General features: G+C 43.6%; 1 protein-coding gene, 1 long non-coding RNA gene and 1 pseudogene across 3 annotated transcripts; 2 read left to right on the top strand and 1 right to left on the bottom strand.

The window, feature by feature from the left end:
* Positions 1 to 39,805: 39,805 nt before the first annotated feature.
* LOC127340193 (protein FAR1-RELATED SEQUENCE 5-like) lies at positions 39,806 to 55,382 on the top strand (annotated as a pseudogene).
* Positions 55,383 to 62,412: 7,030 nt separating this feature from the next.
* LOC127345124 (protein AUXIN-REGULATED GENE INVOLVED IN ORGAN SIZE) lies at positions 62,413 to 63,079 on the bottom strand. The gene has a single exon (XM_051371558.2). The coding sequence runs from the start codon at positions 62,864 to 62,866 to the stop codon at positions 62,528 to 62,530; it is 339 nt and encodes a 112-aa protein (XP_051227518.1). The 5' UTR covers positions 62,867 to 63,079; the 3' UTR covers positions 62,413 to 62,527.
* A 2,254-nt stretch (positions 63,080 to 65,333) lies between these two features.
* LOC127345127 (uncharacterized) lies at positions 65,334 to 67,629 on the top strand. Of its 2 annotated transcripts, none has more exons than XR_007878439.2 (4): positions 65,334 to 66,399; positions 66,473 to 66,521; positions 66,762 to 66,835; positions 67,394 to 67,629. It is a non-coding gene; the product is annotated as an uncharacterized lncRNA (long non-coding RNA). The 2 variants fall into 2 exon arrangements; XR_007878438.2 differs by having other exon boundaries at positions 65,338 to 66,399; positions 66,765 to 66,835.
* The last annotated feature ends 4,460 nt before the right edge of the window (positions 67,630 to 72,089 follow it).

Genomic DNA, 72,089 nt, shown 5'->3' with positions numbered 1-72,089 from the left:
GCCAAACCCAATGGTGTCCTATCGTGGTAAGGGAACGTGTTGCCAATTGGTGACAATCCTACATTGGTCAATGCACATCTCGGTACTGTGACTTTATGTATGTTTTCTTCCTAGAACATCCAAAAGGCACAAATAAAAGAATGAATCATCACAGAATACTTTGGCATCAATTAGAAGACAAGTAGACGACAAGAAGTATCATTTGGTGAACTGGTTATTAGTATGTGTACCTTAAGATTAGGGTGGTTTGGGCATTTTGGATATGGCTACTATGATTCAAAGTCTCTCATGTAAACAGTTATGGAAACTGGAGAACACAAATGGCACCTCTCAAATATAGCTAAGTAGTGTGGAACTTTGAAGAACTTATTTTGCGAAACACAATACAAAGACGAGCACACACTCACCCCTATGAACGCACGCACACCCTACCCCTATGAGCACCTCCGAGAGACTGCATCGAAGATCTGATCTGACAAGTTTTGAGATTGACGAAGTCACCACATGCGCCTCGCTGTCGACGGGAACATCGCCTCCCACTGAAGAATATTCCGCCTTTATGAGACACCAAAGTGTCAAATCCGGGATTTGAACTCTGGTGGGCTGGGGGTGCCACTACCCTCCTAACCATCCAACCACAGGTTGGTTGTAACATCCCAAGTTTTCAATAAAAGGAACAAGAGAGATATTTCAAGAATCCAAAAATCAGAGCCAACAAAAACTTTTTCTCATCATATAGGACTATGCATATAACTCACCTTATTAATTATTTGAGTGTGCTTTTGCCATGATGCTTGCTTATGTGTTCTCTCTTACTCTAAAACCCTAGCAATGATCAATTGATCATCCAAAGTCAAAGAAAAAGAAAATGGAAAAGAAATTATAAAAATCATGTCCACACACACATATGGCCTATGCCATTTTTGCAAAACATCAACCTAGACCATTTTGGTTTGCACCATTAGTTGTAAATGGATACTAAACACTTATTAACACCTTTGGAAACAATCAAACTCAATTCAAATCAAATTTGAATCAAATTTGAACTCACATGTGATTATGGTCATGTGTGACATTTTCAGCATGATACCCACTTTGAGCCCTTGGTTTTCAATTTTTCCTTTCTACACTTGGCCAACTCTTTGCACCTCTTCCAAGACAACATCAAGGACAACAACTTTGCTCAAAACACTCACCCCAAACTCTGCCTAAATTTCAAACTAGAAGCAAGCCAATTGGAGACATTGAAACAAACTTAAGATCATATGCAAAATGAGTTTTTGCATTTCAATTCCATTTTGATCACCACCACCAATATACTCCTTTTAATATATGATTACAACCCACCAAAAAGAATTGCGGGCATTACATCAAACACCTTTAGGGCAGGGTATATAATTGTTGCCCATACTGAAATTTGGAGAAGACCAAGTCCAACCTGAGCCACCACTGCATCCCTGGAGTCCCCTCTCGCTTCACAACATCAGTGCTACCACTTGCATTCACCACTGCTCCACGATTTTTACCAAAGCTTGCCATGCCGTGGCATGGCATGCCACCCTCATGCCACCATCGCCTCTGGTCACCCCAGGCCTGCCTCACCTTGTCAATCACCCTCCTCTCACTCACCTGAGCCTGACCAGTTGATACGTCTCCGACGTATCGATAATTTCTTATGTTCCATGCCACATTATTGATGTTATCTACATGTTATATGCACACTTTATGTCATATTCGTGCATTTTCTGGAACTAACCTATTAACAAGATGCCGAAGTGCCAGTTCCTGTTTTCTGCTGTTTTTGGTTCCAGAAAGGCTGTTCGGGCAATATTCTCGGAATTGGACGAAATCAACGCCAAACCTCCTATTTTTCCCAGAAGGCTCCAGAACACCGAAGGAGAGTCGGAGGAGAGCCAGGGGGGCCCCACACCATAGGGCCGCGCGGGCCAGGGTCTGGCCGCGCCGGCCTAGGGTGAGGCCACCCTGTCAGCCCTCCTGCGCCGCCTCTTCGCCTATATAATCCCTTTCGACCTAAAAACGCAGCACCAATTGACGAAACTCCAGAAAAGTTACTGTGGCGCCGCCGCCATCGCGAAACTCCAATTCGGGGGACAGAACTCTCTGTTCCGGCACCCTGCCGGACGGGGAAGTGCCCCCGGAAGGCTTCTCCATCGACACCGCTGCCATCTTCACCGCCATCTTCATCACCGCTGCTGCTCCCATGAGGAGCGAGTAGTTCTCCATCGAGGCTCGGGGCTGTACCGGTAGCTATGTGGTTCATCTCTCTTCCATGTACCTCAATACAATAATCTCATGAGCTGCTTTACATGATTGAGATTCATATGAGTTTTGTATCACTACTATCTATGTGCTACTCTAGCAAAGTTATTAAAGTAGTCCTATTCCTCTTGCACGTGTGACATAGGCATCCCCAAATGGGCCTGCCGAATATAGTACCCGGGGTTTATTGAAGGCCCAGAACTCGAAGAATAAGAAGACTCGGAAGCCCATTTAATGATTAGGAAAGATAGTTTGTATTAGGAAAGATAGATATTTGTAATCTTACGGGTTGGATATGAAACCCTCCCGAACTCTGTAACTTGTGTATCACGAAACCCTCGGCTCCGCCTCCTATATAAGGGGGAGTCGAGGGACAAAGAGAGGATCGAATCATTATCTGCAAACCCTAGTTTTCATAATCGTCGAGTACTTTTCGGCTGAAACCTTCGAGATCTACTTGCCCTCTACTTCTAACTAAACCCTAGCCTACAATCCATAGGCATTGACAAGTCAATACCTTGTCAATTGGCGCCGACCGTGGGGATTAGAGGCGTAAGGATCTGATCTCGATGGCACGCTCAAGATCTTCGACATCGTCAACCGCAAGCAACACAATGAACCGAGGTAAACAGATCGCTGCTAGTCTTGTCGATTTTGTTCCTCACCCACCCTCCCGTTTGGATGCATATGCGTATCTGGCGGAGCCCATGGAGATGACGTTTGGGAAGTTTCGCTTCCACGTCGAAAAAGAAGGATCGTACCGTGTCGAGGTTCCGATTTCGTCGGGATCGTTGGACGACGATTCCAATCTTTCAAGCTATACATCATCAACTGAGTCAGGAGAAGAAGAAACTTCGGCGACACGCTACATTAGCACCAGAACAAGAGAGAAACTCGCCAAGATCTTCAACGACATGTCGTCTGAGTCATCTGCGGACTCATATATAAGCGATGGCTCAAGCGATGTCGACAGTTACGACTTCATCGACAAATCTCTCACAGTGGGCAAGGTCTTCATCAATCTCAACGATGATGTCACCAAACCCATCTTAGATCTGAGTACAAAGTATCATCAGATTTACGCCATTGAAGATCAAGAGGAGACATCTGAGGCTTTCGACAGTCTGGGAAATCCATACGTCGATCCCTCCAATTTGCGACAAGGCCTGGGCAACAAATACGTCGGGCCAGAGCCGCGAGATAGAGTTCAACTTTCACAAGCAGCGTGGGATAGAGCTGCGAGAGCTATGAACGGCACAGAACCAATGGCCACCACGGCCACACCAGAAGAGCTGCAAGCATATCAATATAGGCTCGCACGAGCTGCCAGGGAATTGGAAAAACAGACAGCTGAGTTGAACAGGAGAAAGGAGGCAGCTTCTGCATCCAGCAGGAGAAGGGCAGATCTAAGCCGACAATCTAGAACTACAGGTGATAGCCATCGGGAGGCGCGGAATAGAGCAAGATCAAGGCTGCAACACATACCCGAAGCAGAAAGAGAACACTTGGTCCAAAATCTCGACATGTCCTTTATGTCGATAGATACAAGAGGAAACATCATCCCTAAGACACCAGAGGCTGGGTATATGGCGACACATGCTTTTATCCTTGCATCTAAACCACCTCCAGGTGATCCAAGGGAAACACTGTACAATATGGCGGTAGCAGGAGTTGGAGCTATGGGGACAGCGTTTGTATCAACACCTCCCGAAGGAGCGGCAAGGCAAAATAGTCCACGACCCGCAGCAGCAACAGCGGCAGCACCTGAAGGGCCAAGTGGAGCAAGAGACACAGCAGCACAAGCAAGAGTCGATAGAGCGCGACAGAGCAGAAGGGATCATCGGCAGTCCCCAGAACTTAACGACGAAGATATGTGCGGCTTACCATGCTTCACAAGGAGAGTCCGAAAAACTCGAGTCCCCTCAGGATTCAAGTTACCCGATAACTTCAAGAAGTTCGACGGCCTTCAAGATCCAGAGGATTGGCTAGTCGACTATCTGGAGACGGTGAAGCTGACAGGAGGAACTAGGGCAACAGCCATGCAAAGCATCCAGGTGCACTTGAGTGGAGCCGCACGATCGTGGATAAAGAAACTCGCTCCAGGATCCATCGACAGCTGGGAAAGCTTCGAGGACGTGTTCATCAAGAACTTCAGATCCACGTGCAAAAAACCCGCGTCGTTAGAGGAGTTGAGAGCGTGTCGACAAAAACCAGATGAGTCAATGAGAAAATATATCCAGAGGTGGAATATCATCAAAAACTCGGCAGAAAATATATCTGACGAGAGAGCAATAGATGCGTTCGTCGCAGGAGTCAGGCGTGGAGATTTTGTCGAAGACTTGGGAAGGACCAATCCAAAGACAGTATCCGCGTTAATGGAGATAGCAAATAAATGGGCAGATGGCGAAGACGCTGTTCACAACAAACGACACAGGTCGCCAGAAGAGGACCGCAGTCGAAATTATCAACCGAGGCGACGATTCCCTCGACAGTACCAGAATTATGACGCTCCAGGACAAATTTCAGCAGGTTTTCGAACAAACACAGGAGGAAACAACAGAGATGATTATCAAAGAAGCAGTGAGCAGCGAGGTGACAATAGGGATGATTCTCGCAGCAACAGACAAAATAGCGGGCCTAGGTTCCCAAGGCCTTTCGTGTCCCCTGAAGAGATGATGAACGGGCCGTGTCAGATGCACTTTTTCATCGACAACAATGGTAAAAGACAGTCAGGGCACTTGCAGAAAGACTGTCGAAATTTCCAAGCAATGCTAAGGCATGCAGAAAACGTTAATGCTCGAGCAGCACAGAGAAATCCTCGAGAACCCAGAAGCGAGGTTCACCTACCACCACCTCCCGCGATTACAGACGACAATCGACACCAGCTCAGAATAGCGGCAGCACCACCACCACCACCTTACGTTGACCCCAACTCTCATGGGGCGGTGTCGATGATTCAGAAGGCAAGGCCGTCAAATAGAGCCCAGAAAGTAATTTCACGACAAGTGTTCATGGCAGAGAAAATGCCTCCACCAACTGTCGAATACCTTAATTGGTCAGGGCAAGATATTGGGTTCACCATAGCAGATCATCCGCAACAAGTTCCTCGACCAGGGCAGTCAGCACTTATACTGCCAGCAGTTATTGCAGGGTTTGATGTCTCTCGAGTGTTCATAGATGGCGGCAGCAGTTTAAACCTCATGTATGCAGACACACTGAGGAAGATGAACATATCCTTGGCAAATTTAAAACCAACAGACACAAGGTTCCACGGCATCACACCGGAGAAGCCAAATTATCCATTGGGAAAAATCAACCTCGACGTTCAGTTCGGAACCCGAGAGAATTACAGAATCGAGAGGCTGGAATTTGAAGTCGTAGATTTTCCGTCGCAGTACCACGCTTTGTTGGGACGACCAGCATATGCTAGATTCATGGCAGTGCCACATTACACATACCTACTGTGGAGGTTGCCTGGACCAAAGGGACCAATCACAGTCAAAGGAAGCTTCGCCCTAGCCGATAAGTGCGACAAGGATTTCCACCGACTGTCAGAAACTTTCGGGATGCAAGCTGAGTATTTAGCGTCAAAAAGTATGACTGACTACGACGTGCTACCAGACGTTGGAAGGCCAAATAAAGAGTCAACTTTCAATACCGAGAAAAATTCTAAGGAGGTGCAGATTCACCCGACAGACCCGAAAAAGACGACATCCATTGCAACAAATATGGATATCGCATAGGAAAGCGCGCTCATCACGTTCCTCCATGAGAACTGGAAAATCTTCGCATGGTGTCCAGCTGACATGCCAGGAGTACCCAGGGAACTTGCCGAGCACCACCTAAACTTGGATCCAGTAGCGAAACCAATCAAACAACCTTTGCGGCGTTTCTCGGAAGCAAACCGCAAAGCCATGCTATCAGAAATAAATCGATTAGAGGAGGCTGGTTTTATCAGAGAAATATCTACAGAAGCCACATGGGTAGCTAACCCCGTGATGGTGCCGAAGAAACACACGATAGTCCTTCGCATGTGCGTCGACTTTACGTGCCTCAATAAACATTGTCCTAAGGATCACTTTCCCCTCCCAAGGATCGATCAAATCATCGACTCCACGGCAGGCTGTGAACGTCTTTCCTTTTTGGATGCATACTCTGGTTACAACCAGATCAGATTAAAAGAAGACGATGAAGCCAAAACAGCGTTTATAACACCTTACGGCGTGTTCTGCTACAAGACAATGCCTTTTGGTCTAAAAAAACGCGGGAGCAACATATCAGAGGATGATGCAGAAGTGTTTAGCAACACAGATTGGGAAAAACGTGCAAGTATACATCGATGATGTCGTCATAACGTCAAAAAAGGGAGCAACATTGATCGAGGATCTCAAAGAAACTTTTGACAACCTCGACAAATTCTGCCTGAAGCTGAACCCGACGAAGTGTTCTTTTGGCGTCCCAGCAGGGGAACTTCTGGGGTTCCTAGTTTCAGCAAGAGGGATTGAAGCGAATCCCGACAAAATACAAGCTATAGTAACAATGAGGAAGCCAACAAAGTTGAAAGAGATACAGCAGCTAACTGGGCGAGTCGCAGCATTGAGCAGATTCGTCGCCAGGCTAGGAGAAAAAGCGTTACCATTTTATGCTTTGATAAAGCAAGGAGATAAATTCCAATGGAACGAAGAGGCCGACAGAGCTTTCGAGGATTTGAAACGCAGAATTTCGACACCACCAATTTTGGTGGCGCCAAAGGAAAAGGAACCTCTCCTGCTGTACATTGCAGCCACACCTCAAGTGGTTAGCACAGTCCTAGTAGTCGAAAGAGAAGAAGAAGGCAAAATCCATGGAGTGTAGAGGCCAGTATACTTCGTGAGCGAAGTTCTGTCACCCTCAAAACAAAGGTACCCTCAGTACCAAAAGCTAGCATATGGAGTGTTCACAACAGCACGAAAACTACGCCACTATTTTTCGGCACATCCGATCATAGTGGTCAATGAAGCTCCCTTGTCAAATATACTAAACAATCCAGAAGCTACGGGTCGTGTCTCCCTTTGGGGAATAGAACTTTCCCCTCGGGACATCACGTATGAAAAAAGAAAAGCAATCAAGTCGCAAGTTTTGCCAGATTTCATCGCAGAGTGGATGGAGTTGCAAAACACAGGACCTCCAGATTTGTCGAGAACCTGGACCATGAACTTTGATGGGTCCAAAAGACTAGAAGGGGCTGGCGCAGGAGTCGTACTCATATCACCTGAAGGCGACAAGTTGAAGTACATCCTTCGGATGACGTTCCCTAACGCATCTAACAATGAAGCAGAATATGAGGCTCTCATACACGGGATGAAGATGGCGAAAGCCTGCGGCGCAACTAGATTAAAAATCTTTGGCGACTCACAATTGGTGGCACAGCAAGTTATGAACCAATGTGACGCAGTCAATGATAGCATGATGGCATACAAGGAGGTGTACAACGAGCTCGAGAAATTGTTCGATGGATGCGAAGTAAATCACATTAGTAGATTGAGCAACGACGAAGCCGACGTTCTTGCAAACATCGGGTCGCAATGCCTGGCAGTCCCGCCAGGTGTGTTCTGGGAAGAGATAACAGAGAGATCCACTAAGTCGACGAAATCAAAAAAGAAGGAGAAGAAACCCTCGGGGGCTACCAAGGAAGATCAAGAAGAAGAAGAAGAAGAAGAAGAACAGGACCTGGTCATGATGATACAAATACCATGGATGCAGACGTTCATATCTTACATCCTCAGGAAAGAAATACCCGATGATCCAGTTGAGGCAAGGCGAGTAATTCGACGTTCCAAAGCTTTTACGGTGGTCAAGGGAGAACTGTATAAACGGAGTATTTCAGGCGTCCTGCAAAGGTGTGTCACACCCGAAGAAGGAAGAGTAATTCTGAAAGATGTACACGAAGGAATCTGTGGCCACCACGCAAGTAGTCGAGCTATCGCGGCCAAGGTTTTTCGGGCAGGATTCTACTGGTTAACAGCAATCGAGGACGCCAAGGACATAGTGAGAACTTGCGACGCGTGTCAAAGGTTTGCCGCAAAACCTCACTCTCTAGCAGCAGAGCTAGTACCAATACCATTGTCATGGCCCTTTGCTCAATGGGGACTTGATATGGTGGGCAAGTTACACAAATCCTGGCCAGGAGGAAAGGAGTACATGCTAGTAGCTGTCGACAAATTTACAAAGTGGATAGAAGCGAAGCCGATAAATTCACCAGACGGAGCATCTGCAGTACAATTCGTAAAAGGCCTCGTCTTCAGATTTGGAGTGCCCCACAACATCGTCACAGACAACGGCAGTAACTTCACATCCCAGGAATTCAAAGACTATTGCGAAGAAGTGGGCATCAAGCTGAACTTCGCGTCAGTTGCACATCCTCAAACCAATGGGCAAGTCGAGAAGGCCAATGGCATCATCTGCAATGGCATCAAGAAGCGCTTGTTAGGACCACTGGAAAAAGCACGACATACCTGGCCAGAAGAATTACCAAGCGTGTTGTGGAGCATCCGAACAACACCAAACACAGCAACACAGGAAACTCCGTTTTTCCTGGTTCATGGAGCAGAGGCAGTACTACCAATCGAGATAGAGCACAACTCTCCACGTGTCGTCGAATATGATGAAGAAACGTCGAGAAGAGCGCTAGAAGATGACGTCGACGCACTTGATGAAGCTCGAGATGAAGTATTATCTCGGGTAACCAAATATCAACAGGACTTGAAGAATTACCACAGTCGACGTTTGCGACCGAGGTCTTTTCAGGTGGGAGACCTAGTTCTCCGGCTCACGCAAAAAAGCCATGAAAAACTCGAGTCACCATGGCTTGGTCCTTACATCGTCACAGAAGTAATCGGAGGAGGAGCATACAGAATAAAGGACAAAAAGACAGGGGTGGAGGAGCAAAACCCCTGGAACGTGGCGCAACTTAGGCGGTTCTACGCCTAGAGTCGAAATATAGTCCTTGTAAAACTTCAATGTACTGAAACGCCCGCGAGTTTTCAGACGCACTCTTTTCCTATCTCGGGGCACCGAGTGGGGCCGGGAAAGGTTTTTAATGAGGCGGGCTCGCGGTGCTGCAATATAGTAAAGATAGTGCTCATATACTTTTTCTTTACCGACATACTCGCAGTTTCCAACCCGACGAATTTCAATATAGTTCACTGAAAAAGAAAATCCTCGCCTTGGTATTAAAATACCTCGTGAGCAAATCAAAATACAATATAGTATTCAACAAAGAGGCTCGGGGGCTGATACCCGCCATAAATACATATGAAATAAATGCCTTGGTTCAAAAACCTCGCGGTATACAAATACAGTACATAGCCACCGAAACACTCGGGGGCTAGTTAAATATAGAAATTTGACGATCGCTTTACAATATATAATCAAAGTCATGGGTTGCAAAACAGAGTTATTTACAAAAGGAAAATAACTACTCTTGATTCAATATATCATCAAGAGAAATTCTGTTTTCTTCGGGAGCAGCGCCAAGAAAGTCAGCATAATGACCGTCAGTGAAAAAGTCGGCATCCATCCGAAGAAGGTCTTCAATCATTTCTTCGGCTACAGGAGAAACCTTCGTATTAATTCGGTCGACACCAACTCTTCGGCGCTTTACCTTCTCATGAACCTTTGCAACAACCTCGGTAAGGTCAAGCTTCCAGTGGCAAATCTGAAGCATGATAAGGGCAAACCTGGCACCAGCTACAAGTTGAGCTTTGACAAACCATGGATCCTGTGGGCATCCTTGAAATTTTCCATTAACTCGGGAAGAGTTTTTGGTTGAACGTTCCGAGGAAACATGGAGTTGTAAACCATAAATAGGGTCTTGGTATAAAAGTCAAGAAAGTCGCGAGTTTGAGAGACGCGATCCTGAAACCTGACAATCTGGCGAGTCCGCTCTGGGGTAGCCCAAAACAGAGAACCATGGTCAAGGGACAGGTTAACAAGGAAGTTCGTCCTAGTGTTTACCCTCTCTTCTTCGGCAATAGCATCAGCAACGGAACCTATTCAAACAAAGAAACAGAGAACTTCAAGAAACATAGTACGAAGACAGAAGGCAATGGAGGATGAAACAAGCATACCTGACATATCTGCACTAGCTTCATTCATCAAGTCAAGCATGAAATTTTCTCGCGTAGTCGCCTTTTCAGCCTCGGAAGCAGCAATTTCCTTCGCAGCCACGGCCTCGCGAGCCTGTTGAAGTGCAATTTTTTCGGCTTCAGATGACTTACGAGATTGCTCCATCATCACAAGTGTTTGCTTCTTCGCATATTGAAGTTGCTGTCGAAGTTCATCTAGTTCCTGCGACAAGGTATCGTCGACAGGAGCAGTATCAGCAAAAGCTCTCCTCGCGCGAGAAGAACAAGGCGACACATTGGAAGGAGCGGAAGGTGGAGTATAGTTATCAACTATCAACTGAAATTCAAACAGGACAACATCAAATGACAAGCACAGATAGAGTTTTTCATTAATCTCTTGGAATAATTACAAGGGAACTACAATGGAGCTAAGGAAATACGTGTCGCCAAACGACTACTTTGGCGACAAGAGCAAAAGAAACAAAGAAAAAACAGAGGCATGCAATTAGACCTCCGGCCTTGACGAGCTAGGAGTCGACGCTGGCTTAATCCCGAGATAGGCCAAGATCTTCTTCGTGTTGGGCTTGGCTGCCTTGATCAGCGACCTCCATCTCGACTGCTCTATCTGACTGGTGTCGCCAACCTTCATCCAATCAAGCGTCTGTTGGCTGTCAGCAACCAGGGCAACAAGATTTCGACAAAGAACCTTCATATTCTCCTGTCGCATCTTCAATCCCAGGTCTTCCGACGAATTGAAAAGCTTGGCAAGGGCAAGGAAAGTCGAAGGTTCCTCTTTCTTCGGGAAGAAGTAGGGGAACAGCGCCGACAAACTTGCACTGGCATTGGCCACGCCTTCACGAATTTCGCGCCCATGGAACTCCAGAAGAGAAAGTGCATCAAGGAGAGGGTCATTGACGGGATTCTCCAAATCAAAATCTTGGTTTGTTTGGGCTGCCACACGAGACAAACCATTAGTCAAAAACCAAGAAACAAGAAGTACAATAGAAGGGGTTGATGATATTACTCAGCGTACGTCGACTTTGCGACTTCAAACGCTTGATGATTTCTTGTTCACGCACAGTTTGTGCAGTTTTCTGCTCATCTAAGGCAGATTCGGCATCTTTGAGCCTTCTCTGCAGCTCCTCGACACTAGCAGCTTTTACCTTGGCTTCATCAACCTCGGCCTTGGCTTTGCTAGCAGCAAGTTCAGCTTTCTTACGAGCCGCCTCACTTTGCTCGAGTTTTTGAGCAAGTGCGTCGACACGTTCGTTGGCCTCTGAAAGTTTTTCTGTCGAGATATGAAAAAGAAAGAAAAGAAAGATCAAAAAATAGCGACAAGCAACAGGAATAGAAAGTCAAAGAAAAATAGCAAGTATAAAAGTCGTTACCTTCGGCTCTGGCGGCATATTCACGGTACCCAACAAATTGGGACCCGATCCGAAGAAGCTCTTTGATCATTGGCTGTTCAAAGGTAAGTACATCAAAAGAAACATCGGCATGAAAAAGAGAAAAGGTGTGAAAAAACAAAATAAGGAAAATATAGATGCCGACAAACTTACATCATCTAAGAGCAGAATCGACGAACTGCCCAACTGAGGGGCAGGATCAACAATCTTTTCAACCCGTGCCCTTTTTGGTGAAGGGGCACGGGGGCTTGATGGCGAAGTAGTGGTGACGACGTTTTGTTGAGGAGGCGACGTTTCTTCACCTTCAACTAGCGTGTCTGAAGCAAGTACAGTACGTGACGTGCTTGTCCGAGGAGCCACGTCAGTAACTGGTACTTCTTCCTCTTCGTCACTGTTGATCAAAAAAATCGGCAGTATAAAAAGCAAGACAAGATAAATATTTCGAGTACAAGAATAGCGAGAGATAAAAACGACTTACGAGCTGACGAGGGATTCAACATAAGGATCGTAAGCTGCCTTCGGTTGGGAAGGAACAACTTCCTCAGCCTTAGAGGTGCCAGAATCCTCGGCATCAGTTCTTTTCCTCTTGTTCTTTGGAGAAACAGCAGGAGGAAGGGACTGCGTCGACTCACTGGTTTCCGACTCAACTTCTTTTTCATGAGAAGCCGCAGATTTGTGAGAACCTGCGACTTCACTTTCAGGAACAGAAGAGCCTTGCGTATCTTCAGTAACGATGGCCATTTCTTCGACCTCTCCATTCTCAGGAAGAGGAGGAAGGGAAGCCATAGTAGGATGATTCTACAAGGAAATAGTGACAAAAGAGAATAAGTGAGATACCACTGCAATAAGATACAAGGAACAGTTCAGAACAAGATAGAAATTCGAGAAGACAAAATACCTCGGGAGGAGGATTGGAAGCACTGTATGGTTCCACTCGACAGGAGGAGGGAATAGGATCCTTCTTGCCTAATCGAGAAATTCTTCGAACCAATTTTTCCAGGTCCTTTACAGAAAGATCACTGGAGATTCTGTTGGCGTCATTTTCACCAGAATACGTCCAAAGGGGATTTTTGCGAGCCTGAAGAGGCTGCACTCTAATCCTAAGGAAGTAGGCAGTGATTTGAACACCAGATAGCTCTTTGCCTCGAGTGTTTTGAAGATGACGGATACGAGCCATGAGCGCCTCTGTCGCCTTTTTCTCTTCTTCAGAAGCTTCGGCATCCCAGGAACGGCGGCGCTGAATCCTGGCACTTCCGTCAAAAGGAACTATGTTGTGCTCCACAGAATTGGCGCTTTCTTCATGAATGTAGAGCCACTTTTTGCGCCATCCTTGGACAGAGTCAGGAAATTTGACGTCGAAATAGTCGACATCAGTATGAACACAGATCACAACGCCACCTATGTTATAAGTGACGTTGTGGGAGCCATTACGGCGGAGGCAGAAAATTCGTTTCCAAAGAATCCAATTAGGAGTGATTCCAAGGAAGCACTCGCAAAGCGTGATGAAAATAGAAATGTGAAGGATGGAATTGGGAGTCAACTGGTGTAGTTGAATCCCATAAACGAAAAGAAGGCCGCGGAGGAAATCATGGATTGGGGTCGAAAGGCCGCGGATTAGATGATCAACAAAACTAACCCGGTACTCCATTGGAGGCTTGGGGTAGCTTTCTTCGCTGGGGAAGCGGATGGCGTCCTCCTTCTTCATGAGGCCAAGCCTCTTCAGCATGTTGGTGTCTTGGTTGGAGATTTTGGATCTCTCCCACTCAAGATCCTCGGCAGCCATCTTGGATTCCGGAGTGCTGTGGCGAGTGAGTCGCGTGCGCGGTGGCATCAACGGCAATGGGCAGAGTAAGGTCTGTGAGTGCGGAAGCTTGGAAAGATTCGGGCGCAGGAGAAGTTTTGCGAAGGGGAATAGATGAGCGGCGCAAGCGAGGGGATGAACGGAGGTTGAAGAAAGGTTTATATAAGGATTGGGTGAAGCAATGAACCGTTGGATGAAGAAATCGTGTGGTGACAGCAAATCTTCTAGATAAAAGGGTAAAAGGGTATTTTTACTGAGATAAGCGTTACCGTACGTGCGCCAGGAAAAGCGGAGGACGTGTGTCCCCCACTTGCACGACGTGTCAACGTGGAAGAAGCAATGGACCCACAAGACAGAAAAATCACGACTATTAAACAGAGATGAAGAGAAGCATGCCGACAAAAATTCGAGAAGATTGGCGACAGGTGGAGTCATTTGAATACTTCGGGAGCCTTTGATCAAATACAAGTTTTTGCCCAAATGCTCGGGGGCTACTTCGACAAAAAAGTAAAGTTTCGAGTATGGCAATATAGAAAATGTTGAGCCTACAACCAAGCACAAGTCCTTGGTTGTAGCCTCGGGGGCTACTCCCATCGGGAGCGCTGTTCGCGCACCCGAGAGATAAAGAGAAGATCATATTGGGACATAATAACAATATAGTAAAAAGGTGGACTAAAATGTTGAGCCTACAACCAAGCACAAGTTCTTGGCTGTAGCCTCGGGGGCTACTCCCATCGGGAACGCTGTTCGCGTACCCGATGAAGTTCAAAAATAAAAGACAGAAAAGCAAGAGAGTATATTTCGAGTTATAATTAACTCTACATATACTCCCATCGGGAGAACAATATAAAATTGACTCGATAAAATGTGCCATTCCAACAGCCGGAAAAGCACTCGACAATATATTCTCAGAACGCCGAAGTTGCGATCAATTTCTGAATGCCGCAATTTTGCGAAGGTAAGACCCCAGATCCGTTCTGCTGGGCGTGGCATCGCCAAAGATCGCGCTACGTTACCTTTATCCGTATCAACAGATACGAAGAAAAATCCTAACGGACGCGTTAGGTACCCGATAAATTTAACTGGGACTCGACAGAATGGTAAGACCTTAAGCGGCACCTGTCGAAGTTTACACCAGTATCCCGAGATCATGTCCAGGGACGTGATTTTGAAGTAGGTTTTTGCGGATTGCCACTAGAGCAGTTAACTAGTACCTGATCCGTCAGATGAACTAGCCCCAACTACCAGTATCCCTGTACAATATAGAATTTTATGTGAAGAAATATAAAAAAATTAAGGTTGTCGAGTAAAATAAACAGTGGAGATTTTCCCTGACTCTACGATTCAAGCAAAATCTCGGGGGCTACTGACATAGGCATCCCCAAATGGGCCTGCCGAATATAGTACCCGGGGTTTATTGAAGGCCCAGAACTCGAAGAATAAGAAGACTCGGAAGCCCATTTAATGATTAGGAAAGATAGTTTGTATTAGGAAAGATAGATATTTGTAATCTTACGGGTTGGATATGAAACCCTCCCGAACTCTGTAACTTGTGTATCACGAAACCCTCGGCTCCGCCTCCTATATAAGGGGGAGTCGAGGGACAAAGAGAGGATTGAATCATTATCTGCAAACCCTAGTTTTCATAATCGTCGAGTACTTTTCGGCTGAAACCTTCGAGATCTACTTGCCCTCTACTTCTAACTAAACCCTAGCCTACAATCCATAGGCATTGACAAGTCAATACCTTGTCAACGTGTGTAAAGGTGACAGTGTGTGCACCGTGTTAGTACTTGGTTTATGCTATGATCATGATCTCTTGTAGATTGCGAAGTTAACTATTGCTATGATAATATTGATGTGATCTATGCCTCCTACATATGCATGAAGGTGACAGTGTGCATGCTATGCTAGTACTTGGTTTAGTCTTTTGATATATCTTACACTAAAGGTTACTAAAATATGAGCATTATTGTGGAGCTTGTTAACTCCGGCATTGAGGGTTCGTGTAATCCTACGCAATGTGTTCATCATCCAACAAAAGTGTAGAGTATGCATTTATCTATTCTGTTATGTGATCAATGTTGAGAGTGTCCACTAGTGAAAGTGTAATCCCTATGCCTTGTTCCTAAATACTGCTGCGTTACTACTGCTTGTTTACTGTTTCACTGTGTTACTACTGCTGCAATACTACCACCATCAACTACACGCCAGCAAGCTATTTTCTGGCACCGTTGCTACTGCTCATATATATTCATACCACCGTATTTCACTATCTCTTCGCTCGAACTAGTGCACCTATTAGGTGTGTTGGGGACACAAGAGACTTCTTGCTTTGTGGTTGCAGGGTTGCATGAGAGGGATATCTTTGACCTCTTCCTCCCTGAGTTCGATAAACCTTGGGTGATCCACTTAAGGGAAAACTTGCTGCTGTTCTACAAACCTCTGCTCTTGGAGGCCCAACACTGTCTACAGGAAAGGAGGGGGAACGTAGACATCAAGCTATTTTCTGGCGCCGTTGCCGGGGAGGAAAGGTAAAAGGTACTCACACTCCGGACCTCGGCTACTAAGCTATTTTCCGCCGTTGTAAGTACTCGAAGTTATTTCCTTTAGATCCTGCAATTGCAACTTTTTGTTTCTTGTTTTACACTAGTTATGCATAATGGAAAACAACAAAAAAATTGGTGAGCTTTTTAATCTTTTTCCTGATTTAGAATTGTTTGATGCAAAAATTAAAAAACCTATGGAACCTTATTTACATGCTAGTAGCGATGTTATTAGTATGAATGCAATTACTGCTAATGCTATGAAGAAGTCTAAGCTTGGGGAAGCTAGTTTCTGTGATATTTTTAGCTTCCCATCTTTAGGGGAGAAAATTTGCTCTGATAATACTTTATCTCCCGTATGCGATAACTCTAATGATGCTTGCGATATTTTAAATGCACCTACTGAAAGTATTCCATATAAAATACCTATGAAAATTATTGAACGTGTTATGGATAACCACTATAAAGGGGATGGAACTGTCCACCCTAGAGATCATTTACTGTTTTTGCATGAATTATGTGGGTTATTCAAGTGTGCAGGTATCTCTATGGATGAAGTGAGGAAGAAGCTATTCTCTGTTTCGCTGTCTGGTAAAGCGGCGCATTGGTATAAATTGTTGGAGAATAGTCATTCTCTTGGTTGGGAGGAAATTACATCTCTCTTTTATTCTAAATTTTATCCTCCTCATGAAGTGCATATTGATAGGAATTATATTTATAACTTTTATCCTCGTGATGGAGAGAGTATTTCTCAAGCGTGGGGGAGATTGAAATCACTAATGCTCAAATGTCCCATTCATGAGCTCCCCCGTAATGTTATTGTTAATAATTTGTATGCGAGACTTTCAGGACAACACAAGGACTATCTGGACGCGTGTTCGGAGGGATCTTTCACAAGCAAGGAGGTTGAAGCTAGGTGGGATCTTCTTGATCGGATTGAGGACAATGCTGAAAGATGGGAGAACGACAAAGGTAAAGAGTCAGGTATAAATTATGATTATGAATGCATTGAAGCTTTTATGGATACCGATAAATTTCGAAATATGAGTGCTACTTATGGTCTTGACTCTCAAGTTGCTGCAAATCTTTATAAATCCTTTGCTTCTCATTTTGAATTGCCTAAGAAGAATTTTGATAAGTATCATGAACCTTTTAAAGAGGCTTGCATGAAGAATGAAATTGTTGTTAATTATTGCAATAAGCATGCTCAAACTCCTAAGAATGCTATTTCTTATAAGCATGTTAATTTTTGTGGAATGCATAGACCTTGTGGAATTAATCAAGTCAAAGATGAATATTGCATCCATCATATTAATGAAAAAACTAGAAAGTGGTTTAGGGGTCTAGATGATCTTGGTAAAAAAGTATGTGCCCTCTATCCTTTTATTTGTGAAGTTTGCCATGAAGTGGGTCATTTTAATTTTCAATGCTCCTCCAATGATAATTTGAACCCAATGAGTGCTGCAAATTTGTATTGTGATGATGAAATTACTCCTAATCAGCATGATGAACTTACTTTATTTTTGGGGTGTGAAGAACTGTCGAGAAAAATCTCTTTGTTACGTATGAGTGATCTTGATATTGATGATGTCCTGCATGGGTGTTTTTCTTATTGCGTTGGTAATATCCATACAAACACTTACATACAAAATATTTTAGAAGATGACACCTTGCCAAAATATGATAGGACCGCTGTGTGTTTTCAACTAATTAATGAAAAGGAGGGATCCTCCCAAGTTTCTTCTATTGTTTCTGAAAGTAAATCAGGTTATGCGGACAAGCCACCCTTCAAGCCTCTTCCTCCTAGAGAAGGGAACGAGGAGAAGGAAGAGAAGAAGAAGAAAAAGGGGACGAAGAAGAAGAAGAAGGAGAATAAAAAGAAAGAGGTAACGGCGTATCCCCGCGTATATGAGATAACGATAGGTAACCGTAAGTATGTTGCTCCTGATGATTATTGTGATAATGAATCTGAATACGATGATCTTCCTATGCCCTTTACATACATTAGCAATCATGATTTGAATGATCACACTACTTTTGATATTGCAAATCTCTGGGAAATTAATTCTGAAAATGATGATGATAATAATTGCCATAGTGTCAGTGCTATCCATGCTTCCTCCCATAATGATATAGAAAGCTCTAAGCTTGGGGAAGAGGTGTTTGAAAATCCTTTTGCTACTGATCATTATGTGTTTGATACATCTCCTTCTAATAACAACGATGGTATGGTCATAGATAAACCGACTGTGAAAGATAACTATTCTATTTCTTATGATGACACTGTGCCTCCGATCTTTGATGATTATTATAAAGAATGCTATGATATAGGTTATAACTACCCTTATGAAACTTGTCATAGTCATGATTGGGTTACCAAAAACGATTCCCTTAATATGCAACTTGTTTACCATGTTCAAATTCTTGATAATAATCCTGCTCCAATTACTATTAATGAGAAGAACTCTTCTTATGCCAAATTTAATGATACTTCTATGCATATGAACCATGATAAGAATGTTTCAAGTGATGGGTACATTGTGGATTTCATCCATGATGCTACTGAAAGTTATTATGAGAGAGGGAAATGTGGTTATATGCATCTTAATAATATTAAGTTTCCCCTCTTTATGTTGAGAATCTTGAAGTTACTTGTGTTTTATCCTCTTATGCTTGTCACTTTGTTCTTCATGAATTCATTTGTGTACAAGATTCCTCTGCATAGGAAGCATGTTAGACTTAAATGTGTTTTGAATTTGCCTCTTGATGCTCTCTTTTGCTTCAAATACTATTTCTTGCGAGTGCATCATTAAAACTGCTGAGCCCATCTTAATGGCTATAAAGAAAAGAACTTCTTGGGAGATAACCCATGTGTTATTTTGCTACAGTACTTTGTTTTATATTTGTGTCTTGGAAGTTGTTTACTACTGTAGCAACCTCTCCTTATCTTAGTTTTGTGTTTTGTTGTGCCAAGTAAAGTCTTTGATAGTAAAGTCAATACTAGATTTGGATTACTGCGCAGAAACTGTTTTCTTGCTGTCACGAATCTGGGCAAAATTCTCTGTAGGTAACTCAGAAAATTATGCCAATTTACGTGAGTGATCCACAGATATGTACGCAACTTTCATTCAATTTGAGCATTTTCATCTGAGCAAGTCTGGTGCCATTTTAAAATTCGTCTTTACGGACTGTTCTGTTTTGACAGATTCTGCCTTTTATTTCGCATTGCTTCTTTTGCTATGTGGGATGGATTTCTTTGTTCCATTGACTTCCAGTAGCTTTGGACAATGTCCAGAAGTGTTAAGAATGATTGTGTCACCTCTGAACATGTGGATTTTTGATTATGCACTAACCCTCTAATGAGTTTGTTTCGAGTTTGATGTGGAGGAAGTTTTCAAGGGTCAAGAGAGGAGGATGATATACTATGATCAAGAAGAGTGAAAAAGTCTAAGCTTGGGGATGCCCCGCTGGTTCACCCCTGCATATATCAAGAAGACTCAAGCGTCTAAGCTTGGGGATGCCCAAGGCATCCCCTTCTTCATCGACAACATTATCAGGTTCCTCCCCTGAAACTATATTTTTATTCCGTCACATCTTATGTACTTTACTTGGAGCGTCTGTTTGTTTTTGTTTTTGTTTGTGTTTGAATAAATTGGATTACATCATGCTTGTGTGGGAGAGAGACACGCTCCGCTGGTTCGTATGAACACATGTGTTCTTAGCTCATAATATTCATGGCGAAGTTTCTTCTTCGTTAAATTGTTATATGGTTGGAATTGGAAAATAATACATGTAGTAATTGCTATAAATGTCTTGGGTAATGTGATACTTGGCAATTGTTGTGCTCATGATTAAGCTCTTGCATCATATGCTTTGCACCCATTAATGAAGAAATACATAGAGCATGCTAAAATTTGGTTTGCATATTTGGTTTCTCTAAGGTCTAGATAATTTCTAGTATTGAGTTTGAACAACAAGGAAGACGATGTAGATTCTTATAATGTTTACAATATGTCTTTTATGTGAGTTTTGCTGCACCGGTCCATCCTTGTGTTTGTTTCAAATAAACCTTGCTAGCCTAAACCTTGTATCGAGAGGGAATACTTCTCATGCATCCAAAATGCTTGAGCCAACCACTATGCCATTTGTGTCCACCATACCTACCTACTACATGGTATTTTCTGCCATTCCAAGTAAATACTTCGTGTGCTACCTTTAAACAATTCAAAATGCTTCTTAATTTGTGTCAATGTTTTATAGCTCATGAGGAAGTATGTGGTGTTTTATCTTTCGATCTTGTCATTTACTTTTGACAGACTTTCACAATGGACTAGTGGCTACATCCGCTTATCCAATAATTTTGCAAAAAGAGCTGGCAATGAGGTTCCCAGCCCCAATTAATTACAACTTGCATTAATAATTCTCTTCACATGTTTTGCTCTGATTCATCAGCAAGCAACTTAATTTTGCAAATAGACACTCCTCCATGGTATGAGATTGATGGTAGGCACCCGAGGATTCGGTTAGCCATGGCTTGTGTAAGCAAAGGTTGGGAGGAGTGTCACCCATAAATAAATAAAAACTAAAGTACATGTGTAAACAAAAGAGAAGAGGGATGATCTACCTTGCTGGTAGAGATAACGTCCTTCATGGGAGCCGCTCTTGAAAGTCTGGTTGGCGAGGTAGTTAGAGTACCCATTACCATTCGTTGACAACAACAAACACCTCTCAAAATTTTACTTTTATGCTCTGTATGATTTTAAAACTTGAAAAGCTCTAGCACATGATTTATCCCTGCTTCCCTCTGCGAAGGGCCATTCTTTTACTTTCAATGTTGAGTCAGTTCACCTATTTCTCTCCACCTCAAGAAGCAAACACTTGTGTGAACTGTACATTGATTCCTACATACTTGCTTATTGCACTTATTATATTACTCTATGTTGACAATATCCATGAGATATATACATGTTATAAGTTGAAAGCAACCGCTGAAACTTAATCTTCCCTTGTGTTGCTTCAATGCCTTTACTTTGAATTATTGCTTTATGAGTTAACTCTTATGCAAGACTTATTGATGCTTGTCTTGAAGTACTATTCATGAAAAGTCTTTGCTTTATGATTCAGTTGTTTACTCATGTCATATACATTGTTTTGATCGCTGCATTCACTACATATGCTTTACAAATAGTATGATCAAGTTTATGATGGCATGTCACTCCAGAAATTATCTTTGTTATCGTTTTACCTGCTCGGGACGAGCAGAACTAAGCTTGGGGATGCTGATACGTCTCCGACGTATCGATAATTTCTTATGTTCCATGCCACATTATTGATGTTATCTACATGTTATATGCACACTTTATGTCATATTCGTGCATTTTCTGGAACTAACCTATTAACAAGATGCCGAAGTGCCAGTTCCTGTTTTCTGCTGTTTTTGGTTCCAGAAAGGCTGTTCGGGCAATATTCTCGGAATTGGACGAAATCAACGCCAAACCTCCTATTTTTCCCGGAAGGCTCCAGAACACCGAAGGAGAGTCGGAGGAGAGCCAGGGGGGCCCACACCATAGGGCCGCGCGGGCTAGGGTCTGGCCGCGCCGGCCTAGGGTGAGGCCACCCTGTCAGCCCTCCTGCGCCGCCTCTTCGCCTATATAATCCCTTTCGACCTAAAAACGCAGCACCAATTGACGAAACTCCAGAAAAGTTACTGTGGCGCCGCCGCCATCGCGAAACTCCAATTCGGGGGACAGAACTCTCTGTTCCGGCACCCTGCCGGACGGGGAAGTGCCCCCGGAAGGCTTCTCCATCGACACCGCTGCCATCTTCACCGCCATCTTCATCACCGCTGCTGCTCCCATGAGGAGGGAGTAGTTCTCCATCGAGGCTCGGGGCTGTACCGGTAGCTATGTGGTTCATCTCTCTTCCATGTACCTCAATACAATAATCTCATGAGCTGCTTTACATGATTGAGATTCATATGAGTTTTGTATCACTACTATCTATGTGCTACTCTAGCAAAGTTATTAAAATAGTCCTATTCCTCCTGCACGTGTGTAAAGGTGACAGTGTGTGCACCGTGTTAGTACTTGGTTTATGCTATGATCATGATCTCTTGTAGATTGCGAAGTTAACTATTGCTATGATAATATTGATGTGATCTATGCCTCCTACATATGCATGAAGGTGACAGTGTGCATGCTATGCTAGTACTTGGTTTAGTCTTTTGATATATCTTACACTAAAGGTTACTAAAATATGAGCATTATTGTGGAGCTTGTTAACTCCGGCATTGAGGGTTCGTGTAATCCTACGCAATGTGTTCATCATCCAACAAAAGTGTAGAGTATGCATTTATCTATTCTGTTATGTGATCAATGTTGAGAGTGTCCACTAGTGAAAGTGTAATCCCTAGGCCTTGTTCCTAAATACTGCTGCGTTACTACTGCTTGTTTACTGTTTCACTGTGTTACTACTGCTGCAATACTACCACCATCAACTACACGCCAGCAAGCTATTTTCTGGCACCGTTGCTACTGCTCATATATATTCATACCACCTGTATTTTACTATCTCTTCGCCGAACTAGTGCACCTATTAGGTGTGTTGGGGACACAAGAGACTTCTTGCTTTGTGGTTGCAGGGTTGCATGAGAGGGATATCTTTGACCTCTTCCTCCCTGAGTTCGATAAACCTTGGGTGATCCACTTAAGGGAAAACTTGCTGCTGTTCTACAAACCTCTGCTCTTGGAGGCCCAACACTGTCTACAGGAAAGGAGGGGGAACGTAGACATCACCAGTCCAAGCCACGACCGAGTCTCGCACCGCAACGGGCAGAAACCGCCGTGCCCAGTGGCGCCCAGACACGCCCAGGCGCGCGCCAGAACGCGCATGGCATTCACCCTGGACGCGCCAGAACGTCAGCCGCCCGGAGCCCCTGCGTCACCTCCGCTCTCCATCTCTCGCCAGTAGACGCGCCAGGACACCCGCACGCTCGTGGACACGCTCGTTTGACCGCAGCATCGCCATGGCCCTCGTCATCGTCGACGCAACGCAACCCTGGCTTGCAAGCTTCCCGTCAAGCTCCCCATCTCCACAGAGCCCCTGCCGCGCCACGATCAAGCGCGTCGTCATCGCCAGTGCAGCAGCAACCAGAAGCGCCAATGACTTGCCCCTTCGCAACCTTGGAACGGCGACGACGACGACGACCCCAGCTCCGCCCCATGGCCACCTCCCGCTCCTATAAAAGGAGGGCTCCTCCCACCGAATTGAGCACGCCAATCTCTTCCCCTCCTCACCACAACTCTCCTCGCCACCTCAATTCAGTCGATTAGCCACCCCACTGCTCGAATTGCAAGATCACCGCCACCGCCAGTACACGGAGTTCGCCGGAGGAGGAGGCTGCCCCAGGCGACGCAACTGCTACCGTTGGCTTCCTCATCGACGACAACTGTAACATCCCAAATTTTTAAAACAAAGAGAAATGAATTTCCTTTTTCCAAAAATGAGAACCAACAAAAACTTTTCTTACATTGGGTGCTATGCATAGTGCTCATACCTAGTATTTGTGTTTTGCCATGATGAGTGTTATGATGCTTATGTGCTAAACCCTAAAACCCTAAAAGTGATCAAGTGAAGATCACCAACCAAATAAAATAAAAGAGAAAGAAATCAAATAAGAAAAACCCTAAACCCTATCCTTCTCAAAAATCATTTGGATCTATTTTGAGAAACCAAAATAAAAGAAAAGATATATGTGGGCATATAGCCCTAATAGGTAAATCTTGAACCCTACCTTTATTATTATTGCTAAATGATGGTGAAACTTTGTGAACCCCACTAAACCCTAAACCTCATCTCTCTTGTCACAAATCTTTGAAAAACCAAAATAAAAAGAGGTGATCTTAAATAAGAAAAAGGCATTTGCAAGCCTATGGCTACTTTTTGCAAAAGCTCCAACCTTGAGTGTTAACCTTGGTAGATGTTTTGGAAATACATCAACACACTCAACAAAGTACTTACCAACCAATTTAAGTGTGAAACAAAATCACACATATGCATAGAGGCATATGTGGCACATAGCCATAATACTCAATTCTTGCCCTATGACTTTAAACCTTACCCAAATGATGTGAAACCATCTCTCAACCTAATATAACACTAAATTGACCCTAACCCATGCCCAAGTAAAGCAATGGGAACAATTTACAAGTTTAATGAAATTTGACACATCACCTCTTATGTGTTATGGCCATTTTTGCAAATCTTGACCTGGACACCCCCATTGCCTCAAAATGGTTTGAACCTTTGTCCCCACCCAATCTAACATCAAATAAACCTCCCCTTGTCAAAGTGAGGCCAAGAAAAATAAAAGAATAAATAGTTAGAAATTCACAAAACCCTCACATATGGTTTATGCCATTTTTCCAAATATTTGACCTAGACCATTTTGGCCTTCACCAAGAGTTGAATAATGATACTAAACACTTATTACAACTTTTGGAATCAAAGAAACACAATTCAAATGAATTTCAAATTCAAATTTGGCTCACATATGATATTGGTCAAATCTGCCAATTATAGTCTGATCACCACTTTGAGCCCTTGCATTTCGAAATTTGCAAACTAAACTTTCTCAACTCTTTGAATGTGATCTAAGAGGACATCAAGATGAACAACTTTTGTAAAGACAACCATGCCAAATTCTTTTTAGATCAAATGCTATGCTCATCCAAAGTTGGAACCTTTTATCATATTCAACAATCTCACACTTGTCAATTTTGGAAATTCTTTGAATTTGAAAATTTCACCACCACACTCCCTCACCTCTGGTCATTTCTAACTAAATGAATTACTCACAATTTCACACCTGCAAGCTTTTGAATTGAATCAAATTTAAATAAAATTCACAAATAGCATCTATGGCACTATTTGACACTATTTGAAATAGTGCCCTATACCCAACCCTACACCCTCATTTCACTCCACCTTGTCCCCTTGTCCCCTTGTCCCCTTGTCCCCTTGTCCCCTTGTCCCCTCCAACATCTTGTCCCCTCCAACACCTTGTCCCCTCCAACACATTGTCCCCTCCAACATCATGTCCACCCCATGCCACCATATCCCCTCTCCTCTCCATCCTTGAACCTATAAATAGAGCACTTCCCCCTTCTCTTGGACACACCACCCCACCTAGCAGCATACTCCTCTCCCTCCTTGAGCCTCTCCTCCTCCCTCCTTGCCTCTCCACGGCCCCAAACATCGCCGGAGTGCACCCGGCGGCCACCCTCTAAACTGCCCAGATTTTTGTCACCATAGCCTCCAACTCCTACCCCATCTTGTAGCCCTTGAAGAGAGCTTTCCAACGCAACCAACCACGCCTCAATCCGAGCTCCGAGGTGAGAGAAATCGCCCCCGCAAGCTAGCAGAGTCGGGAGGAAGACGACGGCCCAGCGCCGTCGGATCCCGATCCGACGCGCCACGTGCGTCGCCCGCGCCGGACATGCATGCGCCATGCATGCGTGGCCCAGGCCGCAGCTGGGCCGGCCCACTTCGTTTCCCGCCCCCAGTTTAAATTCAAATTTCGTTTATTTCTTTTTAGATAATTTGCTATCAGATGCTTTGCTATAAATTGAATAACTCCAAATCTACTTGGCCAAATTTTACAAACTTTATATATTTGGAAAGCTTAGAGTTTTCTCTACACAATGCCACTGGAATAAAACCAATATCTGTTGTAGAATTAAAGTAGCAAAATAAACAAGACATGGACTTTTCTGCCTTAGAATAATTATTAAAAATCAACCACAAATGATTTTAAGTTAATTCCAACTCCTATAAGTCACATTACACTTGTACTAATTGTTTATGCAAAAATATACCATGCTTACTTTGCATGATCATGCCATAGTTTAAATAAAGGACTATATGGCCATTTCTAGTCAAAGATATTGTCCAAAACTATTAATAAATCATAGGGAGTTTTTCTCTCACTTAAATCTTGTCATGAACAATTCAAAATGAGGTAGAGAATCTGGTCATTTAAGTCTCATATGAATTGTTGATGATATTAAATCTTTACCATATTAGGATTAAATTGTATGAGGTGCTTTACCTCCTTTAAATCAATTTTTCTTAAATGATGAGTATGAAGAGGTTGACTTAGTCAACCTAGGTCATATATTATTCATGAGAGAAATTAAATCTTAATAAGATAATGAAAGGAAATTATTTCTCTAAGTAATTAAAAGTAACACCTTAATTAGCAGGAGAGGAACTTAGTTTCCTTAAATAAGAAAAACACATCTACCCACTCCATAGTAATGTGTGAGGCTAGTTTAAGTTGTGTAAATTGTATGAAGTGTTTCACTTCATTTAAATCTTGTCCCAAATACTTTCATATGAAGTATTGACCCCTGGTCAAATACTCTTACATGAAATACTTGGTGAAGTTAAATCATAATCAGCATTGTTAAATAGTATGAGGTACTATACCTCACTTAAATCATTTTCTCAAATGATGATGATGAATGGTTGACTTAGGTCAACATGAATTCATGTGTGATTGTTTGAGAAATTAAATCTTAAGAAGATTTCAATGAGAGGAAATTATTTCTCAAGAACCATATGGAAACTATCATTTACATATATAATGAGAGGAAATTATTTGTCCTCAAGCAACACCACCAATGCACCCTAATTATATTAATTGTGTGCTTAGAGTAGCTTGTGTGAATATGTGTGATAGCCATTGAATTGTTTGGTGATTGTATCCTCGTATTCGTATTTTAGACGCTAGTACCGAGGAGTATCAAGAGGAGGAGGAAGTCTACTTTCAAGGAGAAGAAGACCACTTTGATCACCTCAACCACCAAGGCAAGCTATATTCTTGCAAGCTAACACCATTGCAAGTTCTATTGTTGCAAGATAATACTCTTGCAAAGTGCAAAGCTCACCATGAGCAAGGCATTACCCATTTACTTTATGTTTATGATCCTATTTCCAGTTTTACTTTACCAGCTTTACTTACTTTTGTTTTATCAAAGTATTTTTGATTCATGATTTACTTGGTCTAGATATAGAGTAGAACAAGAGCACCAAACTTAGCCTAGAAAGTTATAAGCTAGATAGCACCCCTCATGACTAGTTGCTAGTGCTAACAAATAAAATTGACTACTCTAGATGGGAACTTGTGAAATGAAATGACTTTGAAAACCTTGGAATGATGAGTCATTCTATTGAAAGATTTTGAAGGTGAATATGACTGGTGAATGACATGGTGAACTTTACCAAAAACTGATGGTTGGGTTCGGATGCGATACCATTCCAATTTTACAAGTACCCCCACAATACCTGAATCTGGGTAAGGCTTAGCTGGAAACTTATGTATTTTAGTATGGGTTCCCTCTGAACAAGCGTCATAGGGGTTATGCCGAGGCTGCCTCCATTGAAAGTGAAATGACGTGAAATGAGGTGAATGTCCGGCCCAAGCCCTGTGCAGTTCCCGGGTTGACGGTTTGTTTCCACCGGGAGGCCAAGCTCATGGGGAGAGGTGCCTATACTAGGGTATGTAAATGAAAGGTTAGGATTGGTAGTTCGCGTACTGCGTACGATAAATCAGGGCCGCTTACCCCCGATTTAACTATTGCAATTGTTGTGGCACAAGTGTACAACCTCTGCAGAGTTAAACCTATTCGAATAGCCGTGTCCTCGGTTATGGACGGTTGGAAAGGCCATACTGTTCCGTCATCAGACCATTTTCAAAAATGTGACATGTGAAGGGTGACTTGTGATTTGAACTTAAAATGGTGATTTTGAATTGAAATACAACTGAGTTGTGGGAATGACACTAATGTTCCCACTTGAGTTAGTTGGCACATGAAGAGTTTTTATTTCAAATACTTGTGAACTAAAATTGGCTTTATGCAAAAGAAACTAGAGCTTAGCACCCCCTTACCAGAAATGTTAGTACTTACATTAGTATTAGTTTGCGAGTACTTTAAAGTACTCACGGCTGTGTCCCTGGCTATTCGAATGGCCAGACTATGAAGAGGAGCAGCAGTATGAAGAGGATGGACAGCGGGACGTCTACGACAACTAGGACTACTCCTGACGTCAAGCGTTGGCCTGTGGACTAGAGAGTCCCTTCTATTTACGCTTCCGCTATGAAACTATGAACTTTGTGTATGTTGATCAATAGATCAACTATTTGTGTAATATGGATCATGTGATCTCTATTTATAAGACGACTATGGTATGTAATGAATGATGACTTATGATATTCAACTGTTATGTCTCGCAACAACAATATTCCTGGGATTGCGATGTATGGCATAACAGGCATCTGGACTTAAAAACCCGGGTGTTGACAAGTTGGTATCAGAACCATTGTTTGACCTTAGGAGACCCTAGTTAGAATGGACGTCGGCAAAACTTAGTTTCAAAACCAATGAAATGAATAATTGTGTAAAACTGATTCTCACTCTTATCCTTGAGGTCTTTTTCAAAAATGAGAAATTTATGCTCTACTTTTCTTTGCAAGCCTACATAAAATTTTGCACACTTGACTACTTCTTTAACTTACTTATCCTCATTACCCACAGATGGAGTACCAATGGGAGTTCTATCAGCTTGGTCACGAAGGCGACCTAAAGTTCGAAAAGGATTTGAAGCAACTAGTGGAATATCTAGGACACCCGTATCCCGAGTTCTTCGGAATACCCCTCAAAAACCACTCCGGAGAACCACCTCGGTGGGAAGTTTCCACTGATCTACGAAGAAAGCTTGAAGCCCCGGTATGGGAAACCATCTGGTTTTCTGTAACGGGAAACACTTGGAAGGAAGGACTAGTCCGAGCTATGGCGGAAGCAATTTCCCGTCTGTGTGGACAAAATGAGAACAAGATCAAGAACACTCGCTTCATCTACTACCCAAGACATGATCCCATGGGAAGACTGATGACCATACCCCCGCACACGGAGATGAACCCCTATGTAGCACACCAGGACTTCAGGCAGTACAAAACCCGCCGGGATTTGGACCACGCCCTCGCCTCTCGCCAAGCACATCACCTGTGAAGACGAAGAATCCACCTAGAAGAGTAGTATCACTCCAGCACTTAAGTAGGCGTGAGTTGTATCAGGATCCCCTTGTATCGTAGAGCGAATGAATGGTTCCTCAAACCCACGGTGTGTTAGATTTGTAATGTGTGATGTTTGGTATGAATGAAAAAGTGCTGTTGGTTTTACCCCTTCAACACTACTCAAGTTTTCAAGTTTTGAACCTTTGAAACTTTTTGAACTTTAACTCAAACAAACCATAGAAAATTCCCTCTTATCTTATCATCTACCTCAATCTTCAGATGGCCCCACCAACCCGCAGCGCCAACCAAGACGCCATGATGCAGATGCTAGAGATGATGATGGCCGACCGCAAAGCCGAGAGAGCTGAATGCCAAGCCAACATTGCTGCACTGCAGCAGATTGCTCAGAACAACAACAGCTACAACAACAATGGAAACAACAATAACACCAATACTGCCCCCAGAACTGGAAGCAATTCCACCCCCGTCACCCCGAGGGACAAGTCAACTGTGAACTGCTATGAATGTGGAGTTGTGGGTCACTACTCCAATGAGTGCCCCAAGAAGCTTGCCAAGATTGCCGCCAATACCGCTGCACCTGCTCAGAACCAGCGCCGCTTTGCTGTAAGAAGGAACCAGAACAACAACAATGGTCGCCTTTACAACATGACTGCAGCAGAAGCCCAAGAAGCAACTCAGGCCCTGCCAAGTATGTTTTTCTGTTCAATCATATCGCCCAATCTCTCTTAGGAACCTAACTTTCCTTAAAATCTCGGGACGAGATTTGTTTAAGGGGGAAGGGTTTGTAACATCCCAAATTTTTAAAACAAAGAGAAATGAATTTCCTTTTTCCAAAAATGAGAACCAACAAAAACTTTTCTTACATTGGGTGCTATGCATAGTGCTCATACCTAGTATTTGTGTTTTGCCATGATGAGTGTTATGATGCTTATGTGCTAAACCCTAAAACCCTAAAAGTGATCAAGTGAAGATCACCAACCAAATAAAATAAAAGAGAAAGAAATCAAATAAGAAAAACCCTAAACCCTATCCTTCTCAAAAATCATTTGGATCTATTTTGAGAAACCAAAATAAAAGAAAAGATATATGTGGGCATATAGCCCTAATAGGTAAATCTTGAACCCTACCTTTATTATTATTGCTAAATGATGGTGAAACTTTGTGAACCCCACTAAACCCTAAACCTCATCTCTCTTGTCACAAATCTTTGAAAAACCAAAATAAAAAGAGGTGATCTTAAATAAGAAAAAGGCATTTGCAAGCCTATGGCTACTTTTTGCAAAAGCTCCAACCTTGAGTGTTAACCTTGGTAGATGTTTTGGAAATACATCAACACACTCAACAAAGTACTTACCAACCAATTTAAGTGTGAAACAAAATCACACATATGCATAGAGGCATATGTGGCACATAGCCATAATACTCAATTCTTGCCCTATGACTTTAAACCTTACCCAAATGATGTGAAACCATCTCTCAACCTAATATAACACTAAATTGACCCTAACCCATGCCCAAGTAAAGCAATGGGAACAATTTACAAGTTTAATGAAATTTGACACATCACCTCTTATGTGTTATGGCCATTTTTGCAAATCTTGACCTAGACACCCCCATTGCCTCAAAATGGTTTGAACCTTTGTCCCCACCCAATCTAACATCAAATAAACCTCCCCTTGTCAAAGTGAGGCCAAGAAAAATAAAAGAATAAATAGTTAGAAATTCACAAAACCCTCACATATGGTTTATGCCATTTTTCCAAATATTTGACCTAGACCATTTTGGCCTTCACCAAGAGTTGAATAATGATACTAAACACTTATTATAACTTTTGGAATCAAAGAAACACAATTCAAATGAATTTCAAATTCAAATTTGGCTCACATATGATATTGGTCAAATCTGCCAATTATAGTCTGATCACCACTTTGAGCCCTTGCATTTCGAAATTTGCAAACTAAACTTTCTCAACTCTTTGAATGTGATCTAAGAGGACATCAAGATGAACAACTTTTGTAAAGACAACCATGCCAAATTCTTTTTAGATCAAATGCTATGCTCATCCAAAGTTGGAACCTTTTATCATATTCAACAATCTCACACTTGTCAATTTTGGAAATTCTTTGAATTTGAAAATTTCACCACCACACTCCCTCACCTCTGGTCATTTCTAACTAAATGAATTACTCACAATTTCACACCTGCAAGCTTTTGAATTGAATCAAATTTAAATAAAATTCACAAATAGCATCTATGGCACTATTTGACACTATTTGAAATAGTGCCCTATACCCAACCCTACACCCTCATTTCACTCCACCTTGTCCCCTTGTCCCCTTGTCCCCTTGTCCCCTCCAACATCTTGTCCCCTCCAACACCTTGTCCCCTCCAACACATTGTCCCCTCCAACATCATGTCCACCCCATGCCACCATATCCCCTCTCCTCTCCATCCTTGAACCTATAAATAGAGCACTTCCCCCTTCTCTTGGACACACCACCCCACCTAGCAGCATACTCCTCTCCCTCCTTGAGCCTCTCCTCCTCCCTCCTTGCCTCTCCACGGCCCCAAACATCGCCGGAGTGCACCCGGCGGCCACCCTCTAAACTGCCCAGATTTTTGTTACCATAGCCTCCAACTCCTACCCCATCTTGTAGCCCTTGAAGAGAGCTTTCCAACGCAACCAACCACGCCTCAATCCGAGCTCCGAGGTGAGAGAAATCGCCCCCGCAAGCTAGCAGAGTCGGGAGGAAGACGACGGCCCAGCGCCGTCGGATCCCGATCCGACGCGCCACGTGCGTCGCCCGCGCCGGACATGCATGCGCCATGCATGCGTGGCCCAGGCCGCAGCTGGGCCGGCCCACTTCGTTTCCCGCCCCCAGTTTAAATTCAAATTTCGTTTATTTCTTTTTAGATAATTTGCTATCAGATGCTTTGCTATAAATTGAATAACTCCAAATCTACTTGGCCAAATTTTACAAACTTTATATATTTGGAAAGCTTAGAGTTTTCTCTACACAATGCCACTGGAATAAAACCAATATCTGTTGTAGAATTAAAGTAGCAAAATAAACAAGACATGGACTTTTCTGCCTTAGAATAATTATTAAAAATCAACCACAAATGATTTTAAGTTAATTCCAACTCCTATAAGTCACATTACACTTGTACTAATTGTTTATGCAAAAATATACCATGCTTACTTTGCATGATCATGCCATAGTTTAAATAAAGGACTATATGGCCATTTCTAGTCAAAGATATTGTCCAAAACTATTAATAAATCATAGGGGAGTTTTTCTCTCACTTAAATCTTGTCATGAACAATTCAAAATGAGGTAGAGAATCTGGTCATTTAAGTCTCATATGAATTGTTGATGATATTAAATCTTTACCATATTAGGATTAAATTGTATGAGGTGCTTTACCTCCTTTAAATCAATTTTTCTTAAATGATGAGTATGAAGAGGTTGACTTAGTCAACCTAGGTCATATATTATTCATGAGAGAAATTAAATCTTAATAAGATAATGAAAGGAAATTATTTCTCTAAGTAATTAAAAGTAACACCTTAATTAGCAGGAGAGGAACTTAGTTTCCTTAAATAAGAAAAACACATCTACCCACTCCATAGTAATGTGTGAGGCTAGTTTAAGTTGTGTAAATTGTATGAAGTGTTTCACTTCATTTAAATCTTGTCCCAAATACTTTCATATGAAGTATTGACCCCTGGTCAAATACTCTTACATGAAATACTTGGTGAAGTTAAATCATAATCAGCATTGTTAAATAGTATGAGGTACTATACCTCACTTAAATCATTTTCTCAAATGATGATGATGAATGGTTGACTTAGGTCAACATGAATTCATGTGTGATTGTTTGAGAAATTAAATCTTAAGAAGATTTCAATGAGAGGAAATTATTTCTCAAGAACCATATGGAAACTATCATTTACATATATAATGAGAGGAAATTATTTGTCCTCAAGCAACACCACCAATGCACCCTAATTATATTAATTGTGTGCTTAGAGTAGCTTGTGTGAATATGTGTGATAGCCATTGAATTGTTTGGTGATTGTATCCTCGTATTCGTATTTTAGACGCTAGTACCGAGGAGTATCAAGAGGAGGAGGAAGTCTACTTTCAAGGAGAAGAAGACCACTTTGATCACCTCAACCACCAAGGCAAGCTATATTCTTGCAAGCTAACACCATTGCAAGTTCTATTGTTGCAAGATAATACTCTTGCAAAGTGCAAAGCTCACCATGAGCAAGGCATTACCCATTTACTTTATGTTTATGATCATATTTCCAGTTTTACTTTACCAGCTTTACTTACTTTTGTTTTATCAAAGTATTTTTGATTCATGATTTACTTGGTCTAGATATAGAGTAGAACAAGAGCACCAAACTTAGCCTAGAAATTTATAAGCTAGATAGCACCCCTCATGACTAGTTGCTAGTGCTAACAAATAAAATTGACTACTCTAGATGGGAACTTGTGAAATGAAATGACTTTGAAAACCTTGGAATGATGAGTCATTCTATTGAAAGATTTTGAAGGTGAATATGACTGGTGAATGACATGGTGAACTTTACCAAAAACTGATGGTTGGGTTCGGATGCGATACCATTCCAATTTTACAAGTACCCCCACAATACCCGATAGGGTAAGGCTTAGCTGGAAACTTATGTATTTTAGTATGGGTTCCCTCTGAACAAGCGTCATAGGGGTTATGCCGAGGCTGCCTCCATTGAAAGTGAAATGACGTGAAATGAGGTGAATGTCCGGCCCAAGCCCTGTGCAGTTCCCGGGTTGACGGTTTGTTTCCACCGGGAGGCCAAGCTCATGGGGAGAGGTGCCTATACTAGGGTATGTAAATGAAAGGTTAGGATTGGTAGTTCGCGTACTGCGTACGATAAATCAGGGCCAGTTACCCCTGACGAACTATTGCAATTGTTGTGGCACAAGTGTACAACCTCTGCAGAGTTAAACCTATTCGAATAGCCGTGTCCTCGGTTATGGACGGTTGGAAAGGCCATACTGTTCCGTCATCAGACCATTTTCAAAAATGTGACATGTGAAGGGTGACTTGTGATTTGAACTTAAAATGGTGATTTTGAATTGAAATACAACTGAGTTGTGGGAATGACACTAATGTTCCCACTTGAGTTAGTTGGCACATGAAGAGTTTTTATTTCAAATACTTGTGAACTAAAATTGGCTTTATGCAAAAGAAACTAGAGCTTAGCACCCCCTTACCAGAAATGTTAGTACTTACATTAGTATTAGTTTGCGAGTACTTTAAAGTACTCACGGCTGTGTCCCTGGCTATTCGAATGGCCAGACTATGAAGAGGAGCAGCAGTATGAAGAGGATGGACAGCGGGACGTCTACGACAACTAGGACTACTCCTGACGTCAAGCGTTGGCCTGTGGACTAGAGAGTCCCTTCTATTTACGCTTCCGCTATGAAACTATGAACTTTGTGTATGTTGATCAATAGATCAACTATTTGTGTAATATGGATCATGTGATCTCTATTTGTAAGACGACTATGGTATGTAATGAATGATGACTTATGATATTCAACTGTTATGTCTCGCAACAACAATATTCCTGGGATTGCGATGTATGGCATAACAGGCATCTGGACTTAAAAACCCGGGTGTTGACAACAACGTACCTGCGCACATCTCCGACGACCGCCGGAGCTCCGACGATCTCGCCGACCCCCTACCGCCGCCTCCCGTAAGCCTCCCTCTCGCCGGAGAAGATGACCTCTCTGGGCCGTCGATCTCACTTCTAATCGCACGACCAGCAGCGCTCGTACCGTTTCGCTGGAAAATTCTCAATGACAGGTGGCCCCCACCATGTCAGCTGGCCCGCTGCGAAGCTGGGCCGGCCCATTTCCTTCCCGCACTGCCCAGCCCGTTAGTTTTCCCGCCAGCCCACGATTCAAATCCAAAATGAAAAATAGGAAAATATTGCAATCTGATGTCAACTTTGAAATTTAATAGGGACAAATTTACTGGGCCAAATTTTACAAATTTTATATATTTGGAAACCTTAGGAAATTATCTACACCATGCCACTAGATTGAACCCTAGATCTGTTATAGAATTAAAGTGAGAAAATAAACAAGGCAGGGACTTTTCTATCTTAGAATAATTATTAAAAATCAACCATAAATGCTTTTAAGTTAATTCCAACTCCTATAATTCACATTTTACTTTTACTAATTGTTTCTGCAAAAATATGGCATGCTTACTTTGAATGATCATGGCCTAGTTGAATTAAAGGACTTTATGGCTATTTCTAGTCAAAGATATTGTCCAAAACTATTAAGAAATCATATGGGAGTGTTTCTCTCATTTAAATCTTGTCACTATCAATTTACAATGAGGTAGAGACTCTGGTCAGTTAGGTCTCATATGAATTGTGGTGATATTAAATCTTTACCATGCTAGGATTAAATGGTATGAGGTGCTCACCTCATTTAAATCATTTTCTTAAATGATAAGTGTGAAGAGGTTGACGTTGGTCAACCTAGGTCACATATTATTCATGAGAGAAATTAAATCTTAATAAGATAATGAGAGAAAATTATTTCTCTAAGTAATTAAAAGTAACATCTAAATTAGTATGAGAGGAAATTATTTTGCTTAAGTAATAAGAAAAACACATCCACCCACTTAATAGAAATGTGTGATGCTAGTTTAAAGTGTGTAAATCATGAGTGTGCCTAGTTTAGTAAATTAGTTTGGTATGATGATTGTGTACCCCGTATTCGTATTTTAGACGCTAGTACCGAGTAGTATCAAGAGGAGGAGGAGGTCTACTTCCAAGGAGAAGATAACCACTTTGACCAATTCCCCAACCAAGGCAAGATAATACTCTTGCAAAGTGCAAAGCTCACCATGAGCAAGGCATTACCCATTTAATTTATGTTCATGATCCTACTTCCCAGTTTTACTTTACAAGTTTTATTTACTTTTGTTTTATCAAAGTACTTTTGATTCATGATTCACTTGGTTAGTATTGGATTAGTACATGAGTATCAAAGTTAGCCTAGAAGTAAAGCAAAGTACTTAGCACCCCTCATACCTAGATGCTATTGCTAAATTAAAAATGACTACTCTAGATGGGAACATGTGTTTATGAAATAATGATGTTGAAAACCTTGGAATGATGAGTCATTTCCATTGAAAGATTTTGAAGGTGAATATGACATGAATTAGACTTGGTGAAATGAATAAAACTGATGATTGAGTTGGATGCGATACCATTCCAATTTTTGAGTACCCCCACAATACCTAATTATGGGTAAGGCTTAACTGGAAATTTATGTGTCTTAGTATGGGTTCCCTCTGAACACACATCATAGGGGTTATGCTTGAGGCTGCCTCCGTTGTTGCGAAAGGATGTGAATTGAGGTGAATTGTACGGCCAAGCCCTGTGCAGTTCCCGGGTTAACAGTTGGTTTTCACCGGGAGGCCAAGCTCATGGGAGAGGTGCCTATACTAGGGTGTGTAAGTGAAAGGTTAACGGTTGATGATCCGCGTACTGAGTTACGATTATTCGGGGTTTATCCCTGACGGATGTAATCAAATGTTGTGGCACAAGTGTGCAACCTCTGCAGAGTGTAAACCTATTCGAATAGCCGCATCCGCGGATATGGACAATTGGAAAGGCAATACTGTTTCCGTCATCAGAATTTATATCTTTGTGACTGGTGAATTTGAACTTGAACTTGAACGGTGACTTTGAATTTGAATTACAACAGAGTTGTGGGAATGACACTAATGTTCCCACTTGAGTTAGTTAGCATATGAGGAGTTGTTTACTAAAATGTTTCTCAACTAAAATTGGCTTTATGCAAATAACCTTAGAGCTTAGAACACTCTCAATAGCAATGTTAGTACTTACATTAGTATTAGATTGCGAGTACTTAAAGTACTCACAGCTTTGTCCCTGGCTATTCAAATGGCCAGACTATGAAGCCGAGCAGCAGTACGAGGATGACGATCAGCAGGACGTCTACCACAACTAGGAGCTTCTAACGTCAAGCGTTGGCCTGTGGACTAGAGAGTCCTTTTATCTTTACGCTTTCGCTATGAACTTGTGTTTGTTCGTTGATCAATAGATCAACTATTCGTGTAATATGGATCATGTGATTTCAATGTGTAAGACATTATGGTTTGTAATGAATGATGACTGTGATACTTAACTATTATGCCTCGCAACAACAATTTCCTGGGATTGCGATGTATGACATAATAGGCATCCGGACTTAAAAATCCGGGTGTTGACATTGGTTCTCAACTTTGAAGAACTTATTGAGTTAGATTGATCTAACATATTGATAAATCCAAAATGCATCTCTTTTTTCTAGTACTTTGCTTGTAGTTTTGCCCCAAATCGAACCTTAACTTGGAATACAACTTCATTACTAATGATGTTTTTAGCAAAATCCCCATAATGTATTTTTTCGCGGAAAACAAACGAAGGAAGATAAGGCAAAGATACGAGAGAAGTTTTTATGCGAAAGATGGAAGATGAGGCACAGAAGTGCACCAGAAAGCCACCATGACATCAAATAGGGTCCCTGGTGCGGGCCCACCCTATGGCTGCGCCATGGGGGCCATCTTGGCCCATGTGGTGCCCCTCATCCTCTCCTTCGATGAGACTTCTACATATACCTAAAAACTATGTATTCCAGCAACACGAAACTTTTCGCGATCCAGAGCGTCATAACGAGCGAAACATGTGTGGTTGAGAGTGATATCTCGATTGATAGCTAATTGGTATTCTTGTGCTCCTATCGTGTCGAACTATAAATTTGATCTAATACTCTCCAACGAAGATTTCAGCGATCCTCCTTGTGGACGTCACTGGTTAACCTGATAGAATGATTGGGAAGAATGATAAATCCAAAGTTAGAGATATGTGCTTGCAGCTAAGATCTGTGGGTTTAATTGATCCGTACTTGCAGCCATCTTGTTTCCAAAACCAACAAAAACATGAATCCATAAATTATGGTAGCTATTGTTAGTGATGAGGGTTAGAGGTGCGAGTTTTCATACCACTTCTATGTTCGGGGTTGAGGTTCTTAGTTATGTAGACTGCATATTAGATCAAGGAATAATATTGTGCATTATGACTTAGGTTATTTCAATAAAGTAGAGAGTAGTCTTGTGTTGCTAACTGATTATTGAACCCGAAGAAATATCAAAGAATTTTTTTTATCACGGAATAATCACAAAACTACCTATGACAACGATTCAAGGACAAAACAAATGTACAGACCTAATACAATCTAGAATTTTTAATCATAAAAATCAGAAGACCTCTACCAAGATATTTTCTATTCCATGCATTTAGAACTCTCGGCGCGATATTCGATATTACAAGTACACGAGGAGAAATACATATACCCTATAATATATCTAAGTGTCAAATTCAATCCATAAGGGCATGTGATTTTATTCTTCTCGGATTTAGAGAGCTTTAATTCAATCAAGGTTTTAAATTGAAAAAAAACATGGAATCAATTAATGTAATTTAACACAGCAAACCTTGGTTCAACGTAACTACAATTTTAAATAAGTCATTAAAGTTGTATAACAAAGAACAATGTATTCTTGACATCACTGTTGTATTGTTATTGTTTTAAAATTTCATCTAAATGTATACCAGATTAAAGTGCATATGTACGAAAAAAGTTATAAACAAGTAAAGAAATTGAGTATAAATATATGATGGCGTCGTATCTTATGCATCCTGTTGGTTCGTGCATCCGTACATCCCGGTCAATTATGACCGGCTGATCAAATCGTAGCGCCTAGAGTTGCTTCGATGTAATATTCTAAAAACACACCCGCGCTGCCTCCATAATTAGGCTTGTAAATTTGCATCGGCACCCCTGCACCACCGTCGACCGCACAATACGCCCGCACCCTGGTTGTACCCCACGATCGATCAAGTGTAGTTGCAGGTTGCGATCTCCATGGCGACGACCCGCAGCTAGATGGAGAAGTTGTCGGGCGGCCGGAACTCTAACGGGCACAGGATCCTGGAAGTTGTTGGCTTCAGCCCGATCGTCCAGCACGGCTCTCGCCTAGAATTTTCGGAAAGGTTTGTACGTCAAGCCGATTCAATCTTTGTTGATACAAAGTGGACGAGGTATCTCCTTCCAAGACCTAGCTTATCTAGCGACTAGCAAAAGCTAGCTAACTAGTTACGGAACCTTATTCATCTGGATTTCTGTACTCACAACATGCAAAAACACACTTAGGCAGCATGGTTCTGGATTGCTAAAGGCTAGATTAGAATTCCCTATATATTGTACCAGGACTATCTTAATTGAAACAGCAGCCACAGGCGTACGCTAAGCGGCATAAGTAGATTGAATTGCTTCAGCAATATTTTATCAACTGAAATAAAACTTCATGATATCTTATAAACAAAAACTTTATGATATCTTATCAACAAAAACTTTATGAATATTGTACAGTATTTACCAACATAAATTAAACTTAATGAATATATACGTATTTGTGCAGCAATGGATTCTAGCAATATCATGCAAATGCAGATGAATGGGGAAGGATTTGGCACACCCATTAAGAAAGCAAGTGTTCCTCTCTCTGTAAGTCAATTGGTTTCATTGACCATGAGTATATTCAGCTCAATTATTTACACATGAAGGTTCTTACCGATTCATTGTTTTATGTTGAAGTGTTCGTCTTTTACACCTGAATGTGAAGATAATTTGAAGCCTAAATTGGGGATGACATTTGAAGGACTAGAGGCCGTGGAGAAGTTCTACAAGAACTATGCACATGAATCTGGTTTTGGAGTTCATGTTGGACAGCAGAAGAAGCTAGACAAAGAGGTAGTTCGCACTAAACGATACATGTGTAATAGGGAAGGATTGAAGTCTGAGAAAGGTAAAGAGGTTGCTGGGCCATCAAAGAAAATGCGTAAGAACACGGCGACAAGATGTGGTTGTGATGCTTATATCTTTGTGAAGTTGTGTGGTAATGATACCTACAAGATAGAGTCATGGGTTGAGCAGCACAATCATGGTCTTGTGTCACCTGATAAGCGTCATTTGATTAGATCAAATTGTCAAGTTAGTGAGAGGGCAAAGAATGCATTGTACACATGTCACAAAGCAAGCATAGGCACCTGTCAGGCTTACAGGCTCCTCCAAGTCAGTGAAGGCGGGATTGATGGTGTTGGATGCACAAAGAGAGACTTCCAAAACTACTATCGCGACCTCAGATATAAAATCAGGAACGCAGATGCGCAAATGTTTGTTGCCCAACTAGCTAGAAAGAAAGAAGTTAATTCAGCATTCTTCTATGATTTTGAAGTGAGTGATGAAGGAAACTTGATGTACGTGTTTTGGGCAGATGCCACAAGTAGGAAGAACTACAAACACTTTGGTCGCGTGGTCTCGTTCGACTCTACCTACACTACAAACCAATATGACATGATATTTGCACCATTTACAAGGGTTAACCATCATTTACAAAGTGTGTTTTTTGGTGCTGCATTTTTACTAAATGAGCAGGAGGAGTCATATGTTTGGTTGTTTAAGACCTTCCTGAAGGCAATGGGAGGTGAAGCGCCAGGACTCATCATAACCGATGAAGCTCGTAGCATTAAAAATGCAATTGATATAGTTATTCCAGGCATAATACACAGATTGTGCATGTGGCATATAATGGATAAACTTCCAGAGAAAGTTGGGCCAATGATCAGAGAAGAACCTCAATTCTGGAAGAGGATGAACGCATGTGTATGGGTGACAAGGTATTAACTTGTCAATGCCTACGAATAGTAGACTAGGGTTTCTTGTAATGTAGAGGGCAAGTAGATCTCGAAGGTTATCAGCCGAATAATACTCGACGAAATAAAACTAGGGTTTGCTCAACAATGATTCGATGATCTCTCTCGTCCCTCGACTCCCCCTTATATATGAGGCGGAGCCGAGGGATTCGTATTGTACAAATTACAGAGTCCGGGGAGGTTTCTAACTCATCCCGCAAGATTACATACAACACTTCCTATTAGAACTCTAGCTTTCCTTAATAACATCTTTGGGCTTCCGAGTCTTCTTATTCTTCGGGTAGTTGGCCTTCAGTAAACCCCGGGTACTATCTCCGGCAGGCCCATTGGGGATGCCTATGTCAGTAGCCCCCGAGATTTTGCTTGAGTCGTAGAGTCAGGTAAAATCTCCCCCATTTATTTTTACTCGACAACTTTAACTTGTCTATATTTCTTCACATGAATTTCTATATTGTACAGGGATAATGGTAGTTGGGGCTAGTTCATCTGACGGATCAGGTACTAGTTAACTGCTCTAGTGGCAATCCGCAAAAACCTACTTCAAGATCACGTCCCTGGACATGATCTCGGTGATACTGGTGTAAACTTCGACAGGTGCCGCTTAAGGTCTTACCATTCTGTCGAGTCCCAGTCAATTTTATCGAGTCCACAGCGCGTCCGCTGGGATATTTCTTCACATCTGTTGATGTGGAAAAAAGTAGCAGAGCGCAGTCTTTGGCGATGCCACGCCGCACAGAACGGATCTGGGGTCTTACCTTCGCAGTGTTTTGCGGCATTCAGAATTTAGTCGCAACTTTTGGCGTTCTGAGAATATATTGTCGAGTGCTTATTCGGCTGTTGGAATAGCACATTTCATCGAGTGAATTTCTGACTTATATTGCTCTCCCGATGGGAGTACATGTAGAGTTATCTTTATAACTCGAAATATGCTCCTTCTTCCTTCTTTTTCTTTCTTTCTTTCTCTTTTTTCTTTTTGATAATTTTCATCGGGCACGCGAACAACGTTTCCGATGGGAGTAGCCCCCGAGGCTACAGCCAAGGACTTGTGCTTGGTTGTAGGCTCAACATTCTAGTGCACATTGTCGCTATTTTGTCATTCTTTCTCGATATTCTCTTCTTTTTATCTCTCGGGTGCGCGAACAGCGCTCCCGATGGGAGTAGCCCCCGAGCTTATGAATAAAAGCTTGCGTTTGATCATAGGCTCCCGCAATTTCTATACTATCATATTCGAAATTTATTTTTTTCGAAGTAGCCCCCGAGCATTTGGGCAAAAACTTGTATTTGATCAAAGGCTCCCGAAGTATTCAACAACTTCTATCGTCAATCCTCTTTTATTTTTCTTGTCGAAATTTTCTCCCTTGGTCAAAGTTACTTCATTGCTATTAAAAGTCGCAATTTTTCTGCCTTGTGGGTCCATTGTTTCCGCCACGTTGACACGTCGTGCAAGTGGGGGACACACGTCCTCCGCTTTTCCTGGCGCACGTACTGTAGCGCCTGTTTAGTTCCATCCTAGTAGAATTACTTTTTTACCCTTCATCTGCAGGACCTTTTTTCACCGCACGATTTCCTCATCCAACGGTGTATTGCTCTGCCAAATTCTTATATAAACCTTTCTTCCACCTCCGTTCGCACCTTCGCTTGCGCCGCACCTCTGTTCCCCTTTTGCAAAAACTTTCTATTGCGCCCAAGTTTCCCCTGAGCTTCACCTGCGCACGAGCTTCGCTCCTCCGGTGCTGTTGATGCCACCACGCGGACGACTCACTCGCCACAGTACTCCAGAGTCCAAGATGGCCGTTGAAGGCGTCGAGTGGGAGAGATCCAAAATCTCCAACCAAGACATCAATATGCTGAAAAGGCTGGGCCTGACGAAGGAGGAAGGCGCCATCCGCTTTCCCAGTGAAGAGAGCTATCCTTCTCCACCGATGGAGTACCGGGTTAGTTTCGTCGACCATCTCATCCGCGGTCTTTCCACCCCAATCCACGATTTCCTTCGTGGCCTCCTCTTTGTCTACGGGATTCAGCTACACCAGCTGACTCCCAATTCTATTCTCCATGTCGCCATTTTCATCACTCTCTGCGAGTGCTTCCTCGGAGTCCCTCCTAACTGGGCTCTGTGGAAGCGCATCTTCTGTCTTCGCCGCAACGGCTCCCACAACGCTACTTACAACATAGGTGGCGTTGTTATCTGCGTCCGTACTGATGTCGAATATTTCGACGTCAAATTCCCTGACTCTGTCAAAGGGTGGCGCAAAAGGTGGCTCTACATACACGAAGAAAGTGCCAATTCTGTTGAGCACAACATAGTCCCTTTTGATGGAAGTGCCAAAATTCTGCGCCGCCGCTCTTGGGATGCTGAAGCTTCTGAAGAAGAGAAAACGGCGACAGAAGCTCTTATGTCCCGTATTCATCAACTTCAAAATACTCGAGGCAAGGAGCTGTCTGGTGTCCAAATCACCGCCTACTTCCTTAGGATTAGAGTGCAGCCTCTTCAGGCGCGCAAAAATCCCCTTTGGACATATGCTGGTGCAAATGACGCCAATAGGCTCTCCAAGGATCTTTCTGTAAAGGACTTGGAGAAGCTTATTCGAAGAATTTCCTCGCTCAGCAAGAAGGATCCGATTCCCTCCTCTTGCCGCGTGGAACCATACAGTGCCGCCAATCCTCTCCCTCAGGTATTTTATCTTCTCGAATTTTTGTCTTGCTCTGAGTTTTTCCTGCGTCACATTTTATTGATATCTCTATAATTTTTCTTGTCGAAATTTTTCTGCAGAACCATCCTACTTTGGCTTCCCTTCCTCCTCTTCCTGAGGATGGAGAAGTCGATGAAAGGGCTATCATCACCGACGACAACCAAGATGCCCCCTCATTTATAAATGAGCCCGTAGATTCTCGGAAATCTGCGGGTTCATCCGAAAAGGAAGCTGCCTCCGAAGGCACTATGTCGGCACAATCTCCTCCTTCTGCTGTGTCTCCAAGGCACAAAAGGAAAAGGGATAGTGTCGAAGATTCCGGCACCTCCAAAGCCGAAGAAGTTGATCCTTCACGTCAGAAGGCGGCTTATGATCCATACCTTGAATCCCTTATCAGCTCGTAAGTTGTCTTTACTTCTTCTTATCCTTGTACTCGAAGTTTTTTGTCTGTCTTACTTTTTATGTTGTCCTTTTTTGTTCGCAGTGATGATGAGGAACAACCACCAACTCTTGACGTGGCTGCTCGAACGAGCTCGTCACGTACTTTAGTTGTTTCGGAGACGCCAGCTGAAGGAGAGAAATCCTCGCCTCCTCAACTGAATGTTGGCGCTCCCACTCCATCTTCTAGCCCTATTGTTCCTTCGCCAAAAAGGACAAGGGTAGAATCAGTTGTGGAGCCTGCCCTCGAATTGGGTAGCTCCTCCAATTCTTTCTTGAACGACGTAAGTTCTTAATCTGCTTAGCACTGTCTATATTTCCTCTTGTTTCCTTTTGCATGCCTTCGTATTTTTCCCATATCGACATATTTGCTTTCTTTTTCTTTCTTTGACAGCCTATGGTCAAAGAACTTCTTCGCATTGGTGCCCAATTTGTTGGGTACCGTGAATATGCTAGTAAGACTGAAGGTACTACTTTTTCTATGACTCCTGCCTTACGATTTCCTGCTCCTGCTTTGTTTGTATTTTTGACAGCTTCTTGATTATTATGGCAGAGAAACTTGCAGAGGCCAACAAGCTTGTCGACACTCTTGCTCAGAAACTGGAGCAGAGTGAACTGGCTCGCAAGAAGGCTGAACTTGACGCCAGCCAAGCTAAAGCAAAGGCTAAGGAAGCCATAGCCAAGGCTGCTGGTGTCGAAGAGCTGCAAAAGAGGCTGGCTGATGCCGAAACTGCTTTAACTGACCACAAAGCTTCCCAAGCTTCTCGTGAAAAGGCGATCACCAAGCGTTTGATCGCACAGAACCGGCGCTTTGTCGGTAATTTTTCGTACCCTTCTATCTTTTCTTTTGCTAGGATTAATTTTTCCTTCTTGCTGTCGACCAATATACATTTTCCTCGGCAGCCAAAACAAACCAAGATTTTGAGCTTGAAGATCCCGACGATGATCCTCTTCTGGACGCCCTCTCTTTCCTGGAATTTCATGGAACTGAAGTTCGCGAAGGCATGGATCATGCTGACGCGGGTTTCTCCAAGTTGTTCCCCTACTTCTTCCCCATGAAAGAGGAGCCTAAAACTTTCCTTGCCCTTGCCAAGGAATTTGACTCGTCAGAAGATCTTGGACTGAAGATGCGCCAGGAAAACATGAAGGTTGCCGTTGAGAGCACTATCACCTTGGTTGCGGACAGCCAACAAACTGTTGACTGGACGAAAGTTGGCGCCACCGAACAAATCGAACAAACTAAATGGCGTTCGTTGATCAAGGCGGCCAAGCCCAACGCAAAGAAAATCCTGGCCTATCTCGGGATCAAGCCAGCTTCGACTCCTAGCTCATCAAGGCCGGAGGTCTAGTCGAAAGCTTCTTCTTTTATTTTTCTTTTGCTTTTGATGCTGTCGCCGAAGTAGCTATTTGGCGACACCTATCCCACTAGCTCAATCTTGTAATGCCTTGTAAATATGCTGAACGATCAATGAAAATTCTATCTTGCTTGTTGATTGATGTCGACCTTTTTGTTAAATTTCAGTTGGTGTTTGATAACTATACTCCGTCTCCTGCTCCTCCCGATGTTTTGCCTTCTCCTTCTTGCTCGACGAAAAATCTTGCTGATACTGAACCTGTCGAAGAGTCCTTGTCGCAAGAATTGGATGAACTTCGGCAGCAGCTTCAGTATGCGAAGAGACAAACGCTTGTGATGATGGAACAGTCTCGTAAGGCATCTGAAGCCGAAAAGATTGCGCTTCAACAAGCTCAAGAGGCCATGGCTGCTAAGGAAATCGCTCATTCTGAGGCTGAAAAGGCCACTACTCGAGAAAATTTTATGCTCGAGTTAATGAATGAAGCCAGTACGGATATGTCTGGTATGCTTGTCGCATCTTTTGTGTGAAACTTTGACACTTTCCATCCTTTTACTGCGTCTCTTAAAGATTTCTGCATCGTTGCTTAACAGGTTCCTTTATTGATGCTGCGGCCGAAGAAGAGAGGGTAAATACTAGGACAAACTTCCTTGTTAACCTTACCCTTGACCATGGTTCTCTATTCTGGGCCACCCCAGATAAGACCCGACAGATTGTCAGATTTCAGGATCGCACCTCTCAAACTTGCGACTTCCTCGACTTCTGTACCGGGACCTTGTCGATGGTTTATAACTCCATGTTTCCTCGAAACGTTCAGCCACAAACTCTTCCTGAGCTAATGGAGAGATTTAAGGATCCCCACAAGATCCATGGTTTTGTCAAAGATCAACTAGTTGCTGGCGCCAGGTTTGCCCTTATCATGCTTCAGATATGCCACTCAAAGCTTGACCTGACCCAAGTTGTTGCAAAAGTTCATGAGAAGGTAAGGCATCGAAGAGTTGGTGTCGACAGAATTAATACGAAGGTTTCGCCTGTAGCCAAAGAGATGATTGAGGATCTCCTTCGGATGGACGCCGACTTTTTTGCAGACGGTCATTATGCTGACTTTCTTGGCGCTGCTCCCGAAGAAGGCAGGATTACTATTGATAACATATTGAATCGTGACTAATTTTTCTCCTTTAGTAGACAACTTTTCTTTGTAAACCACGATTGTGATTGTATTGTAAAGCGATCATCCTGTTTCTATATTTGTCCAGCCCCCGAGCGTGTCGGTGCCTATTTTCTATACTTGTGTATTGCGAGGTTTTTTAACCAAGCCATTTATTCAATGTATAGTTTTGGCGAGTATCAGCCCCCGAGCTTTTTTGTCGATAATTTTTCTTGACTCGCGAGGTGTTTAATACCAAGGCGACTAGACCATGTTGACTGTACTGTATTTGCGGGTGCGAGCCCCCGTGTCTCGCATGATTGCTATTTTGTATTTTTGTTTGTTTCGCGAGGTATTTTATACCAAGGCGAGATATTGTCGGGAATATGTTTTGCAAGTCTGAGGCCTAAGCCCCCGAGCCTGCCGAAGAAATGTATATCTCAACTATCTTTACTATATTGCAGCACCGCGAGCCCGCCTCATTAAAAACCTTTCCCGGCCCCACTCGGTGCCCCGAAAAAGGAAAAGAGTGCGTCTGAAAACTCGCGGGCGTTTCAGTACATTGAAGTTTTACAAGGACTATATTTCGACTCTGGGCGTAGAACCGCCTGAGCTGCGCCACGTTCCAAGGGTTTTGCTCCTCCACCCCTGTCTTCTTATCCTTTATCCTGTACGCTCCTCCTCCGATTACTTCTGTGACGATGTAGGGTCCAAGCCATGGTGACTCGAGCTTTTCATGGCTTTTCTGCGTGAGCCGAAGGACTAGGTCTCCCACCTGAAAGGATCTTGGCCGCAAACGTCGACTATGATAATTCTTCAGGTCCTGCTGATATTTGGTTACTCGAGAGAGTACTTCATCTCTAGCCTCGTCGAGTGCGTCGACGTCATCTTCTAGCGCTTTTCTCGACACCTCTTCATCATATTCCACGACTTGTGGAGAATCGTGCTCTACCTCAATTGGTAACACTGCTTCCGCTCCATGGACCAGGAAGAACGGGGTTTCTTGTGTCGCTGTGTTTGGTGTTGTTCGTATGCTCCATAGTACACTGGGCAGCTCCTCTGGCCAGGTATATCGAGCTTTCTCTAGTGGCCCTAGTAAGCGTTTCTTGATGCCATTGCAGATTATTCCATTGGCTTTTTCGACTTGGCCGTTGGTTTGCAGATGTGCAACCGACGCAAAGTTTAGCTTGATACCCACTTCTTCGCAATAATCTTTGAACTCATTGGATGTGAAGTTACTGCCGTTATCCATGACGATGCTGTGAGGCACTCCAAACCTGAAGACGAGACTTTTCACGAATTTAACTGCAGATGCCCCGTCTGGTGAGTTTATCGGCTTCGCTTCTATCCACTTTGTAAATTTGTCGACAGCTACCAACATATACTCCTTCCCTCCTGGCCAAGACTTGTGTAGCTTGCCCACCATATCGAGGCCCCATTGAGCAAAAGGCCAAGACAAAGGTATTGGCATCAGCTCTGCTGCTGGGGAGTGAGGTTTTGCGGCAAACCTCTGGCACGCGTCGCAGGTCCGTACTATCTCCTTTGCGTCCTCTATTGCTGTCAACCAGTAAAATCCCGCTCGGAAGACTTTGGCAGCAATAGCTCGGCTACTCGCGTGGTGACCGCAAATTCCTTCGTGTACGTCCTTCATGATCATCCTTCCTTCCTCGGGTGTGACACACCTCTGTAGTACTCCCGAAATACTTCGTTTGTATAGCTCCCCTTTGACCACAGTAAAAGCCTTTGATCGTCTAATAACTCGCCTTGCTTCAACTGGATCGTCGGGTATTTTCTTCTTCAGGATGTATGAGATGTACGTCTGCATCCATGGTATCTGTATCATCATGACCAGGTCCTGATCTTCTTCTTCTTCCTCTTGCTCTTCGTTGGTAGCACCCGAGGGTTTTTTCTCCTTCTTTTTTGGTTTTGTCGACTTCGTAGATCTCTCTGCTATCTCTTCCCAAAATACTCCTGGCGGCAGTGCAAGGCATTGCGACCCGATGTTTGCGAGAACGTCGGCTTCGTCATTGCTCAATCTGCTGATATGATTTACTTCGCATCCATCGAACAACTTCTCGAGCTCGTTGTAGACTTCCTTGTATGTTATCATACTATCATTGACTGCGTCACATTGGTTCATGACTTGCTGAGCCACCAACTGCGAGTCGCCGAAGATTTTTAGTCGAGTAGCGCCGCAAGCTTTCGTCATCTTCATCCCGTGTATGAGGGCTTCATATTCTGCCTCATTGTTAGACGCGTTTGGGAACGTCATCCTCAGAACGTATTTCAACTTGTCGCCTTCTGGTGATATTAATATCACCCCTGCGCCAGCTCCTTCTAATCTCTTGGATCCATCGAAGTTCATGGTCCACGTTCTCGACAAATCTGGTGGTCCTGTGTTTTGCAGCTCCATCCATTCTGCGATGAAGTCTGGCAAAACCTGCGACTTGATTGCTTTTCTTTTTTCATACGTGATGTCCCGAGGGGAAAGTTCTATTCCCCAAAGGGAGACACGACCCGTAGCTTCTGGATTGTTTAGTATATTTGACAAGGGAGCTTCATTGACCACTACGATCGGGTGTGCCGAAAAGTAGTGGCGCAATTTTCGTGCTGTTGTGAATACTCCATATGCTAGCTTTTGGTACTGAGGGTACCTTTGTTTTGAAGGCGATAAAACTTCGCTGACGAAGTATACTGGCCTCTGCACTCCGTGGAGTTTTCCTTCTTCCTCCCTTTCGATGACAAGTACCGTGCTCACCACCTGGGGTGTGGCCGCAATATATAGCAACAGAGGCTCCTTCTCTTTTGGCGCCACCAAGATTGGTGGTGTCGAGATTTTGCGCTTGAGGTCCTCAAAAGCTCTGTCTGCTTCTTCGTTCCATTGGAACTTGTCTCCCTGTTTGATCAAGGCGTAAAATGGTAACGCCTTTTCTCCTAGCCTGGCGACGAATCTGCTTAAAGCTGCGACTCGCCCGGTTAACTGTTGTACTTCTTTCAACTTCGTTGGCTTCCTCATCGTTACGATGGCCTGTATTTTCTTGGGGTTTGCTTCAATCCCTCTTGCTGATACTAGGAACCCGAGAAGTTCCCCTGCAGGAACGCCGAAAGAGCACTTTGTCGGGTTCAGCTTGAGGCAGAACTTGTCGAGGTTGTCGAAAGTTTCCCTCAGGTCCTCAATTAAGGTGTCGCCTTTTTTGGATGTTATGACGACATCGTCGATGTATACTTGTACATTTTTCCCTATCTGCTCTGCTAGGCACTTCTGCATCATTCGCTGATATGTTGCTCCCGCGTTTTTCAACCCGAAGGGCATTGTTCGATAGCAGAACACGCCGTAAGGGGTGATGAACGCTGTTTTCACCTCATCATCTTCTTTCAATCTGATCTGGTTATAACCAGAATAAGCATCCAGGAAGGAAAGACGTTCACATCCTGCCGTGGAGTCGATGATTTGATCGATCCTTGGGAGGGGAAAGTGATCCTTTGGACAATGTTTATTGAGACACGTGAAGTCGACGCACATGCGAAGGACCTTCGTGTTTTTCTTCGGCACCAGCACTGGGTTAGCTACCCATGTGGCCTCTGTATGTATTTCTTTGATAAAACCTGCTTCTCTGAGTCTGTTAATTTCCGACAGCATAGCCTTGCGGTTTGGTTCCGAAAAACGCCGCAAAGGTTGTTTGATTGGTTTCGCGATTGGATCCAAGTGTAGGTGGTGCTCGGCAAGTTCCCCGGGTACTCCTGGCATGTCAGCTGGACACCATGCGAAGATTTTCCAGTGCTCACGGAGGAACTCGACGAGCGCGCTTTCCTATGCGAGGTCCATGTTATTTGCGATGGACGTCGTTTTTTTCGGGTCTGTCGGGTGGATCTGTACTTCCTTGGAATCCTTTGCTGTGTTGAAGGTTGACTCCTTGCTAGGCCTCCCCACATCTGGTAGTACGTCGTAATCTGTCGTGAGCTGTGACTCCATATATTCTGCTTGCATCCCGAAGGTTTCTGAAAGCCGATGAAAATCCTTATCACATTTATCGGAAAGCGAAAAGCTTCCTTTAATCGTGATTGGCCCCTTTGGTCCGGGCATCCTCCACAACAGGTATGTGTAATGTGGTACTGCCATGAACCTAGCGTATGCTGGGCGCCCCAATAGAGCATGATACTGTGATGGGAAATCCACGACTTCGAACTCCAACCTTTCGATCCTGTAATTCTCTCGGGTGCCAAACTGAACGTCGAGATTGATCCTTCCCAGTGGGTAACTTGGCTTATCTGGTGTGATGCCATGAAATCGTGTATCCGTTGGTTTGAGGTTCGCCAAGGATATGTTCATCTTCCTTAGTGTATCTGCGTACATAAGGTTTAGACTGCTTCCTCCGTCGATGAAAACTCGCGACACGTCGAATCCTGCGATCACTGCTGGCAAAATAAGTGCTGACTGCCCTGGTCGAGGAACTTGCTGCGGGTGATCCGCAATTGTGAAACCGATGTCCTGTCCTGACCAATTGAGATACTCGACTGTTGGTGGAGGCATCTTCTCTGCCATGAACACCTGCCGCGAGATTACCTTCTGAGCTCTATTGGATGGTCTGCCTTTCTGAATCATTGAGACCGCTCCATGTGAGTTGGGATCGACATATGGTGGTGGTGCTGGTGCTGCCGCAATTCTGAGCTGGTGCCGATTTTCTTCCATGATTGCGGGAGGGGGTGGCAAGTGGATCTAACTCCTAGGTCCTTGGGGATTTCGACTTGCTGCCTGAGCGTGAGCTTGCGCAGCAACCCTCATCATCGCTTGAAAGTTCCGACAATCTTTCTGTAGATGTCCTGACTGCCTTACCCCATTGTTGTCGACGAAAAAGTGCATCTGGCATGGGCCGTTCATCATATCCTCAGGGGTCACAAAGGGCCTCCTAGGTCCATTGTTTGGCCTATTATTTCGCGAGTCATCTCTGTTGTCACTTCGCTGTCCGTTGCTGCGTTGGTAGTTATCTCTGTTATTTCCTCCAGTGCCTGATCGAAACCCAGCCGAAATTTGGCCAGGTGGATCGTAACTCGAAAATCGGGAAAATCGTCGCCTGCCCTGGTAATTTCGACTGCGGTCCTCCTCTGGTGACCTGTGTCGCTTATTATGCACAGCATCTTCACCATCTGCCCATTTGTTTGCTATCTCCATCAACACTGACACTGTTTTTGGGTTGGTTCTCCCCAGATCCTCCACGAAATCTCCTCGCCGGACTCCTGCAACGAACGCGTCTATGGCTCTCTCGTCAGATATGTTTTCTGCCGAGTTTTTGATGATGTTCCACCTTTGGATGTACTTCCTCATTGATTCATCATGCTTCTGTCGGCATGATCTCAACTCCTCGAGTGTCGCAGGTTTTTTGCAGGTAGACCGAAAATTCTTGATGAATATCTCCTCGAAATCAGTCCAGTTGTCGATGGAACCTACTGGAAGCTTCGTTATCCAAGATCTTGCGGCTCCACTCAAGTGCACCTGAATGCTCTGCATTGCCGTTGCCCTTGTGCCGCCAATTAGTTTCACTGTCTCGAGGTAATCTACCAGCCAATCCTTAGGATCCTGCAATCCGTCGAATTTTTTGAAATTATCGGGTAGCTTAAACCCTGAAGGCACCCGAGTTTTTCGGACCCTTCTAGTAAAGCATGGTAGCCCACACATATCTTCTTCGGCTAAGTCTGGAGAGTGTTGATGTTCCCTTCTATGTTGTCGTGCCCTGTCTACCCTTGCCTGAGCTTCTGCGTCCCTTGCTTCACCTGTTCTCTCGGGAGCTGCTGCTGCAACCGCGGGTCGTGGACTATTTTGCCTTGCTGATCCTTCAGGAGGCGTCGATGCGAACGCTGTTCCCATGGCTCCAACACCTGCCATGGCCATGTTATATAGTGCTTCCCTTGGATCTCCAGGAGGTGGCCTGGATGCGAGGATAAAGGCTTGTGTCGCCATATACCCAGCTTCCGGTGTTTTGGGAATAATGTTTCCTCTCGTGTCTATTGACATAAAGGACATGTCGAGGTTTTGAACTAGATTCTCTCTTTCTGCTTCTGGTATGTTTTGCAGCCTTGACCTTGCCCTGTTCCGAGCTTCTCTGTGACTATCTCCCGAGGTTCCTGGGTGTCGGCTGAGGTCTGCCCTTCGCCTGCTTGACGCGGAAGCTGCCTCCCTTCTTTTGTTCAGAACCTCTGTTTGTTTTTCTAATTCCCTTCCAGCTCGAGCAAGTCTATATTGGTATGCCTGCAATTCCTCGACCGTGGCGGTTGTCGCCATTGGTTCTGAACCATCCATAGCTCTTGCGGCTCTGTCCGATGCTGCTTGCGGCAACTGAACTATCAGACGTGGTGTAGGCCCGACGTATTTGTTGCCTAATCCTCGCCTTAAATCAGAGGGATCGACGTATGGATTTCCCAAATCATCGAAAGCCTCCGATGTTTGCTCCTGTTCACGACTTGCTTCTCCAATGACGTAGATTTGATGATATTGAGAATTCTGCGCCTTGCTGGATTCGGTGACACCATCATAGAGATTGGTGAAGACCTTTCCAATGGTGATAGATTTGTCGATGAAGTCGAAGCTGTCGACGCTTTCAGAATCGCTGCTTATATAGGAGTCCGCAGACGACTCAAAAGACATGTCGCTGAAGATCTTGGCGAGTTTTTCGCTTGCCTTGGTGCTGACGAAGCGTGGCGAAGATGTTTCTTCGTCGCCTGACTCGACCGATGATGCCGAGCTCGAAGATTCAGTATGTTCCATAGAAAACTTCGGGAAGGTTGGAATTTCGAGACGATAACTTCCTTCCTTCCCGACGCGAAAGTGGAACCTCCCGAACGTCATCTCCATGGGCTCCTCCGGATATGTATATGCATCCAAACGGGAGGGCGGGTGAGGTACAAAATCAACGAGACCGGTTTCGATCTGTTTACCTCTGTCCAAGATGTTGCTTGCTGCCGATGAAGTCGACGATCCTGAACGTGCCATCGATATCAGCTCCTTGTCGCCTCTAAATCCCACAGACGGCACCAATTGACAATGTATTAACTTGTCAATGCCTACGAATAGTAGACTAGGGTTTCTTGTAATGTAGAGGGCAAGTAGATCTCGAAGGTTATCAGCCGAATAATACTCGACGAAATAAAACTAGGGTTTGCTCAACAATGATTCGATGATCTCTCTCGTCCCTCGACTCCCCCTTATATATGAGGCGGAGCCGAGGGATTCGTATTGTACAAATTACAGATTCCGGGGAGGTTTCTAACTCATCCCGCAAGATTACATACAACACTTCCTATTACAACTCTAGCTTTCCTTAATAACATCTTTGGGCTTCCGAGTCTTCTTATTCTTCGGGTAGTGGGCCTTCAGTAAACCCCGGGTACTATCTCCGGCAGGCCCATTGGGGATGCCTATGTCAATGGGGTTCAGAAACTCCAGCCGAGTTTGAGTCGGAGTGGAATTCCGTAATTTCAGACTTTGGTTTGGAGGATAATGAGTGGTTTACAAAAAGGTTCAGCCTTCGTGAGTCATGGATACCGGCCTACTTTATGGACATATCACTGGCAGGCATTCTCCGAACAACTTCAAGGTCGGAAAGTGCAAATTCATTTTTAACCGTTTCATTCATCGCAAGCTCACCCTTGTTGAGTTCTGGCTACAGTTTGACACAGCTTTAGAATGCCAACGCCAAGAGGAGTTGATAGCGGACAACTCAAGCATCCATAGGACCCCTCAATTAGTGACACCATGGGAAATTGAGAAACAAGGTAGTGAAGTATTCACATATGAGGTATTTGAGAAATTTCAGAAACAAATTATTGCTGCGAGGAACCATTGTTGTGTTCAAAGCATTACACAAGATGAGGGAATAAAAATAGTGACCTTCAGGACCGGTGCTAGCAAGATAAGGGAGGTCCGTTGTGACATAGCAACCATGATAGCTAATTGTTCATGCAAGTTATTTGAGTCCCATGGAATTCCATGCCGCCATATTATCCAGGTGATGAGGATGGAAAATCAAGAGGAGCTTCCCACCTTCTATATTATGGAAAGATGGCAGAAAAGGTGTAAAAGGTACAAGAAAAATCATAACCATCATTACTCTTACTTTGTTGAAAATCATATGACTAACGTTTAATTTGTTTTGTAGAGAAAGTGTTTACGATGTTCAGGGTAATCTTCTAGAAGAGAAGCCCGTAGACTGTTTGGATGCAGCTGCAAGGAAGAAGATTTCAACAGTACGCAACAAGTTGAAAGATCTAATCCAAACAGCCAAACAATCAAATGAAGGCATGGACTTTTTATTATCAAGTGTGTTGAGTATTGAGGAGCCTCTAAGGCAAAAGGTTCCTGCTGCGGTCAAGCACACTAGGCAAGAGGAATACGAGGCTTTTATTGGTTGCAACATTCCTAATGAAATCAACATACACCCGCCAAACGATGTTCGTTCGGTAGGGAGAAGTAAAAGAATAAAGAGAGGAAAGGAGATGTATGTGGAAGAACAGAAAAAGAAGAAGAAACAAGTCAAGCCCAAGGTCGCACGCATGTGCAGAACGTGCAACACGCTAGGATTTCATGATAGTCGCAAATGCCCAAGCAAAAATGTTCAAGAAAAAGAAATAAATGTGCAAGACATGCATACTGATGGTGCATCATGAAAGTTGCATCTCTTGCAAGAAAAAACAAAGCTTACTAGTAGCACTGTTTTATTTTTGAAATGACTTCGTGTAATGGATCATAACATTTTTTGTCCAAGTGTTTGTCTTACTAGTGAGCAGATTTGAGCTTGCCGCTTTGTTAGTTGAGTTACAAAATATGTCAGAGGGCAAATGATTGGATACTGCCTTCGCCAGCCTCTCTTCTAACCAAGATGGTGTAGTGTTGTTTGCTCTATCATACACGCCTTCATTATTGTCGATTCAGTAACACTTATTTGATACTCGTAAACTGAATCTGCGCATATGTCCAACATACTATGGCCTAACTCTACTAAGTTCAATACAGCATGTGGCCTGACTCTACTATGTTCATGACAGCCTATCTCAAATTGCAAGTACATCAAAGTATAAACAATATTTTCTTTCTGTTATTTCCATTCGCAACAACTTACAGTCCTTCTAAAAAAATCAATGTTGCCAATGTTGTACATTCGCACTGTATCCCTACAGTACACCAGAACAAGGGAAATTTCAGGTACAACAACATATATCACCCCTCCTGTTTCCATATAAATAGTACATTTTCTAGAGATATTGAGGCCTCTTTCTGGATTGATGACGCCACCAAAGCACCGTCTGAATCAAGAATCAGTGGGTTATTTGCACCGTCTGAACTATGTAGGGAGAAGTAGAACTATTCAGCCATCAATCGCCTCCACTTCCGTAGCACCAGAACAATCTTCCAGGGCGCGCCATCTTCCAGAACTGAATTAGTTAGCATAGAAGAACACCTAACCAATACCAATCAGTGCAATCTGCAGTTGAATTAGTATAAAAAAATCAGTTCAGCCGCAAACATACAAAACCAATTTGGTACTCTATTTGAGGTAAGTCACCTGTAGCACCGCCGGGACGCCACCGGGCTACATGTCGCTCCATGGCGTGCACTATCCACTGGATAAATCTCTGCTTGTTACCTTCCATGCCGGTGGAGCCCCTCAGCGACTCCTCTAGCAGCAGCTCGCCGTCGCTGGCGGTGAAGCCGGGGCTATTGCGGATCATGTCGAAGGAGGCTCCAGCGGAGGGTCTTGTACTGCATGCCGAAGGACGGGCCAACCTGAAAGTCACGCGTGCAGAAGAACTTGAGGAGGACGGCGGCCGTGGTCTCTCGCCCTGGTCGGCAGCAGGGGAAAACGAGGCCAGATTTGATTCACGGGAGCACAACTGCGGTTTCTGGGATTAGGGAGATAGGGGGGGATTTGCAAAAAGAATCACTGGTTTAATCTGGACGCGGGCATGTAATTGCAAATTGGCTTTCCACTTAACATGAGTCGCAGGATTTGGTTTTGCGGCTGAGATTATCGGGATGCAGGGATGCACGAAGCAGTAGGATGCATAAGATATGACGCCATATATGATAAGCATTTGATGTAATTTATGGTGGCACATCGTCTGCTGGCGAAGTAGTTCTACCGACATACTCAGATTTGCTATTTAATAAATTCTGTGAACCACAATTTTTATTAAGATTATTAAATTGCTAGATTATTTTTTTGAAAATTGCTAGATTAAGATTTAGATCTTAGTATAACGCTTCATTGTTTGAAAATTTATTTCAATATTTTTTATTTTAAAAAACAAACTACTTTTTTTTCGGACTTCTGATAAACTAAAAAAGACGGATTTCATGAAAAATCACACAAATCATGAAAAACAGTGGTGGTAACTTATGATATGATGAAATATATACATAGTAAACATAAAAAATAAAATAATACACGCGTGTAGTAAGTATGATTACGTACTTGTGAAGAAATCTCAAGATTTTGGTAAGTCCAAATACATTTGTTTTGTAAAAGTAGGCTCCAAGAAATCTCCACCAATTATTTTGAAGAAATTTCACTTGCACTGTTTTATTCTTGAACATCAGCGATCCTTCAATCGTGATTTTGGATAAAGTCAGGCCCGGTCCTGAGATTTTAGGGGCCCGGGGCGAACATAGAGCTAGGGCCCTTTAGTATAAATCAAAATGAAATGAAAAATTAAAATGTTCATATGCAATGTATTACCTGTTTTTAAGATAATATATTGTTACTACATCATGTGCGGCGCCCGGCGCCGCGAGGAAATAAAAAGCTACAATATGTTATGAATAAAACACAGCCTCACGGTACGATTGTCACCTGTGGGTGTGACGTGGAATATGACAGTACTACCGACTCTAGATAGTGGCTCATATTCTCAATCATGATACGAACACTTATTATTGTAGAGGTACTTGTGAATTTTCATCTTACCAATTGCATTTATTAACAAAACTTAGACAATCTCTGTTCCTAACAGGTTGGTAAACAGTTAAAAATCTGAAGGCATATGCTTCAGTGGTCCGTCAACTCCGAAACTCACTAGCGCTGAAAACAAAAGGACAGCTGAGATTTACCGATACTTCTTAAATATTGAAAACATGATGGCTGAGATTTGCCCACACCCCTTTGAGTTATATGAGTTTGATTTCGGATGGACCACCATGAAGCAGGCCTCAGTTCTGAAACGTTGAACATTTTTCTCAAATTCATGAAATTTGTTGTTGGGGCCCTCCATTACATTGACTGATTTCTTCTTCGCTGCAGTCAAACGCCCTCTCTCCTTTGCTATTAACTCAACCAAATACCCCATCTAAACCCATGGAAAGCCATGCCCTATGTGATTGCATATAACAGAAAATGAGATCTTTGTACTAGTCCATGTCCATACCATTAGTTTTCCCCTACAATTTAGTCTCACGGTGTCCTAATTTTTACATCTACATATCCCCATTGACCAAAAAAATATCCCCATTGACCAAAAGAGAACGAAAGGAGCAGCCATACCTTGTGATTTTGAACCGTGGTATTTGCATTTTCTGCTCGGTTGGAACCTTTTTATTGCTGGAACTATTCCATTGGAACCTGAAGCTCATCCCGGCGACTCGACCCCGTCCCTTCCCTCAAGCCAGCACCCAGCCGCCATGATTATTTTGGAAGATGCGATCGTGATGCGGAGATTAATCGTTGGCCAATATCTTTTCTCATGCGGGCCCTTCCGTGTGTGCCTTCAAGTCCAAGAGTGAAGAGACCAAGGCCGTCATGTGCGCTCTCTAGGTCCAGGCCCTTCAGTAGTTGCTGTAACATTTTGTTTTCACGAATGTGTAGGCGACGAAGCCTTCTCATGCCATAGTCTTTAAATCTAGCGAAGGGCCCCTAAGTTTCACGGGCCCAGGGCGGTCGCCCCTCCCGCCCTGCCCCAGGGCCGGGCCTGGATAAAGTGGCAAATGTGGTGCCCATGACCATCCAAAAAATCTTCCTATAAATACCAATGTGCTCCTTTCTAACCCTAGCCGCCGGCTGCTGTAGTCCTCAGTCCTCACCATCCTTCCTCCTCCTCCTCCTGCTCCTCCTCCTCTCACAGCTATTGGGAGACACTGCAAGGCAAACCCCGCGTGGTGCCGGCGGCGCCGAAGATTTCTCCACGGGCGATGACCTCCCTCTCCCGACGGTGCGGGTGATGGCATCGAGCATCAGCGGTGGCGCAATGTTGCGGCCTTCCAGCGACGATCTTAGTGCGTCGACAATGGAGGTGGAGCTCCTCTGCCTGGTGGTGGTGGCCCCATGGCTGCGGCGACCTATCTTCCCAAATAAGTGTACCTTTTGACTTTTGTTCTAAATTAAATAACTTCAAATTTGATAAACCTTTTATAAACAAGCAACATGTAGCATCAAATTGATATATTATGAAACTACGTTTTATTACATATCAGGTGATACTGATTCGGTGTCATAAATTCTGCTACTTTTAAAAGTTAGACAAATTTTAATAAGTACTAATTTTGTGTCATAAATTCTGCTATTTTTTAAAAGTTGATCCAATATTAATAAATTTGATTTCAGACAAATGCTACAAGTACACTTATTCGCAGATTGAGGAAGTATATTCTAATGCATCCGTTTCAAAATATAAAATGCTTTGGTACGCTAAAATAGCCTACTAAAATATCTTATATTTTAGAACATATGTAATAATTCAATGAAATTATATCCTCTCGAGCTCAGTTAATTTTAATCAGTGGTTTATATGCTGGCCTTATTTTGTAAAATTGTTGTGCACAAGTAGTTTAAAGGAACTATCCTTGTTTGGCAAACCATATTGTAGTAATTAACCATATTATAGAACAACAGAAAGCACACACTAGTAGAAACCAACCCATTAGTCCCCAAATACTTTGACCCGGGACTAATGGGTCTTTAGTCCCGGTTCTGCTGGTGAACCGAGACTAATGCTCGGGGCAACCAGGGCTATGGTGGGCTGCGTCCAGGGCAAGAACCTTTAATCCCGGTTGGGGACACCAACCGGGACTAAAGGGTACCAACCGGGACTAAAGGGTACCCTTTAGTCCCGGTTGGTGTCCCCAATCGGGATTAAAGGTTTTTTTTTTCTGATTTTTGGCTCCCCACGCACCTCCACCCCCCCTGGATCACCTTTTTTAGCACTGTAAAATAGAAAATAAAATGATAGAAAATTCAAAAAAATAAAATGTTTTCAGATTCTTGTATGTTATGCAACCTAGTATTAGGGAAAATTAACAAATTTGAATCTTCACTTTTTTTGCAAAAAGTTTTGAAAAAATGGTAAAACCGCAACAATTTTTGCATACGACGTCGAAAAAAACGTATACTATATCAAAATGATCGTGGGAAAAAGTTACGTCCGAATTCACCCGGGTTTACCCGATTAGCCAATTTTTAGATTCTCAAAATTCCAAATGGAAATTCAAAAGTAGGAAGATTTTAGTTTTTGCTATAAATTACGGATTTTATATATTTTATTATTATTTTACAACCTAAAATTAATAATTGCATCCTGCATAAAGATTACTATCATTTTTACCCAATTTTTAGATTTTCAAATTTTTAGGTTTTAGGTTTGGAAAAAAATTAATTAATTAATAAAATTTAAAATAATACAAATTAAAAAGTTAATGTTTATTTATTTATTCAAGATTATTATTACATCATTACTTTTGTTTATTAAAAAAATTATTTGAAATTCAAACAATAAAGAAATGTGACATCGATCAACATGTTAATAGGATTGATATGATACTACAATCACATACATGCGCGCGAAGCACTTGGATGCGGAACATGATGGAACTCAGAAGTTAAGCGTGCTAGTGCTAGAGTAGTGGGAGGATGGATGACCGAGTGGGAAGTTTGACCACGAGTATGTAATTTGACTAGAGATAAGTGTAGTTAGAGATAGAGACTAAACTATGCAAATAACTGAAATAGTAGAAATTCTGAAAAATAGAAAAAAAGTAGTGAAAAATAATTAGAAACCCAAATGAATTAAAAAAATTAACTCAAAATAGCCTTTAGTCCCGGTTCGTGTTACAAACCGGGACTAAAAGTCCTTCGCCCCGGCGCATGCCAGCCGCCCACGTGGCAGGGCCTTTAGTCCCGGTTCGTAAGCAACCGGGACTAAAGGGGGGACCTTTAGTCGCGCATAATTAGTCCCAGTTGCGCAACCGGGATTAATGGCCCTTGCGAACCGGGACTAATGTCCCTTTTTCTACTAGTGACAGTGCAGTGCGATGCATACTTTTCTTATAGTTCTCGATTAGCAAGGCAACTCATTTCTATACCAACATCACATGGCCAAACACAAAACACATAAAAAAGGTTTAATTCAAAGAAATTACCATAATACACCATGCCACCAAACATGCCTTAATTTGGTGTGTATAGCTTAGTAAAATGTGTGCGAGCACATGCACGGACAACACTAGATTATGTCCGAAATATTAAAGCATAGAGATTATGAGCTTGATGAAAAGACGAGACTTTCAAATATTGAGTTTAGGGTTTAGAACTTAAGCTATGATCGTAGCCTGAAGATGGATCTTCGTAATGAATCTGAGGCTAGTTGTACTAAGAAGAAGTTTGAGTATAGTGGCGGAGCACAAGCTGAATGTGGGTGATAATATTGTAGCGGATTACTACACCCTCTTGATGTTTATTACAATTTCCAAAAATAAATAAGGGTCTTATTAGTTATAGAAGATCTTTAAATAATGACACAACTAGGAGAGTACTTGCACATTTTCATGACTAGGTAATACTAAGGGCCCGTTCGGTTTCAGAACCAGCTAGAATGGAATGAAACGGTTTCACGCCCGAAACCCATTCTCGTGTTCGGTTAGACAGAAAAATGGAATGGAACGGTTCCACGAAATGAAATATTCTATCTAGATGCGGAATGCACTCGTCCGGCCAAATCGGCCGGACCGAGTGGAACGGGCCGCTTTCCTCTCTCTCACCTCTCCCTAATCCTCTCTCTCTCATCCCTAATCTCTCTCTCTCACCTCGTGCAGCCGGGCAGAGCAAGGCGCGGAGGCCGCCGGAGCCATGCGTGACGACCGGAGGTTGCTGGGCGGAGCGGGGCGCGTTGGCGCGGAGGTCGTCGGGCGCGGTGGCGCGGAGGTTGCCGAGCGCGGCGAGGTGGAACCGCTCGCTCGCGGCCAGGGGCAGCCCTCCTCTCCTCCGTGCTCGCGGCCAGGGGCGGCGGCGCCACGGCCGGGCCAGGCGCAGCCCTCCCCCTGCTCCTCCATGCTTGCCGAGGCGTGGTGGCCGGCGCTCCTCCTTGTTCCTCTCCAGGCCATTAGGCTAATTAATTGCTATGTTAGGCTAATTAATTCCATGTTACATCTGGTTCCATTCTACTCTTTCTCAAACCAACCGAACAAGAAAATGGAACAGAATGAGATGCGGTTCCATTCCATTCCACCCGGTCTGAAAAACGAACAGACCCTAAGGGAATTGACTGTGGGGTGGAACTGCTCACGAGGGGTTCTATGTAAAGTCCATTATGGTCTGCGGGCGTGTGTTTGCAAAATGCATAGACCAGACGTGGGAGGTCCTGTTTTTGCAAAATGCCGTACTGTTGGAATTCAGGTCGTCTCTGACAAATATCAAAACCAAAAAAGGGCCCCTCAATTAATTAATCTAATAATTTAAAAACTATAATGTGTATCTATACCGCTGTACGCTAGATCTAGAAGACTAGGAACAGCTAAAAGCTATGAATGGGGAAAATGCAGAGTCTCTCTTCTACAAACAAGAGGAGCCGACGACGTTGTTGTGGGCGTCGAGCGGAACGAACGCTAGCGCGGCGAGGGCGGCGAGCAGGCAGACGGGCAGGAGCAGCAGCGAGAGCGGTGGCGGGGGCAGCGGCGGCAGCACGAGCGGCAGGAAGGCGAGCGAGGCGGCCGCCCAGAGGAAGACCATGAGCAGCTGGATGGTGAAGCTGCCCGGCGCCGGCGGCGTTCTCTGGCATCTCGTCCCCCCGCTAAGCTGCTGATTCTGCCTCCGCTCCGTGAACGGCACCAGCTCCGGTGTCTGCATTCGCCTGTGGTGGGCTGTGCTTCCCCTCGTCGCTCTCCTCTCCATCTTCTAGGTTGGGCCAGAATTGTATCGCGCCAAAATTGATGTCTTGTTCCTCCGGTGGAATGGGATACGGAACGCCAAAATTGAGAGACAGACCGAGCCGCGGATCGCAGAGCAGCTGTCAAGGTACCCGAAGGCCTTTGTCTGATCGGTCGAAGACTAGAGGAGTCCTAGCCTGGAGCCCTGGAGGGAGGAGGCTGCAACAAGCACTCTAGATTGCTGGAAGGGCGGACTGGAGATGGTTGTTGGGGGAACGACTTATATAAGAAAGCGCGCGCGGCGTTTGCTCTGCCTGCTTCGGAGCAGGTTCTTTGAACAGCGTGAGTGAGAGTGACGATGAGATCGCGGCATAGGGTCTTTGGTGCCGTACGACGAAAATCAACTTTGGGGATCGCGGCAGCGGTGACGTTGAGATCTCGGAGCAGCAGGTTCAGTGCATCTGAGGCGTGGATCGATGCATGTGGGGGGCAATAGTAAGCTCAAGTCTGCCATTTGCGGCGCGTAAACCACGACTGGAGGTACATAACCATAACGGCAACTGACGCGCGCATCTGACCAGCCAAGTGCCCCGTCGGTGGTCGTCCTCTCCTTCGGTGCTGCCGCTCGGTCGGCCGACAGCTTGCCGCCGGCGCGCGGCGCAGCTTCAGTGTTCGTCCTCTGTAGAACCCGCCCTGGGACAAATCGTCCGTACGGTACAGTATGCCCTGACTCGTCCCTGTCGCTTTCCTACTTCTGGACTTCTGGTCACTTCGTCCATTACTTTAGTTGATGATCGACGAGGCAGCATGTGATAATCGTGGTACTTGAAACTATGATTGGCGACGTCAGTCTGTGTGCACTTTCAAGCGTGTATGGCAGTTTTTCTGCTATTTATCTACTTTGCATGCCTGATGCAGTAATGTATCAAAATTTAGGTCTATCTGTTTGCTGAAAGTTAGCTAAAATCCTACTCCGGATGTTCACTAATATAAGACGTTTTGGCAATTTAGCTTGCCAAAACTTCTTATACTAGTGAACAGAGGAACTAACAAAGATGTTGGCGAATAGAATAGGTACGATAATACATAAGGTGGTTGTACACGCTCAGATAACTTTTATTAAGGACAGACACATCATGGGGGACGTTTTGCTACTACATGAGACTGTCCATGACATCCATCATATGAGCCTGTCAATGCTCGAGGTGCTTTTCAAATTTGGTTTTAGTAAAACATATGAGAAGCTCGACCTCTTTGATGTTGGAGATTTGGTGCACATGAGCATATATATGATAAATTTTCCGTGTTGGTGTTCTCTATCACACTAGTGGAAAAGAGGGCTTTAGTCCCGGTTGCGCAACCGGAACTAACCCCGCCGCCCTCAGTACCGGTTGAAATATAAAGTAGGACTAAAAGGTCCTCCACGTGGTGCGACCAGGAGGCTCGGGGTGGGGAGCTTTAGTTCCGGTTCGTATTACGAACCGAGACTAATGGTCAAGCGCAAGGGCAACCATTTCTCTACCGCGACAGAGGTTAACAGTTTTATATTTTTTATTCAAATTTGCATGCATACATCATTCAAGATACCACAACATCGTCATGAATATATAGACATCGTCATGAAATACAATGCACGTAATGCATATTACAATAAAAAAAAGTCGATCCTCTTTACGATCTCTATTATCTATCCCTAATGTCTAAATATAAAATCTCGATGGTATTCTCCATTTGGAGCTATAACTGATAGAAGAGTGTCCACCGATAGAAGAGTGTCCCGCACGCGTCCCATTTAATTTTAAAAAAGGAGATCAATATATATGAATGAAACTCAACACAATTGATGGTAATAAAATAAGATTGTAAAATATTGTTTACGTGCATGAAGGGAAAATATAATTCTTTCCGCCCCCGATGACAGACCATCTCGCGAATGAACTCGCAGACGTAGTATCCACATAAATTATTCCCAGCAACCTGCTTCAAACACTTTACGAAAATATGTTCGATCAAACTAATAATCAAGCATGATAATGCATGGTATTGAAACAAAAAATCAAAGAGATTCATGGACATAGCTATAGTACTACTTACAGCGCGCTTGAAATGTAAGATCCATTTTCCATTCACCGCTAGAAGTCTTGATGAACCGTTTCCTAACCCTGACCGGCAAAGAAAAGTGGTAAAGAAGTTGTTTTTCGATAAAGGAAATATATTAATATCAAAAGATACCAATTACACCCAGTCTCTGCAACAACGCCCCACCCTAATAGCAGTACGGATGGACACAGCCAAAAAAGAGAAAAGAAATCTAAGAAATAAAAGTCCCGCTATAGCCTTCTAGACCTAGCAACAGCAATACAACCACCACCGTGACAACACACTACAAGAAAAACCACCCTACAACAACACTTGATTTACAACCCTTTGGATATGCGTTGCAAAATTTTAGCTTAGATACATATATATCCGCTGCCCCTGCATCCGTTCCATAACACGCGATTAGTTGGAAAAGGTGGAAAAGCGCGCGTGTTGAAAATTTTAGATCCCGCAGCAGGAGCTATTGGCGCCTACACAAAAAATAAGTTTTTGGCTTTGCCTACATGAAAATTCCTCTTATATATGCAGCTGGGCCCATGACCGAGGGAATTTCTACCTTATATCTATCTACTCCCATCCTCTACGAGGTCCTACAACTGCAATCCAGATCTTGCTAGTCCGATCTACTAGACTCTTGCACGCCGCCTCCCACCGCCGAGACCCTCCCCTCCTCCGCACATCTCCTGCTCCTCCTCATCCCGGGCATCATCTTCTCGTTCGCCCTCATCGTCGTCTCGAGAGGAATATGACGGTCCTCATCGTTGGCCATCTGGGCCGCGGATCGGCATGCCTCTCACTCCTTGGACAGCGGATGTACTGATGGGGTCGCTGCACCTGCAGTCTAGTAGGCCGTTAGATTCCACGCCGGTGTAACCAGGCAATACAGGTAGGAAGATGCTCCTGATATTGGTGTTTCTCTAATCTGTACAGGCAGGAAGACGCAGCAGGGCTAGGTGTGGTGGATCTGTACTGCTTCTAACGGAGGTTTGATTAATAGTAGTGATGTTCGGTTTGAAACTACACTGGTGATTTTGTTTTACAAGCAATACACGATGTGTCCATCATGTAGTAACCTGTTTGATACTGGTTTTAGTCTGTGATCTGCTGGAGCAGGTGTGATTCTTTTTTTTCCATTCTGATCCCTAATCAATTGAATTAGTTTTTTGTCCTACAGCAAGAATAATATTTGGGTATAATCCCCGCATGTGTACTGGACGAACTTAACATCACGCGTTGGAGATTTAGGTCTGGTAGTAACTATGGGAGACGTGGAATTATGTGATTGTGTGCCTTGCATATTTTGTGCCCATGTGAGGTGGTTCAAGTTGCCAATTCATTGCTACTTTTAGCTAATATATTGTATTGTATTACCCCTCTTAGGTTTCTTGTCCTCACGTATGGATAATTGAAGCCAGAAATAACCAATTGTAATCAGAAGACATGCGCGAAGGACTAAAGGTTTTTACTACCACAGATCGATTCAATTGTACTCCATTAAATAAATTTAGTGCCTTATGTGTGCAGCTTGCAGATTTCCTGGTCTACTATTATGATTGTGTGATCCATTCCTCGCTCTGTAGGTAAGCATGCTTTCGTTTGAAAAATGAACTTAGAAAAATGGTTATCTCCTGATTTTGGCATGTACAGACATCTTATATTTTTGATAGAAAATGATTTGCTTATTAATATTTTAAATAATATGCATACCGTAAATGTTAAATGCTTCGTATATGCAGCTTTAATACTTTCAGTTCTTTTTAAGGAGGAATTGGATAGATTTATTTCTTCAACCTTTACTTACATGGCTTCTTTGTTCACAGTAGATTACTAAAGCCGGTTGGAGCTAGGCAGGCCACCAGCAAGTGAAGCATTACTTGTCGCTATATCCTAATGTGTACGACTCTTTTTATCTATTACACTTTTCTTTGTGTATATGGTCAACCAGTGCAATGCAAGGGTCCTTGTCTAAGCTTCTTGCCTATGCTCCTGTGATCTAGATGTACAGACTGCAGAACATAACCGTGCGCAGCAAACAGTTGATATTTGGTTTGCAGATTGAGTACCTGCATCATTTTTTTAGAATGCAAGTAGTTTGTAAGTGACTGGTTAGTAGTACTTCTGTTGTCAAAAAATTCTGCCCGATTCTCCTGGATAGAGGTATTCTGTCCACCTTAAAGTTTATTGTGAAAATTAATGATACAAATATTGCAGGCAATGAAATATTGTTAATTGAACAACTTGACATACAATTGATTATTGGAAACATTTCACTTGGGGCACATTTTAGTAGTTCAAATAGTTTTCCGGGTCAATGATTGGCTTATGTATCTAATAAGTCATTATGGTTCTATGTTATATGTTTTTCCATAAAGTTATTTTGGTTTTATTAATTTAAATTGTGAACACACATTTTATATAAGTAGTACTTAACCTACTTAATTTTCCGCTGCAGGAGGTAAACTTAAAAAGACTACTGTATGGTCAACTTCCATATATCAAGAATCCAACGAGGAGGAGGCATGGAGAAGGCAAACAAATGATTTCACTTTATTTCTAGGTTTTGTTTGATTAAAAAAATGTGTCCGGATAGCTAGATAAATTAGTGTTCAATGTTCATTTTCTATCAGGTTGATGTATGTAACTCAGATTGTGTTTTCGAATTTCATTGAATAAAGCTTTATGATTTATTTATAATTATCCTTGAGTTAAGATTGATGTGTTTCTTAAATTGTAACAAAATAGTATCCTTGTAAAATCTGAAGTTCAAGTGTCATTTAGAAGAACGGGAAGAGTGTCAAAACTGATTTGTCGTTATAAAATTATATCTATAAACTATATAGCTGCATGGCAATTCCAGTAGGGTAGACAACAATGTATAAAATTGTTGCTAGCTCTGTTTCTATTCGTTGCTATCTACCAACGCCCATGTTACCAACAGACCTATATGCGTTGCATTGTACCCTTGCAACACCCAAAAACGCAACGCATCTTTATTCGTTGGTAGAGGCGCTAGCAACGCCTAAATAGACATTTAGATACAGATAAATGTGTTGTTGTAGGAGGGGTTCTGTTGTAGTGACACCTGAAGTACAGACTCTCCAAAAGCGACGCCTCCAAGAAGGAAACAGTGCACCAGCGCCGTCGTCGCCCGACCAAAGATCTTAGGATTTCTCCCTGAAGATAGTCCCCACTCTCAAAACAATGCCTCCAACAAGAACATTGCCAGGCACAACCAGTTAAGGCCAGACCTTGGGTTTTCACCCTGAGAGGTAACACTCCGAACTTCCCCTGTGCTGCCGCCGCCACATCCATACCACTGCTGCAAGCCCTGAACGCCAAGCAGATCCCTCAACATCACGTTGACTCAAACCTCCTTTAGTCAGTCCACCAATCCGGCCTTCATGATATTCCTTCTTCTGACTTCACCATGGACCAAAAAGTCACCAGATGTCAACACAGAATATAGCTTCACGGCGCTCCCTCCGGAACCAAACGGTCGGAATAAAAACATGGGTGCGCGCGACCGAATACCATCCGATCCAGCAAACTGCAGGCAAAATATGCACTGTTCCATTCGCCAGCGGAGCTTTCCGGAATTCATCTCTCCAGCCAGATCAAAGCAAACTGACCTCCGGTAGATCTTCATCTTCGCTTGCGAGAAACCCGAGGACCGCCACCTAAAACAAAGCAAGACCAGCAGCCCCCACGCCACCAGTCCCTCCTGCCGGATCACCAGGGAAGAAGACGGCGGCGCGGATCATGCGTACCACCGCTGAAACGTCACCGGGGGCGGAGGCCGCCACCGCTCCACCGAATCCTCCATGGCTACCGACGGAGAGCATCAGGCCCCGGCCAAGTAGACGTGCCGCCCGGCTTCCTCCACTGGCGCTTCATCACCTCCCATGGAACGCCACCGTGGAAACCCTCTCCTCCCCCTCGTCGTTCGACGGAAGGGGCGCCACCACCGCCGCCGTGGCCGAGGCCGGGGCCGGGGCTGTGGCCGGACCGGGGCCGAAGCCGGGGCCAAGGCCAAGGCCGGGGCCGGGGCCGAGGCCGGCAACAGCGGCAGCTGAGGTGCGGCGATCCGGGGGAGGCTGCTCGGAGCGGGGCGGGTAGATCCTCCGCCGCCGCCCGGGAGGGGGGCGGGAGAGGAGGGGGGCGGGAGAGGAGGAGGCGGCGGCTAGGTTAGAGGTGGTCAAAGGATCTGCTGAGAGGAAGATGGGAGCCGAGCTGTAGATTCGTGTTGGTACTGATCTGCTCTAACCTTTTCAATTGCTTGATATCAGGATATGAACATAAGCTGCTGGTACATGGCGATAATGATTGAAATTACCTCTGGAGCATTGCACTCAGGTCCGCCCATTGCCCATGGTCTTTACGTTTCGTGTCCATGAGAAGTACTACTCCTTTGTCAAGCTGAATGATTAGCAGAATATAGTGAAAGTTGTGTCGAGGGTGTCTTGATTGAATAAATGAAATAGTTCTTCAAACTTAATGTTTATCTCCTCGTTTTCATGGAAGTAATGCTCATCTCTAATTCCCACTATGAGCATGATGTTTGACTCTCTACAGACTTGCATGTACCAGTCATGCAATTTTCGCATTTGTGTTTGTAGATGTGGAAGTTGGTCAAGTTTGACGAGAGGATACCCACATGTGTATCTGTATGCTAATTTTTATCCGTGGGGAAGTAACCTTCATATTGAACGGTTGTACCAACTTCTTTAGCCAACTGTGTGACTATTTCTTCCGTCTCTGGATCATCATAGGAGTGCACGATCAAGGAGGGTACCGATTGGTTTTCCTGTTCTCCGAGCTAAGCAATTGATTTCCCTTTTGCTAGTCTACTTCCATGCTGCTCAAAGTCCGCTCTCGAGGACCGTGTAATAGAGCGGTCATAATATGAGGCCAAATCAGCTAGCTTTGCTCGCGTCTCGGTAAAGTGCCTCACTGTATGCGGTGGTATATACTACTTTGGCGGGGGCTTCTTCGGTGCAAAATGCGCCTTCACCTCGGCAGCCACGATAGCGTCGTTTTGCTCATCTGTCCTCTCGTATGGTTACAGGGGAGGAGATTTCTTCACGATTGAGGATCTCTTCGCAGTTGTAGTACTTGCCGCTGGAGCGGCGGTACTTTTCCTATTTTTCCGATTCTACTTAGGCGGCGGAGTCTCCTGACGTGGAGGAGGCGGCGGAGTATTCTCACGGAGAGGAGACTGCGGAGGCGGCAGAGATGGCGGAGGCGGTAGAGAATGAGATGGAGGTGGCATTGGCTTCCAATTTGGAAGCACAATGTATTCCTTTCGCCATAGATAGGTGCCTCTAATGGCTTCTCCCAGTTCAGTCACATCCCCATCTTCACCTGCAGGGAAGTCAAGCTTCACAGACTCAAATCTAGCCATCACTTCATCCACCCCGACAATAGCATAGCCATCTGGAACCGGACGACAATGGTAAGTTGGTGTAGGTCCAGAACGTAAGACAAAGCCGACCTCCGCCTTCATGGTTGTGTTCACAACTTTAACATGCAGCTCACAATGTTAGCTCTCTGTGATATTATCCACGGGGCAGAGAGGAGCCAACATCACCGGATCATCATTAGTCAGGAGCTCCGTGGAAGCCACGCTGCTTTTACACTGGCATTATTGCGTGCTGGTAGCATCGAATGTAGGATCTTCATGTTGCAACTGAGATCGCTGGCTAAGTACTTCGTTGATTTATTCCTGTTGTGACCTTATTTGTTCCTGCTGCGACCTCAATGTTTATTCTATCTCAGCCATCTGGTCTGCTTCCCATTGCCTTTCTCCTCTCATGGCTATTATCAGGAAATCTCTTCCTTTCCTCGGGAAACCCAAACTTCCTTTCGTCCGTCGTATTCATGATTCCCAAGGGCGTGTGTCAGCTTGTCGTTCTCTCTTTCGGGGTGGAACTTCCCCTCCCGCACCTCCTTATGTGCAGTTTTAAGGGCTTCTGTACGTCTAATCCTAGAGGGCAGACAACCTTCTTCACTTCGTACATACTGGCAGACAATTCGTTACCCCTTGGAAGTTTCTTCCTAATTATTTTCAACAACCTTTCAAATTTCGAGTCAGTCACCCCATTCTCTGCCTTCCGTTGCAACAATTTCAGTGTGCTACCTAGCTTTTTATGGCCATCTTCGCAAGTTGGGTACAATAATTTGGTGTGATCCTCTAACATCTGGTCGAACTTCAACCTTTCCTTTTTAGTTTCGCAGTCTCTCTTTGCATCAGCAATGGCCCGACCAAGATTATCAGCAGGCTCATCTGATGCCTCTTGATCTTCTGCTTCCCCTGTTGTAGTATCAACCGTATTCAGGGAACATGAGATAGTTTTCATCATCCTATTCTTCTTCATTGTCTTACATCATAACTCTTCTTTCTTTGTGCTTGTTCCAACAATTGTAGTTGGGCATGAAACCGGACCGCATCAGGTGGGTGTGAAGGGTTTTCAAGGAAGAGTAATTTATCTTATTCTCACAGTTAACACATGGATAATACATAACACCATCCCGTTTGTTTTCCTCATCCACACGGATAATACTTTCAGGCCCGCAGGGAACTCGTTATGGTGTCGGTCACTGTACATCCATTGCCGATTCATCTGCATTATATAATTAAGTTTAACCATTACAGAACATCATGAATAGTGAAGAGGTGTATATAGTATATACACACATGCATTTTATCAATGACGGATGAAAGGATAAAGTTGTTAACCTTGGTCGAGAACGAAAAAAACAGGAGAAAGCTTAAGTATAGCTTGTTTTGTGTGAACTCAAGTGGCAAATGCTCTTAGGCATTTCATCGAGCACCTCTTGTGCATAAGAAGAGAGAGAAAATCATCATACACCTCTTGTGCTAAGAAGTGGAAAAAGCTAAGTGTGGCTCACTGATACGTCTCCAACGTATCTATAATTTCTTATGTTCCATGCTAATTTTATGACAATACCAACATGTTTTAGTCATACTTTATAATGTTTTTATGCATTTTCCGGGACTAACCTATTAACAAGATGCCGCAGTGCCAGTTCCTGTTTTCTGCTGTTTTTGGTTTCAGAAATCCTACACAGGAAATATTCTCGGAATTGGACGAAACAAAAGCCCACGGTCTTATTTTCCACGGAGCCTT

Source organism: Lolium perenne, chromosome 3 (assembly GCF_019359855.2).
Source record: "Lolium perenne isolate Kyuss_39 chromosome 3, Kyuss_2.0, whole genome shotgun sequence".
NCBI lineage: Eukaryota > Viridiplantae > Streptophyta > Magnoliopsida > Poales > Poaceae > Lolium > Lolium perenne.
Note: the sequence above shows the minus strand (reverse complement) of the source record. Positions and strands in the feature narration are given on the sequence as shown.

Coding starts and splice junctions, on each gene's coding strand:
- LOC127345124 (XM_051371558.2), bottom strand. CDS start 62,866: ATGGAGAGGAGAGCGACGAGGGGAAGCACAGCCCACCACAGGCGAATG.